General features: G+C 44.8%; 3 protein-coding genes across 5 annotated transcripts in view; 2 read left to right on the forward strand and 1 right to left on the reverse strand.

Annotated features, from left to right (window-relative positions):
* Positions 1-15,661: 15,661 nt before the first annotated feature.
* LOC135565411 (gamma-crystallin N-like) lies at positions 15,662-28,222 on the reverse strand. Its single transcript, XM_065012439.1, has 4 exons — positions 28,141-28,222; positions 25,029-25,077; positions 23,686-23,807; positions 15,662-16,242 (listed from the first exon to the last, which is right to left on the reverse strand). The coding sequence occupies exons 1-4, from the start codon at positions 28,182-28,184 to the stop codon at positions 16,107-16,109; spliced, it is 351 nt and encodes a 116-aa protein (XP_064868511.1). The 5' UTR covers positions 28,185-28,222; the 3' UTR covers positions 15,662-16,106.
* Positions 28,223-31,717: 3,495 nt separating this feature from the next.
* LOC115122658 (lactase-like protein) lies at positions 31,718-60,269 on the forward strand. Of its 3 annotated transcripts, XM_065012423.1 has the most exons (14): positions 31,718-31,870; positions 32,981-33,143; positions 33,817-33,977; positions 34,126-34,213; positions 35,595-35,704; positions 36,978-37,106; positions 47,680-47,775; positions 47,891-48,107; positions 52,731-53,005; positions 54,719-54,848; positions 55,169-55,368; positions 55,581-55,644; positions 59,538-59,614; positions 59,940-60,027. In XM_065012423.1, the coding sequence occupies exons 2-13, from the start codon at positions 33,023-33,025 to the stop codon at positions 59,612-59,614; spliced, it is 1,668 nt and encodes a 555-aa protein (XP_064868495.1). In that variant the 5' UTR covers positions 31,718-31,870; positions 32,981-33,022; the 3' UTR covers positions 59,940-60,027. The 3 variants fall into 3 exon arrangements, with proteins under 3 accessions (XP_064868495.1, XP_064868493.1, XP_064868494.1); XM_065012421.1 differs by lacking the exon at positions 59,538-59,614 and having other exon boundaries at positions 59,940-60,269; XM_065012422.1 differs by lacking the exons at positions 31,718-31,870; positions 59,538-59,614 and adding an exon at positions 31,884-32,383 and having other exon boundaries at positions 59,940-60,269.
* Positions 60,270-65,145: 4,876 nt separating this feature from the next.
* LOC135565138 (lactase-like protein) overlaps positions 65,146-65,466 on the forward strand; it is a 20,181-nt gene continuing 19,860 nt past the window's right edge. Inside the window, 1 exon segment of the mRNA XM_065011197.1 lies at positions 65,146-65,157. Coding sequence (XP_064867269.1) covers positions 65,146-65,157 — 12 coding nt within the window.

Consider the following 65,466-nt stretch of genomic DNA (forward strand, 5'->3'; position numbering starts at 1 on the left):
TATCTGCTCTGCATACTGTATGTTATTAGTAGTATCTGCTCTGCATACTGTATGTGTTATTAGTAGTATCTGCTCTGCATACTGTATGTGTTATTAGTAGTATCTGCTGTGTATGTTATTAGTAGTCTGCTCTGCATACTGTGTGTTATTAGTAGTATCTGCTCTGCATACTGTATGTGTTATTAGTAGTATCTGCTCTGCATACTGTATGTGTTATTAGTAGTATCTGCATACTGTATGTGTTATTAGTAGTATCTGCTCTACATACTGTATGTGTTATTAGCAGTATCTGCTCTACATACTGTATGTGTTATTAGTAGTATCTGCTCTGCATACTGTATGTTATTAGTAGTATCTGCTCTGCATACTGTATGTGTTATTAGTAGTATCTGCTCTGCATACTGTATGTTATTAGTAGTATCTGCTCTGCATACTGTATGTTATTAGTAGTATCTGCTCTGCATACTGTATGTGTTATTAGTAGTATCTGCTCTGCATACTGTATGTGTTATTAGTAGTATCTGCTCTGCATACTGTATGTGTTATTAGTAGTATCTGCATACTGTATGTGTTATTAGTAGTATCTGCTCTGCATACTGTATGTTATTAGTAGTATCTGCTCTGCATACTGTATGTGTTATTAGTAGTATCTGCTCTGCATACTGTATGTGTTATTAGTAGTATCTGCTCTGCATACTGTATGTTATTAGTAGTATCTGCTCTGCACTGTATGTTATTAGTAGTATCTGCATACTGTATGTTATTAGTAGTATCTGCTCTGCATACTGTATGTTATTAGTAGTATCTGCTCTGCATACTGTATGTGTTATTAGTAGTATCTGCTCTGCATACTGTATGTTATTAGTAGTATCTGCTCTGCATACTGTATGTGTTATTAGTAGTATCTGCTCTGCATACTGTGTGTTATTAGTAGTATCTGCTCTGCATACTGTATGTGTTATTAGTAGTATCTGCTCTGCATACTGTATGTGTTATTAGTAGTATCTGCTCTGCATACTGTATGTGTTATTAGTAGTATCTGCTCTGCATACTGTATGTGTTATTAGTAGTATCTGCTCTGCATACTGTATGTTTATTAGTAGTATCTGCTCTGCATACTGTATGTGTTATTAGTAGTATCTGCTCTGCATACTGTATGTGTTATTAGTAGTATCTGCTCTGCATACTGTATGTTATTAGTAGTATCTGCTCTGCATACTGTATGTTATTATAGTATCTGCTCTAGTATGTGTTATTAGTAGTATCTGCTCTGTACTGTGTGTTATTAGTAGTATCTGCTCTGTACTGTATTAGTAGCTCTGCATACTGTATGTGTTATTAGTAGTATCTGCTCTGCATACTGTATGTTATTAGTAGTATCTGCTCTGCATACTGTATGTGTTATTAGTAGTATCTGCATACTGTATGTTATTAGTAGTATCTGCTCTGCATACTGTATGTTATTAGTAGTATCTGCTCTGCATACTGTATGTGTTATTAGTAGTATCTGCTCTGCATACTGTATGTTATTAGTAGTATCTGCTCTGCATACTGTATGTGTTATTAGTAGTATCTGCTCTGCATACTGTATGTTATTAGTAGTATCTGCTCTGCATACTGTATGTGTTATTAGTAGTATCTGCTCTGCATACTGTATGTGTTATTAGTAGTATCTGCTCTGCATACTGTATGTGTTATTAGTAGTATCTGCTCTGCATACTGTATGTGTTATTAGTAGTATCTGCATACTGCATATGTATGTTATTAGTAGTATCTGCTCTGCATACTGTATGTTATTAGTAGTATCTGCTCTGCATACTGTATGTGTTATTAGTAGTATCTGCTCTGCATACTGTATGTGTTATTAGTAGTATCTGCTCTGCATACTGTATGTTATTAGTAGTATCTGCTCTGCATACTGTATGTTATTAGTAGTATCTGCTAGTATATATCTGTTATACTAGTATTAGTATCTGCTCTGCATACTGTATGTTATTAGTAGTATCTGCTCTGCATACTGTATGTGTTATTAGTAGTATCTGCTCTGCATACTGTATGTTATTAGTAGTATCTGCTCTGCATACTGTGTGTTATTAGTAGTATCTGCTCTGCATACTGTATGTGTTATTAGTAGTATCTGCATACTGTATGTGTTATTAGTAGTATCTGCTCTGCATACTGTATGTGTTATTAGTAGTATCTGCATCTGTATGTGTTATTAGTAGTATCTGCTCTGCATACTGTATGTTATTAGTAGTATCTGCTCTGCGTACTGTATGTGTTGTTAGTAGTATCTGCTCTGCATACTGTATGTGTTATTAGTAGTATCTGCTCTGCATACTGTATGTTATTAGTAGTCTCTGCTCTACATACTGTATGTGTTATTAGTAGTATCTGCTCTGCATACTGTATGTTATTAGTAGTATCTGCTCTGCATACTGTATGTGTTATTAGTAGTATCTGCTCTGCATACTGTATGTTATTAGTAGTATCTGCTCTGCATACTGTATGTGTTATTAGTAGTATCTGCTCTGCATACTGTATGTGTTATTAGTAGTATCTGCTCTGCATACTGTATGTGTTATTAGTAGTATCTGCTCTGCATACTGTATGTGTTATTAGTAGTATCTGCTCTGCATACTGTATGTGTTATTAGTAGTATCTGCTCTGCATACTGTATGTGTTATTAGTAGTATCTGCTCTACATACTGTATGTGTTATTAGTAGTATCTGCTCTGCATACTGTATGTTATTAGTAGTATCTGCTCTGCATACTGTATGTGTTATTAGTAGTATCTGCTGTATGTTATTAGTAGTATCTGCTCTGCATACTGTATGTTATTAGTTATTAGTAGTAGTCTGCTCTGCATACTGTATGTTTATTAGTAGTATCTGCTCTGCATACTGTATGTTATTAGTAGTATCTGCTCTGCATACTGTATGTTTATTAGTAGTATCTGCTCTGCATACTGTATGTGTTATTAGTAGTATCTGCTCTGCATACTGTATGTGTTATTAGTAGTATCTGCTCTGCATACTGTATGTGTTATTAGTAGTATCTGCTCTGCATACTGTATGTGTTATTAGTAGTATCTGCTCTGCATACTGTATGTTTATTAGTAGTATCTGCTCTGCATACTGTATGTGTTATTAGTAGTATCTGCATACTGTATGTTATTAGTAGTATCTGCTCTGCATACTGTATGTTATTAGTAGTATCTGCTCTGCATACTGTATGTGTTATTAGTAGTATCTGCTCTGCATACTGTATGTGTTATTAGTAGTATCTGCTCTGCATACTGTATGTGTTATTAGTAGTATCTGCTGTATGTTATTAGTAGTATCTGCATACTGTGTGTTATTAGTAGTATCTGCTCTGCATACTGTATGTGTTATTAGTAGTATCTGCATACTGTATGTGTTATTAGTAGTATCTGCTCTGCATACTGTATGTGTTATTAGTAGTATCTGCATACTGTATGTATTAGTAGTCTGCTCTGCATACTGTATGTTATTAGTAGTATCTGCTCTGCATACTGTATGTGTTATTAGTAGTATCTGCTCTGCATACTGTATGTGTTATTAGTAGTATCTGCTCTGCATACTGTATGTGTTATTAGTAGTATCTGCTCTGCATACTGTATGTTATTAGTAGTATCTGCTCTGCATACTGTATGTGTTATTAGTAGTATCTGCATACTGTATGTTATTAGTAGTATCTGCTCTGCATACTGTATGTGTTATTAGTAGTATCTGCTCTGCATACTGTATGTTATTAGTAGTATCTGCTCTGCATACTGTGTGTTATTAGTAGTATCTGCTCTGCATACTGTATGTGTTATTAGTAGTATCTGCATACTGTATGTGTTATTAGTAGTATCTGCTCTGCATACTGTATGTGTTATTAGTAGTATCTGCATACTGTATGTGTTATTAGTAGTATCTGCTCTGCATACTGTATGTTATTAGTAGTATCTGCTCTGCGTACTGTATGTGTTGTTAGTAGTATCTGCTCTGCATACTGTATGTGTTATTAGTAGTATCTGCTCTGCATACTGTATGTTATTAGTAGTATCTGCTCTGCATACTGTATGTGTTATTAGTAGTATCTGCTCTGCATACTGTATGTTATTAGTAGTATCTGCTCTGCATACTGTATGTGTTATTAGTAGTATCTGCTCTGCATACTGTATGTTATTAGTAGTATCTGCTCTGCATACTGTATGTGTTATTAGTAGTCTCTGCTCTGCATACTGTGTGTTATTAGTAGTATCTGCTCTACATACTGTGTGTTATTAGTAGTATCTGCTCTGCATACTGTATGTGTTATTAGTAGTATCTGCTCTGCATACTGTATGTGTTATTAGTAGTATCTGCTCTGTACTGTATGTGTTATTAGTAGTATCTGCTCTACATACTGTATGTGTTATTAGTAGTATCTGCTCTACATACTGTATGTGTTATTAGTAGTATCTGCTCTGCATACTGTATGTTATTAGTAGTATCTGCTCTGCATACTGTATGTGTTATTAGTAGTATCTGCTCTGCATACTGTATGTTATTAGTAGTATCTGCTCTGCATACTGTGTGTTATTAGTAGTATCTGCTCTGCATACTGTATGTGTTATTAGTAGTATCTGCATACTGTATGTGTTATTAGTAGTATCTGCTCTGCATACTGTATGTGTTATTAGTAGTATCTGCATACTGTATGTGTTATTAGTAGTATCTGCTCTGCATACTGTATGTTATTAGTAGTATCTGCTCTGCGTACTGTATGTGTTGTTAGTAGTATCTGCTCTGCATACTGTATGTGTTATTAGTAGTATCTGCTCTGCATACTGTATGTTATTAGTAGTCTCTGCTCTACATACTGTATGTGTTATTAGTAGTATCTGCTCTGCATACTGTATGTTATTAGTAGTATCTGCTCTGCATACTGTATGTGTTATTAGTAGTATCTGCTCTGCATACTGTATGTTATTAGTAGTATCTGCTCTGCATACTGTATGTGTTATTAGTAGTCTCTGCTCTGCATACTGTGTGTTATTAGTAGTATCTGCTCTACATACTGTGTGTTATTAGTAGTATCTGCTCTGCATACTGTATGTGTTATTAGTAGTATCTGCTCTGCATACTGTATGTGTTATTAGTAGTATCTGCATACTGTATGTGTTATTAGTAGTATCTGCTCTACATACTGTATGTGTTATTAGTAGTATCTGCTCTGCATACTGTATGTGTTATTAGTAGTATCTGCTCTGCATACTGTATGTTATTAGTAGTATCTGCTCTGCATACTGTATGTTATTAGTAGTATCTGCTCTGCATACTGTATGTGTTATTAGTAGTATCTGCTCTGCATACTGTATGTGTTATTAGTAGTATCTGCTCTGCATACTGTATGTTATTAGTAGTATCTGCATACTGTATGTGTTATTAGTAGTATCTGCTCTGCATACTGTATGTGTTATTAGTAGTATCTGCATACTGTATGTTATTAGTATTATCTGCTCTGCATACTGTATGTGTTATTAGTAGTATCTGCTCTGCATACTGTATGTGTTATTAGTAGTATCTGCTCTGCATACTGTATGTGTTATTAGTAGTATCTGCTCTGCATACTGTATGTTATTAGTAGTATCTGCTCTGCATACTGTATGTGTTATTAGTAGTATCTGCTCTGCATACTGTATGTTTATTAGTAGTATCTGCTCTGCATACTGTATGTTTATTAGTAGTATCTGCTCTGCATACTGTATGTGTTATTAGTAGTATCTGCTCTGCATACTGTATGTTATTAGTAGTATCTGCTCTGCATACTGTATGTTTATTAGTAGTATCTGCTCTGCATACTGTATGTGTTATTAGTAGTATCTGCATACTGTATGTGTTATTAGTAGTATCTGCTCTGCATACTGTATGTTATTAGTAGTATCTGCTCTGCATACTGTATGTTATTAGTAGTATCTGCTCTGCATACTGTATGTGTTATTAGTAGTATCTACTGTATGTGTTATTAGTAGTATCTGTATGTATGTTATTAGTAGTATCTGCTCTGCATACTGTATGTTATTAGTAGTATCTGCTCTGCATACTGTATGTGTTATTAGTAGTATCTGCATACTGTATGTGTTATTAGTAGTATCTGCTCTGCATACTGTATGTGTTATTAGTAGTATCTGCTCTGCATACTGTATGTGTTATTAGTAGTATCTGCTCTGCATACTGTGTGTTATTAGTAGTATCTGCTCTGCATACTGTATGTTATTAGTAGTATCTGCTCTGCATACTGTATGTGTTATTAGTAGTATCTGCTCTGCATACTGTATGTTTATTAGTAGTATCTGCTCTGCATACTGTATGTTATTAGTAGTATCTGCTCTGCATACTGTATGTTATTAGTAGTATCTGCTCTGCATACTGTATGTGTTATTAGTAGTATCTGCATACTGTATGTTATTAGTAGTATCTGCTCTGCATACTGTATGTTTATTAGTAGTATCTGCTCTGCATACTGTATGTTATTAGTAGTATCTGCTCTGCATACTGTATGTGTTATTAGTAGTATCTGCATACTGTATGTGTTATTAGTAGTATCTGCTCTGCATACTGTATGTGTTATTAGTAGTATCTGCATACTGTATGTGTTATTAGTAGTATCTGCTCTGCATACTGTATGTTTATTAGTAGTATCTGCTCTGCATACTGTATGTGTTTTAGTAGTATCTGCTCTGCATACTGTATGTGTTATTAGTAGTATCTGCTCTGCATACTGTATGTTATTAGTAGTATCTGCTCTGCATACTGTATGTGTTATTAGTAGTATCTGCTCTGCATACTGTATGTTATTAGTAGTATCTGCTCTGCATACTGTATGTGTTATTAGTAGTATCTGCTCTGCATACTGTATGTTATTAGTAGTATCTGCTCTGCATACTGTATGTGTTATTAGTAGTATCTGCTCTGCATACTGTATGTGTTATTAGTAGTATCTGCTCTGCATACTGTATGTGTTATTAGTAGTATCTGCTCTGCATACTGTATGTGTTATTAGTAGTATCTGCTCTGCATACTGTATGTGTTATTAGTAGTATCTGCATACTGTATGTGTTATTAGTAGTATCTGCTCTGCATACTGTATGTGTTATTAGTAGTATCTGCTCTGCATACTGTATGTGTTATTAGTAGTATCTGCTCTGCATACTGTATGTTATTAGTAGTATCTGCTCTGCATACTGTATGTGTTATTAGTAGTATCTGCTCTGCATACTGTATGTTATTAGTAGTATCTGCTCTGCATACTGTATGTTATTAGTAGTATCTGCTCTGCATACTGTATGTGTTATTAGTAGTATCTGCATACTGTATGTGTTATTAGTAGTATCTGCTCTGCATACTGTATGTGTTATTAGTAGTATCTGCATACTGTATGTGTTATTAGTAGTATCTGCTCTGCATACTGTATGTTATTAGTAGTATCTGCTCTGCGTACTGTATGTGTTGTTAGTAGTATCTGCTCTGCATACTGTATGTGTTATTAGTAGTATCTGCTCTGCATACTGTATGTTATTAGTAGTATCTGCTCTGCATACTGTATGTGTTATTAGTAGTATCTGCTCTGCATACTGTATGTTATTAGTAGTATCTGCTCTGCATACTGTATGTGTTATTAGTAGTATCTGCTCTGCATACTGTATGTTATTAGTAGTATCTGCTCTGCATACTGTATGTGTTATTAGTAGTATCTGCTCTGCATACTGTATGTTATTAGTAGTATCTGCTCTGCATACTGTATGTGTTATTAGTAGTATCTGCTCTGCATACTGTATGTGTTATTAGTAGTATCTGCTCTGCATACTGTATGTGTTATTAGTAGTATCTGCATACTGTATGTGTTATTAGTAGTATCTGCTCTACATACTGTATGTGTTATTAGCAGTATCTGCTCTACATACTGTATGTGTTATTAGTAGTATCTGCTCTGCATACTGTATGTTATTAGTAGTATCTGCTCTGCATACTGTATGTTATTAGTAGTATCTGCTCTGCATACTGTATGTTATTAGTAGTATCTGCTCTACATACTGCTGCATACTGTATGTTATTAGTAGTATCTGCTCTGCATACTGTAGTGTTATTAGTAGTGCTCTGCATACTGTATGTGTTATTAGTAGTATCTGCTCTGCATACTGTATGTTTATTAGTAGTATCTGCATACTGTATGTGTTATTAGTAGTATCTGCTCTGCATACTGTATGTGTTATTAGTAGTATCTGCTCTGCATACTGTATGTTATTAGTAGTATCTGCTCTGCATACTGTATGTGTTATTAGTAGTATCTGCTCTGCATACTGTATGTTATTAGTAGTATCTGCTCTGCATACTGTATGTGTTATTAGTAGTATCTGCTCTGCATACTGTATGTTTATTAGTAGTATCTGCTCTGCATACTGTATGTGTTATTAGTAGTATCTGCTCTGCATACTGTATGTGTTATTAGTAGTATCTGCATACTGTATGTGTTATTAGTAGTATCTGCTCTGCATACTGTATGTTATTAGTAGTATCTGCTCTGCATACTGTATGTGTTATTAGTAGTATCTGCTCTGCATACTGTATGTTTATTAGTAGTATCTGCTCTGCATACTGTATGTTATTAGTAGTATCTGCTCTGCATACTGTATGTGTTATTAGTAGTATCTGCTCTGCATACTGTATGTTATTAGTAGTATCTGCTCTGCATACTGTATGTGTTATTAGTAGTATCTGCTCTGCATACTGTATGTTATTAGTAGTATCTGCTGCATACTGTATGTGTTATTAGTAGTATCTGCTCTGCATACTGTATGTGTTATTAGTAGTATCTGCATACTGTATGTGTTATTAGTAGTATCTGCTCTGCATACTGTATGTGTTATTAGTAGTATCTGCATACTGTATGTGTTATTAGTAGTATCTGCTCTGCATACTGTATGTGTTATTAGTAGTATCTGCTCTGCATACTGTATGTGTTATTAGTAGTATCTGCTCTGCATACTGTATGTGTTATTAGTAGTATCTGCTCTGCATACTGTATGTTATTAGTAGTATCTGCTCTGCATACTGTATGTGTTATTAGTAGTATCTGCTCTGCATACTGTATGTGTTATTAGTAGTATCTGCTCTGCATACTGTATGTTATTAGTAGTATCTGCTCTGCATACTGTATGTGTTATTAGTAGTATCTGCTCTGCATACTGTATGTGTTATTAGTAGTATCTGCTCTGCATACTGTATGTGTTATTAGTAGTATCTGCTCTGCATACTGTATGTGTTATTAGTAGTATCTGCTCTGCATACTGTATGTGTATTAGTAGTATCTGCTCTGCATACTGTATGTGTTATTAGTAGTATCTGCATACTGTATGTGTTATTAGTAGTATCTGCTCTGCATACTGTATGTTATTAGTAGTATCTGCTCTGCATACTGTATGTGTTATTAGTAGTATCTGCTCTGCATACTGTATGTGTTATTAGTAGTATCTGCTCTGCATACTGTATGTTATTAGTAGTATCTGCTCTGCATACTGTATGTGTTATTAGTAGTATCTGCTCTGCATACTGTATGTTATTAGTAGTATCTGCTCTGCATACTGTATGTGTTATTAGTAGTATCTGCTCTGCATACTGTATGTTATTAGTAGTATCTGCTCTGCATACTGTATGTTTATTAGTAGTATCTGCTCTGCATACTGTGTTTATTAGTAGTATCTGCTCTGCATACTGTATGTGTTATTAGTAGTATCTGCTCTGCATACTGTATGTGTTATTAGTAGTATCTGCTCTGCATACTGTATGTTATTAGTAGTATCTGCTCTGCATACTGTATGTTATTAGTAGTATCTGCTCTGCATACTGTATGTGTTATTAGTAGTATCTGCTCTGCATACTGTATGTTATTAGTAGTATCTGCTCTGCATACTGTATGTGTTATTAGTAGTATCTGCTCTGCATACTGTATGTTATTAGTAGTATCTGCTCTGCATACTGTATGTGTTATTAGTAGTATCTGCTCTGCATACTGTATGTGTTATTAGTAGTATCTGCATACTGTATGTGTTATTAGTAGTATCTGCTCTGCATACTGTATGTGTTATTAGTAGTATCTGCATACTGTATGTGTTATTAGTAGTATCTGCTCTGCATACTGTATGTGTTATTAGTAGTATCTGCTCTGCATACTGTGTGTTATTAGTAGTATCTGCTCTGCATACTGTATGTGTTATTAGTAGTATCTGCTCTGCATACTGTATGTTTATTAGTAGTATCTGCTCTGCATACTGTATGTGTTATTAGTAGTATCTGCTCTGCATACTGTATGTTATTAGTAGTATCTGCTCTGCATACTGTATGTGTTATTAGTAGTATCTGCTCTGCATACTGTATGTTATTAGTAGTATCTGCTCTGCATACTGTATGTGTTATTAGTAGTATCTGCTCTGCATACTGTATGTTTATTAGTAGTATCTGCTCTACATACTGTGTGTTATTAGTAGTATCTGCTCTGCATACTGTATGTGTTATTAGTAGTATCTGCTCTGCATACTGTATGTGTTATTAGTAGTATCTGCATACTGTATGTGTTATTAGTAGTATCTGCTCTACATACTGTATGTGTTATTAGTAGTATCTGCTCTGCATACTGTATGTGTTATTAGTAGTATCTGCTCTGCATACTGTATGTTATTAGTAGTATCTGCTCTGCATACTGTATGTGTTATTAGTAGTATCTGCTCTGCATACTGTATGTTATTAGTAGTATCTGCTCTGCATACTGTATGTGTTATTAGTAGTATCTGCTCTGCATACTGTATGTGTTATTAGTAGTATCTGCAGTATGTGTTATTAGTAGTATCTGCTCTGCATACTGTATGTGTTATTAGTAGTATCTGCTCTGTATGTGTTATTAGTAGTATCTGCTCTGCATACTGTATGTTATTAGTAGTATCTGCTCTGCATACTGTATGTGTTATTAGTAGTATCTGCTCTGCATACTGTATGTGTTATTAGTAGTATCTGCTCTGCATACTGTATGTTATTAGTAGTATCTGCTCTGCATACTGTATGTGTTATTAGTAGTATCTGCTCTGCATACTGTATGTTATTAGTAGTATCTGCTCTGCATACTGTATGTGTTATTAGTAGTATCTGCTCTGCATACTGTATGTTATTAGTAGTATCTGCTCTGCATACTGTATGTGTTATTAGTAGTATCTGCTCTGCATACTGTATGTTATTAGTAGTATCTGCTCTGCATACTGTATGTTATTAGTAGTATCTGCTCTGCATACTGTATGTGTTATTAGTAGTATCTGCTCTGCATACTGTATGTGTTATTAGTAGTATCTGCATACTGTATGTGTTATTAGTAGTATCTGCTCTGCATACTGTATGTGTTATTAGTAGTATCTGCTCTGCATACTGTATGTGTTATTAGTAGTATCTGCTCTGCATACTGTATGTTATTAGTAGTATCTGCTCTGCATACTGTATGTTATTAGTAGTATCTGCTCTACATACTGTATGTGTTATTAGTAGTGTCTGCATACTGTATGTTATTAGTAGTATCTGCATACTGTATGTGTTATTAGTAGTATCTGCATACTGTATGTTTATTAGTAGTATCTCTGCATACTGTATGTTATTAGTAGTATCTGCTCTGCATACTGTATGTGTTATTAGTAGTATCTGCTCTGCATACTGTATGTTTATTAGTAGTATCTGCTCTGCATACTGTATGTGTTATTAGTAGTATCTGCTCTGCATACTGTATGTTATTAGTAGTATCTGCTCTGCATACTGTATGTGTTATTAGTAGTATCTGCTCTGCATACTGTATGTGTTATTAGTAGTATCTGCTCTGCATACTGTATGTTTATTAGTAGTATCTGCTCTGCATACTGTATGTGTTATTAGTAGTATCTGCATACTGTATGTTATTAGTAGTATCTGCTCTGCATACTGTATGTTATTAGTAGTATCTGCTCTGCATACTGTATGTGTTATTAGTAGTATCTGCATACTGTATGTTATTAGTAGTATCTGCTCTGCATACTGTATGTTATTCGTAGTATCTGCTCTGCATACTGTATGTTATTAGTAGTATCTGCTCTGCATACTGTATGTGTTATTAGTAGTATCTGCTCTGCATACTGTATGTTATTAGTAGTATCTGCTCTGCATACTGTATGTTATTAGTAGTAGTCTGCTCTGCATACTGTATGTTTATTAGTAGTATCTGCTCTGCATACTGTATGTTATTAGTAGTATCTGCTCTGCATACTGTATGTGTTATTAGTAGTATCTGCTCTGCATACTGTATGTTATTAGTAGTATCTGCTCTGCATACTGTATGTTATTAGTAGTATCTGCTCTGCATACTGTATGTGTTATTAGTAGTATCTGCATACTGTATGTGTTATTAGTAGTATCTGCTCTGCATACTGTATGTGTTATTAGTAGTATCTGCATACTGTATGTGTTATTAGTAGTATCTGCTCTGCATACTGTATGTTATTAGTAGTATCTGCTCTGCATACTGTATGTGTTATTAGTAGTATCTGCTCTGCATACTGTATGTTATTAGTAGTATCTGCTCTGCATACTGTATGTTATTAGTAGTATCTGCTCTGCATACTGTATGTTATTAGTAGTATCTGCTCTGCATACTGTATGTGTTATTAGTAGTATCTGCTCTGCATACTGTATGTGTTATTAGTAGTATCTGCATACTGTATGTGTTATTAGTAGTATCTGCTCTGCATACTGTATGTGTTATTAGTAGTATCTGCTCTGCATACTGTATGTGTTATTAGTAGTATCTGCATACTGTATGTGTTATTAGTAGTATCTGCTCTACATACTGTATGTGTTATTAGCAGTATCTGCTCTACATACTGTATGTGTTATTAGTAGTATCTGCTCTGCATACTGTATGTTATTAGTAGTATCTGCTCTGCATACTGTATGTTATTAGTAGTATCTGCTCTACATACTGTATGTGTTATTAGTAGTGTCTGCATACTGTATGTTATTAGTAGTATCTGCATACTGTATGTGTTATTAGTAGTATCTGCATACTGTATGTGTTATTAGTAGTGTCTGCATACTGTATGTTATTAGTAGTATCTGCATACTGTATGTGTTATTAGTAGTATCTGCTCTGCATACTGTATGTGTTATTAGTAGTATCTGCATACTGTATGTGTTATTAGTAGTATCTGCTCTGCATACTGTATGTTATTAGTAGTATCTGCTCTGCGTACTGTATGTGTTGTTAGTAGTATCTGCTCTGCATACTGTATGTGTTATTAGTAGTATCTGCTCTGCATACTGTATGTTATTAGTAGTCTCTGCTCTACATACTGTATGTGTTATTAGTAGTATCTGCTCTGCATACTGTATGTTATTAGTAGTATCTGCTCTGCATACTGTATGTGTTATTAGTAGTATCTGCTCTGCATACTGTATGTTATTAGTAGTATCTGCTCTGCATACTGTATGTGTTATTAGTAGTCTCTGCTCTGCATACTGTGTGTTATTAGTAGTATCTGCTCTGCATACTGTATGTTATTAGTAGTATCTGCTCTGCATACTGTATGTGTTATTAGTAGTATCTGCTGCATACTGTATGTTTATTAGTAGTATCTGCTCTACATACTGTATGTGTTATTAGTAGTATCTGCTACTGTATGTGTTATTAGTAGTATCATACTGTATGTGTTATTAGTAGTATCTGCTCTGCATACTGTATGTTATTAGTAGTATCTGCTCTGCATACTGTGTTATTAGTAGTATCTGCTCTGCATACTGTATGTGTTATTAGTAGTATCTGCATACTGTATGTGTTATTAGTAGTATCTGCTCTGCATACTGTATGTTATTAGTAGTATCTGCTCTGCATACTGTATGTTATTAGTAGTATCTGCTCTGCATACTGTATGTTATTAGTAGTATCTGCTCTGCATACTGTATGTGTTATTAGTAGTATCTGCTCTGCATACTGTATGTTATTAGTAGTATCTGCATACTGTATGTGTTATTAGTAGTATCTGCATACTGTATGTGTTATTAGTAGTGTCTGCATACTGTATGTTATTAGTAGTATCTGCATACTGTATGTGTTATTAGTAGTATCTGCATACTGTATGTGTTATTAGTAGTATCTGCTCTGCATACTGTGTGTTATTAGTAGTATCTGCTCTGCATACTGTATGTTATTATTAGTAGTATCTGCTCTGCATACTGTATGTTATTAGTAGTATCTGCTCTGCATACTGTATGTTTATTAGTAGTATCTGCTCTGCATACTGTATGTTATTAGTAGTATCTGCTCTGCATACTGTATGTTATTAGTAGTATCTGCTCTGCATACTGTATGTTATTAGTAGTATCTGCTCTGCATACTGTATGTGTTATTAGTAGTATCTGCTCTGCATACTGTATGTTTATTAGTAGTATCTGCTCTGCATACTGTATGTTTATTAGTAGTATCTGCTCTGCATACTGTATGTGTTATTAGTAGTATCTGCTCTGCATACTGTATGTTATTAGTAGTATCTGCTCTGCATACTGTATGTGTTATTAGTAGTATCTGCTCTGCATACTGTATGTGTTATTAGTAGTATCTGCTCTGCATACTGTATGTTATTAGTAGTATCTGCTCTACATACTGTATGTGTTATTAGTAGTATCTGCTCTGCATACTGTATGTTATTAGTAGTATCTGCTCTGCATACTGTATGTGTTATTAGTAGTATCTGCTCTGCATACTGTATGTGTTATTAGTAGTATCTGCTCTGCATACTGTATGTGTTATTAGTAGTATCTGCTCTGCATACTGTATGTGTTATTAGTAGTATCTGCTCTGCATACTGTATGTTATTAGTAGTATCTGCTCTGCATACTGTATGTTTATTAGTAGTATCTGCTCTGCATACTGTATGTGTTATTAGTAGTATCTGCTCTGCATACTGTATGTTTATTAGTAGTATCTGCTCTGCATACTGTATGTGTTATTAGTAGTATCTGCTCTGCATACTGTATGTTATTAGTAGTATCTGCTCTGCATACTGTATGTTATTAGTAGTATCTGCTCTGCATACTGTATGTGTTATTAGTAGTATCTGCTCTGCATACTGTATGTTATTAGTAGTATCTGCTCTGCATACTGTATGTGTTATTAGTATCTGCTCTGCATACTGTATGTGTTATTAGTAGTATCTGCTCTGCATACTGTATGTGTTATTAGTAGTATCTGCTCTGCATACTGTATGTTATTAGTAGTATCTGCTCTACATACTGTATGTGTTATTAGTAGTGTCTGCATACTGTATGTTATTAGTAGTATCTGCATACTGTATGTGTTATTAGTAGTATCTGCATACTGTATGTGTTATTAGTAGTATCTGCATACTGTATGTGTTATTAGTAGTATCTGCATACTGTATGTTTATTAGTAGTATCTGCATACTGTATGTGTTATTAGTAGTATCTGCATACTGTATGTGTTATTAGTAGCAGGGTTTTCTATCAACCTGTGAGAAAATATACCACAATGAATACACCAAGTACATCATCATCACAACCCTGAAAACAAAACAACACACAACACGAGCAATTGTCTTTTTACTGTTTATTATTAAAATAGTTTTCTGGTAGTTTTGCATAATGTGTGTGTATTAAGCTGACACAGTGTGTGTGTGTGTGTGTGTGTGTGTGTGTGTGTGTGTGTGTGTGTCAGGTGGAAGGGGTGCTGGTGTGGAGTCCTCCTGTTGGTTAGGGGGATTAGGGCAGGGGGGTTTATGAGGGGGGTTTTCTTATAATTTTTTAAACCTTTATTTAACTTGGCAAGTCAGTTAAGAACAAATGCTTATTTACAATGACGGCCTCCCCCGGCCAAGCCCTAACCCGGACGATGCTGGGCCAATTGTGCTCCGCCCTATGGGTCGTCTCCCAATCACGTCCGGTTGTGATACATCCTGGAATAGAACCAGTTCTGTAGTGACGGCTCAAGCACTGAGATGCAGTGCCTTAGACCGCTGCGCCACTCAGGAGTCAGCTGGTTAGTTATTGAAGCGGACCCGTCGCATGGAGCCCACTGTGCTGCTCTGGGAGCCCCAGTCCGAGGCGTTGTTGTAGTCACGTTTCTCCAAGACATAGTGGGGACCTCTGTAGTTAGGCTCCTGGTACACCACCCAGCTGAAGAGACAGGCAGGAAGGCAGGCAGGCAGGAAGGCAGGAAGGAAGGAAGGAAGGAAGGCAGGCAGGAAGGAAGGAAGGAAGGAAGGAAGGAAGGCAGGCAGGCAGGCAGGCAGGCAGGCAGGCAGGCAGGCAGGCAGGCAGGGACAGAAAAATAAATGGGGTGATTAGGGTGCACTATGTAGGGAATAGGGTGCACTATGTAGGGAATAGGGTGCACTATGTAGGGAATAGGGTGCACTATGTAGGGAATAGGGTACCAATGCCTCTGACCTGGGTATCTGGACCTGGTAGGTCTTGGAGGATAGAGGCAGCCCTGTTGAGACTGTATATTATAGAGGGGTACTTACACCCCTCCCAGGACACAGATAGAGGCAGCCCTGTTGAGACTGTATATTATAGAGGGGTACTTACACCCCTCCCAGGACACAGATAGAGGCAGCCCTGTTGAGACTGTATATTATAGAGGGGTACTTACACCCCTCCCAGGACACAGATAGAGGCAGCCCTGTTGAGACTGTATATTATAGAGGGGTACTTACGCTCCTCCCAGGACACAGATAGAGGCAGCCCTGTTGAGACTGTATATTATAGAGGGGTACTTACACCCCTCCCAGGACACAGATAGAGGCAGCCCTGTTGAGACTGTATATTATAGAGGGGTACTTACACCCCTCCCAGGACACGGATAGAGGCAGCCCTGTTGAGACTGTATATTATAGAGGGGTACTTACACCCTCCCAGGACACGGATAGAGGCAGCCCTGTTGAGACTGTATATTATAGAGGGGTACTTACACCCCTCCCAGGACACGGATAGAGGCAGCCCTGTTGAGACTGTATATTATAGAGGGGTACTTACACCCCTCCCAGGACACGGATAGAGGCAGCCCTGTTGAGACTGTATATTATAGAGGGGTACTTACACCCCTCCCAGGACACGGATAGAGGCAGCCCTGTTGAGACTGTATATTATAGAGGGGTACTTACACCCCTCCCAGGACACGGATAGAGGCAGCCCTGTTGAGACTGTATATTATAGAGGGGTACTTACACCCTCCCAGGACACGGATAGAGGCAGCCCTGTTGAGACTGTATATTATAGAGGGGTACTTACGCCCTCCCAGGACACGGATAGAGGCAGCCCTGTTGAGACTGTATATTATAGAGGGGTACTTACACCCCTCCCAGGACACGGATAGAGGCAGCCCTGTTGAGACTGTATATTATAGAGGGGTACTTACGCCCTCCCAGGACACGGATAGAGGCAGCCCTGTTGAGACTGTATATTATAGAGGGGTACTTACACCCCTCCCAGGACACGGATAGAGGCAGCCCTGTTGAGACTGTATATTATAGAGGGGTACTTACACCCTCCCAGGACACGGATAGAGGCAGCCCTGTTGAGACTGTATATTATAGAGGGGTACTTACACCCCTCCCAGGACACGGATAGAGGCAGCCCTGTTGAGACTGTATATTATAGAGGGGTACTTACACCCCTCCCAGGACACGGATAGAGGCAGCCCTGTTGAGACTGTATATTATAGAGGGGTACTTACACCTCCCAGGACACGGATAGAGGCAGCCCTGTTGAGACTGTATATTATAGAGGGGTACTTACACCCTCCCAGGACACGGATAGAGGCAGCCCTGTTGAGACTGTATATTATAGAGGGGTACTTACACCCCCCAGGACACGGATAGAGGCAGCCCTGTTGAGACTGTATATTATAGAGGGGTACTTACACCCCTCCCAGGACACGGATAGAGGCAGCCCTGTTGAGACTGTATATTATAGAGGGGTACTTACCCCCTCCCAGGACACGGATAGAGGCAGCCCTGTTGAGACTGTATATTATAGAGGGGTACTTACACCCCCAGGACACGGATCCCAGGACACGGATAGAGGCAGCCCTGTTGAGACTGTATATTATAGAGGGGTACTTACACCCCTCCCAGGACACGGATAGAGGCAGCCCTGTTGAGACTGTATATTATAGAGGGGTACTTACACCCTCCCAGGACACGGATAGAGGCAGCCCTGTTGAGACTGTATATTATAGAGGGGTACTTACACCCTCCCAGGACACGGATAGAGGCAGCCCTGTTGAGACTGTATATTATAGAGGGGTACTTACACCCCTCCCAGGACACGGATAGAGGCAGCCCTGTTGAGACTGTATATTATAGAGGGGTACTTACACCCTCCCAGGACACGGATAGAGGCAGCCCTGTTGAGACTGTCATTATAGAGGGGTACTTACACCCCTCCCAGGACACGGATAGAGGCAGCCCTGTTGAGAGTTCTTCCTAGCTAGTGGGTGTCTGTTCCCAGGACACATAGAGGCAGCCCTGTTGAGACTGTATATCCTAGAGGGGTACTTACACCCTCCCAGGACACGGATAGAGGCACCCCTGTTGAGACCAGTCATATTATAGATAGGTACACCCCTCCCAGGACCTCTAGAGGCAGCCCTGTTCTCCTATTATAGTGGTGTTTGTCCCCTCCCAGGACACGGATAGAGGCAGCCCTGTTCAGACTGTATATTATAGAGGGGTACACACGGATAGAGGCAGCCCTGTTCAGACTGTATATTATAGAGGGTGTGTCTCTGCACCCCTCCCAGGACACAGATAGAGCAGCCCTGTTGAGACTGTATATTATAGAGGGGTACTTACCCCCTCCCAGGACACTGTCTGGCAGCCCTGTCCCAGAGACTGTATATTATGTTTTGTACTTGTCCCAGGACACGGATAGTTCTCCTGTTGAGACTGTATATTATAGCACCCCTCCCAGGACACGGATAGAGGCAGCCCTGTTGAGACTGTATATTATAGAGGGGTACTTACACCCCTCCCAGGACACGGATAGAGGCAGCCCTGTTGAGACTGTATATTATAGAGGGGTACCACCCCTCCCAGGACACATAGAGGCAGCCCTGTTGAGACTGTATATTATAGAGGGGTACTCACCCCTCCCAGGACACACATAGAGGCAGCCCTGTTGAGACTGTTATTATAGAGGGGCCCACCCTCCCAGGACACACATAGACAGCCCTGTTGAACTGTTCTTATGCTACTTACCCACCCATCTCCCAGGACACATAGAGGCACAACCTGTTGAGACTGTTCTCCCTAGAGGGGTACCCATCTGAACCACCCAGGACACATAGACACCCTCTGAAGTTCTCCTGCTCGGTAGCCCACCCATCTCCAAACACACATAGACAGCCTCTGAGACTGTTCTCCTGCTCGGTACCCACCCATCTGAACCACAGGACACACATAGACAGCCCTGTCTGTATAGTTCTCCTGCTCGTACCCCCCTCCACACACACACATAGAGGCAGCCCTGTTGAACTGTTCTTATAGAGGGGTACCCACCCATCTCCACAGGACACATAGACAGCCCTGTTGAGACTGTTCTCCTAGCTCGTACCCACCCATCTCCCACACACACATAGACAGCCCTCTTGAGACTGTTCTTATAGCTCGGTAGCCCACCCATCCCAGGACACACATAGACACCCTGTTGAGACTGTATATCCTAGAGGGGTAGCCCACCCATCCCAGGACACGGATAGAGGCAGCCCTGTTGAGACTTATTATAGAGGGGTACTTACACCCCTCCCAGGACACGGATAGAGGCAGCCCTGTTGAGACTGTATGCTATAGACCCATCTGACCACCCACACATAGAGGCACAACCTCTTGAACTGTTCTCCTGAGGGTACCCACCCATCTGAACCCAGGACACAGATAGAGGCAGCCCTCTGAGACTTCTCCTGCTCGTAGCCCACCCATCTCCCAGGACACATAGACACAACCTGTTGAGACTGTCTTATAGCTCGTAGCCCACCCATCTCCCAGGACACACATAGACACAACCTGTTGAGACTTCTCCTGCTCGTAGCCCACCCATCTCCCAGGACACACATAGACAGCCCTCTTGAGACTGTTCTTATGCTCGTAGCCCACCCATCTCCCAGGACACATAGACACAACCTCTGAGACTGTATATTATAGAGGACTGCAGACAACCCAGGACACGGATAGAGGCAGCCCTGTTGAGACTGTAGCGAGTCATCATGTTGGGGATGTCATCCTGTAAGTTCTGTCCTCTTACCAGAGAACCCAGCCCTCTCAAACAGATGGGCTCGGCAAATAAATTCCTGGGAGAGACGATACAGAAGGTTAGTGTCTGTGTCTGTTTGTCCCAGTCTGTCTATCCTCAGGGGATAATTGTTCCAGGTTGGCCAATAACAGAAACTAGTAGCTAGTCATTTTAGTTTGAAAGTATTTCCTGTTCAATGTGATTAATCTGTATGTTTGTCTGTTTGTCTGAAGAATGTGTGTCATTTTGTGTGTGACATGTTAATGTGTGTTTGTTTGTCCACTCCTGTGATCCATCTCCTGTCTGTCCCTAACCCTCCATCTCCACTGTCTGTCCCTCCATCTCCACAGTCTGTCTGTCCCACTGTCCCTCCATCTCCACAGAGCCCTAACCTCCATCTCCCCACCCTCCTGTTTGACCTGTCCCTCTGTCTCCACAGAGCCCTAACCCAAACCCTCCATCTCCACAGAGCCTGTCTGTCCCTCCATCTCCACAGAGCCCTGTCCCTGTGTGTGTTTGTTTCTCCACAGAGCCCTAACCAACTAACCTCCATCTCCACAGAGCCTCTCCGTCTCACCTCCATCTCCACAGAGCCCTAACATGGTCCCACCTGGGCATCTCCACAGAGCCCTAACTCTCCCTTCTAAACCTCCATCTCCACAGGCCCTGAACCCCTGAAGTTCTCCTGCTCGTAGCCCACCCATCTGAACCACAACACCATAGACACAACCTCTGAAGTTCTCCTGCTCGTAGCCCACCCATCTGAACCACACACACACATAGACACAACCTCTGAACAGTGGAACAATGACTGCAGACAACAAACAGGGTGGTGGAGGGGGAAACTAGGGACCAGATAACCCTCTACATGTCTTAGGATGAACACATTAAGAATGTAACCCAGATCCATTACTCCAATGATACCTGAAAATAAATTCCTCCATCTCATTTGTTTGTTCTGAATGAAATTGGTATTTTTGAAGTAAACAGGTATTCCTGTTCAATGTCCATAATCCACAGTTTTCTATACAGAAGAATGCGTGTCATTTTGCAGTGACATATTAATGTCAGTAGGTGGCTCCACTCCACTTATGATCCATCTCCACAGAGCCCTAACCCTCCATCTCCACAGAGCCCTAACCCTCCATATCCACAGAGCCCTAACCCACTAACCCTCCATCTCCACAGAGCCCTAACCCACTCCATCTCCACAGAGCCCTAACCCTCCATCTCCACAGAGCCCTAACCCACTAACCTCCATCTCCACAGAGCCCTAACCCTCCATCTCCACAGAGCCCTAACCCTCCACTAACCCTCCATCTCCACAGAGCCCTAACCCACTAACCCTCCATCTCCACAGAGCCCTAACCCTCCAACCCACTCCATCTCCAGAGCCCTAACCCAACCCTAACCCTCCATCTACAGAGCCCTAACCCCCTAACCCTCCATCTCCACAGAGCAACCAGCCCTAACCCTCCATCTCCACAGAGCCCCCTAACCCACTAACCCTCCATCTCCACAGAGCCCTAACCCTAACCCACTAACCCTCCATCTCCACAGAGCCTCCACTAACCCTCCATCTCCACAGAGCCCTAACCCTAACCCACTAACCCTCCATCTCCACAGAGCCCTAACCCACTAACCCTCCATCTCCACAGAGCCCTAACCCACTAACCCTCCATCTCCACAGAGCCCTAACCCACTAAACCTCCATCTCCACAGAGCCCTAACCCACTAACCCTCCATCTCCACAGAGCCCTAACCCACTAACCCTCCATCTCCACAGAGCCCTAACCCACTAACCCTCCATCTCCACAGAGCCCTAACCCACTCCCTCCATCTCCACAGAGCCCTAACCCACTCACCCTCCATCTCCACAGAGCCCTAACCCACTCCCTCCATCTCCACAGAGCCCTAACCCACTTATGTTCCATCTCCACAGAGCCCTAACCCACCATCTCCACAGAGCCCTAACCCACTCCATCTCCACAGAGCCCTAACCCTCCATCCCTAACCCCCATCCCACAGAGCCTAACACTCCATCTCCACAGAGCCCTAACCCTCCATCTCCACAGAGCCCTAACCCTCCATCTCCACAGAGCCCTAACCCACTCCCTCCATCTCCACAGAGCCCCCACTCAACCCTCCATCTCCACAGAGCCCTCCCCCCTCCATCTCCACAGAGCCCTAACCCACTAACCCTCCATCTCCACAGAGCCCTAACCCACTCACCCTCCATCTCCACAGAGCCCTAACCCACTCACCCTCCATCTCCACAGAGCCCTAACCCACTCACCCTCCATCTCCACAGAGCCCTAACCCACTAACCTCCATCTCCACAGAGCCCTAACCCACTTACCCTCCATCTCCACAGAGCCCCCTAACCCACTAACCCTCCATCTCCACAGAGCCCTAACCCACTCACCCTCCATCTCCACAGAGCCCTAACGCTCCATCTCCACAGAGCCCTAACCCACTAACCCTCCATATCCACAGAGCTCTAACCCTAACCCACTAACCCTTCATCTCCACAGAGCTCTAACCTAACCCACTAACCCTTCATCGCCACAGAGCCCTAACCCTAACCCACTAACCCTCCATCTCCACAGAGCCCTAACCCACTAACCCTTCATCTCCACAGAGCCCTAACCCTAACCCACTTACGCTCCATCTCCACAGAGCCCTAACCCACTAACCCTCCATCTCCACAGAGCCCTAACCCACTAACCCTCCATCTCCACAGAGCCCTAACCCACTTACCCTCCATCTCCACAGAGCCCTAACCCACTAACCCTCCATCGCCACAGAGCCCTAACCCACTAACCCTCCATCTCCACAGAGCCCTAACCCACTCACCCTCCATCTCCACAGAGCCCTAACCCACTCACCCTCCATCTCCACAGAGCCCTAACCCACTCACCCTCCATCGCCACAGAGCCCTAACCCACTAACCCTCCATCTCCACAGATCCCTAACCCACTTATGTTCCATCTCCACAGAGCCCTAACCCACTTACGTTCCATCTCCACAGAGCCCTAACCCACTTACGTTCCATCTCTACAGAGCCCTAACCCTAACCCACTTACCCTCCATCTCCACAGAGCCCTAACCCACTTACGCTCCAGCTCCAAAGAGCCCTAACCCACTCACCCTCCATCTCCACAGAGCCCTAACCCACTCACCCTCCATCTCCACAGAGCCCTAACCCTCCATCTCCACAGAGCCCTAACCCTCCATCTCCACAGAGCCCTAACCCACTAACCCTCCATCTCCACAGAGCCCTAACCCACTTACACTCCATTCTCCACAGAGCCCTAACCCACTTACGCTCCATTCTCCACCTGCACAGAGTTGCATCTCTCTGGGAAGTTCTTGTCGCTTAGTTTCTGGCAGTCGGCACTCAGGTCCAGACGTCTGCCGGCAAAATTACGCTGTTCGAAAAGGGTCACCTGACAACACAATATCAACACACAAAATAACATCATCATCAACAACCACTAAGTAAATATAAACAACTCTCTCTAACTTACTGACATGGTACATCTCTATGAAATAACTAACTTATTGATGTGGTACATAGTACATCTCTATGAAATAACTCACTTATTGACATGGTACATCTCTATGAAATAACTAACTTATTGATGTGGTACATAGTACATCTCTATGAAATAACTAGCTTATTGACGTGGTACATCTCTATGAAATAACTAACTTATTCACATGGTACATAGTACATCTCTATGAAATAACTAACTTATTGACGTGGTACATCTCTATGAAATAACTAACTTATTGACACGGTACATCTCTATGAAATAACTAGCTTACTGACGTGGTACATCTCTATGAAATAACTAACTTATTGACGTGGTACATCTCTATGAAATAACTAACTTATTGACGTGGTACATCTCTATGAAATAACTAACTTATTGACACGGTACATCTCTATGAAATAACTTATTGACACGGTACATCTCTACTAGCTTATTGACGTGGTACATCTCTATGAAATAACTAACTTATTGACATGGTACATAGTACATCTCTATGAAATAACTAACTTATTGACACGGTACATCTCTATGAAATAACTAGCTTATTGACGTGGTACATCTCTATGAAATAACTAACTTATTGACGTGGTACATCTCTATGAAATAACTAACTTATTGACGTGGTACATCTCTATGAAATAACTAACTTATTGACACGGTACATCTCTATGAAATAACTAACTTATTGACACGGTACATCTCTATGAAATAACTAGCTTACTGACATGGTACATCTCTATGAAATAACTAACTTACTGACATGGTACATCTCTATGAAATAACTAACTTATTGACGTGGTACATCTCTATGAAATAACTAACTTATTGACGTGGTACATCTCTATGAAATAACTAACTTATTGACGTGGTACATAGTACATCTCTATGAAATATCTAACTTACTGACATGGTACATCTCTATGAAATAACTAACTTATTGACGTGGTACATAGTACATCTCTATGAAATATCTAACTTACTGACGTGGTACATGGGCTTTCTCTATGAAATAACTAACTTAATGAAATATGTAAACGGTTTTGCTCTGATTTAAAAAGTCAGCTCCGTTATCTTGTGTGTTGGACGAGGGCATCACACGTTTGGACCTACCCTCCCACTGGACCCGTAGAAGGCACGTTGGAGCACAGACCCCAGCTTGCTGCGGAGACAGGATGGAGGAACCTCTAGTTAAACACATGAACTGCAGACAGGACCTTTGTCCACATGACCTTTGTCCACAGCACCTTTGTCCACAGCACCTTTGTCCACAGCACCTTTGTCCACATGACCTTTGTCCACAGCACCTTTGTCCACATGACCTTTGTCCACAGCACCTTTGGCTACATGACCTTTGTCCACAGCACCTTTGCCAGCTATCTCACTCAGATGTACACACACACACACGCACGCAAACGCACGCACACACACATCAATAATCTTGCTGCCAAATTCCGATAAGGGACAGCATGTATCTGTGACTAAAACGTTTATTTGATATCTATAGAGCCAATGATTATACTTTAAAGACGGAATGGTTATCTGTTTTTCCAGTAATAATGTCTAATGTAATTTTAGGACGTGTGCCAAACAGTACCCTATTCCCTATGTAGTGCACTACTTTTGACCAGACCTGTATGGGCTGTATGGGGCTCTGGTCAAAAGTAGTGCACTACATAGGGAATAGGGTGCCATTTGTGACTTATCCTTAAAATCAGGCCATTATGACAAACTAGAATTGTGTTTCAATCCTTTCCTATAAACTGGAAACCCATATTTAAAATGAGATGATTTACAGGCTAGCCATCGTCAGGCTAAATTTAAAATGAGATGATTTAACGGGAATCAGGCTAGCCATCGTTTAAAATGAGATAATTTAACGGGAATCAGGCTAGCCATCATTCAAAATTAGGTGATTTAACGGGAATCAGGCTAGCCATCGTTTAAAATGAGAATCAGGCTAGCCATCGTTCAAAATTAGGTGATTTAACGGTCAATCAAAATGAGGCTAGCCATCGTTCAAAATTAGATGATTTAACGGTAATCAGGCTAGCCATCGTTCAAAATTTTAACGGTAATCAGGCTCGTTCAAAATTAGATGATTTAACGGGAATCAGGCTAGCCATCGTTCAAAATTAGATGATTTAACGGGAATCAGGCTAGCCATCGTTCAAAATTAGATGATTTAACGGGAATCAGGCTAGCCATCATTTAAAATGAGATGATTTAACGGAATCAGGCTAGCCATCATTTAAAATGAGATGATTTAACGGGAATCAGGCTAGCCATCATTCAAAATTAGATGATTTAACGGGAATCAGGCTAGCCATCGTTCAAAATGAGATGATTTAAAATGAGATGATTTAACGGGAATCAGGCTAGCCATCATTCAAAATTAGGTGATTTAAAATGAGATAATTTATCAATCAGGCTAGCCATCGTTCAAAATTAGATGATTTAACGGGAATCAGGCTAGCCATCGTTCAAAATGAGATGATTTAACGGGAATCAGGCTAGCCATCATTCAAAATTAGATGATTTAACGGGGCTAGCCATCCAAAATCATTTTAACGGGAATCAGGCTAGCCATCATTCAAAATGATTTAACGGGAATCAGGCTAGCCATCGTTCAAAATGAGATGATCAGGCTAGCCATTTAGATGATTTAACGGAATCAGGCTAGCCATCGTTCAAAATGAGATGATTTAACGGGAATCAGGCTAGCCATCATTTAAAATGAGATGATTTAACGGGAATCAGGCTAGCCATCATTTAAAATGAGATGATTTAACGGGAATCAGGCTAGCCATCGTTCAAAATGAGATGATTTATCGGGAATCAGGCTAGCCATCATTCAAAATTAGGTGATTTAACGGGAATCAGGCTAGCCATCGATCAAAATTAGATGATTTAACGGGAATCAGGCTAGCCATCGTTTAAAATGAGATAATTTAACGGGAATCAGGCTAGCCATCATTCAAAATTAGGTGATTTAACGGGAATCATGCTAGCCATCGTTCAAAATGAGATGATTTAACAGGAATCAGGCTAGCCATCAAAATTTTTAAAATCAGGCTAGCCATCGAGATAATTTAAAATGAGATAATTTAACGGGAATCAGGCTAGCCATCATTCAAAATTAGGTGATTTAACGGGAATCAGGCTAGCCATCGTTCAAAATGAGATGATTTAACGGGAATCAGGCTAGCCATCATTCAAAATTAGGTGATTTAACGGGAATCAGGCTAGCCATCGTTCAAAATGAGATGATTTAACGGGAATCAGGCTAGCCATCATTCAAAATTAGTTTTAACAAAATCGTTCAGATGATTTAACGGGAATCAGGCTAGCCATCATTCAAAATTAGATGATTTAACGGGAATCAGGCTAGCCATCGTTCAAAATTAGATGATTTAACGGGAATCAGGCTAGCCATCATTTAAAATGAGATGATTTAACGGGAATCAGGCTAGCCATCATTTAAAATGAGATGATTTAACGGGAATCAGGCTAGCCATCGTTCAAAATGAGATGATTTATCGGGAATCAGGCTAGCCATCATTCAAAATTAGGTGATTTAACGGTAATCAGGCTAGCCATCGTTCAAAATTAGATGATTTAACGGGAATCAGGCTAGCCATCAATGATGATTTGGGCGACTTTTGGTGTCATGTGCATAGAGATCAGGGTTGAAGTCCATTTAATTTCAATTCCAGTCAGTTCAGAAAGTAAACCTAATTCCATGTCCAATTTTCCTGAATTGTCTGGAATTGAAATGGAATTGACCCCAACTCTGATAGCGATCCTATAATCCTACAGGATTCTCTGTAACTATTTGTATGGTCATGTGTAACAGAGTCGGAGAGACGGTGGGCAACACAAACTAGAGGACAGAGAGGAACTACGGCTGCGTTTACACAGGGAGCACAATTCTGATCTTTAGCCCGATTATTGGCAAAAGAGCTAATCTGATTAGTCAAAAGATCAGTTAGAGAAAAAAATATCAGAATTGGGCCGCCTGTGAATACGCAGACATACGGACGGACACACAGACGGGCTTGGTGGGTGGGGTGAGGGGGGGGGCTGTAGAGGGTGGGGGGGGGTCAGGGAATCACAGAATCACTACTGTAGAATACCCCCCACCACCACCACCACTCTTCCCCTATCTAACACCTCACCTGAACGGGACGGGCAGCACACCCTGATCACAGCACTCTGAACATACCTGGTTTGTTGGGCTAGTCCGTATACTTTAGTGAAGATGTTCATGTCAGCTCCAAGAGTCCGGGAGAAAGACCTTTAAATACAGCGCTGTCCAGGTCACCGCTGACAGGAGCTACTAGAAGGATCACAGGCCCTGGGACACATTCATATGCTAAACACAGCTCACAGGTCACACACACACACATGCTGCATTATTGTAAACACACACACATACACACACACACACACACACACACACACACACGCACACACACATAGAAATGCACACACAAATTAACAACCACCACACACACATACTGCATTATTGTAAACACACACACACATACACACGCACACACACGCACACACACACACACCCTCTTTGACACTGCGTATGTACTAGCAGAACAAGGAGTGCAGTGCCAACAGTTTTACCTCCTAACTATTCAGCGTTTTTTTTTGGAACAATATGGCTTCCCTCCATGATAATAACTGCATTCAGCCTGGATGGCTGGGTGCAGGACAGGCTGTATAGCACTGTAGAGCTGAATGGAACGGAGCATCTGGCTGCTACTACTCAGAATGGAGGCTTCTGCCATGGCCGTCTATGGTTATTCAGATACAGATTAATGTCTGCTTCCTGACTGGTTCATTAAATAACTCCCCCCCCCATCATATACATGGAAATGCATTACATCAGAGTCACTTCTCCTTTTGTTCACGCTGTTGGCATATAAGAGGATATGTGTTGTGATTCTGACCTCTCAACTGGCTAGGATGTGATAGGCTACTGTAGAACGGAACATTCCTCTCTCAACTGGCTAGGATGTGATAGGCTACTGTAGAACGGAACATTCTTCTCTCAACTGGCTAGGATGTGATAGGCTACTGTAGAACTTGAACATTCTTCTCTCAACTGGCTAGGATGTGATAGGCTACTGTAGAACAGAACATTCCTCTCTCAACTGGCTAGGATGTGATAGGCTACTGTAGAACAGAACATTCTTCTCTCAACTGGCTAGGATGTGATAGGCTACTGTAGAACAGAACATTCCTCTCTCAACTGGCTAGGATGTGATAGGCTACTGTAGAACAGAACATTCCTCTCTCATCTAGCTAGGATGTGATAGGCTACTGTAGAACAGAACATTCCTCTCTCAACTGGCTAGGATGTGATAGGCTACTGTAGAACAGAATATTCTTCTCTCAACTGGCTAGGATGTGATAGGCTACTGTAGAACAGAATATTCTTCTCTCAACTGGCTAGGATGTGATAGGCTACTGTAGAACAGAACATTCCTCTCTCAACTGGCTAGGATGTGATAGGCTACATACTTTGGTGACAGTACTGAATACACCTGTTGAGGGATACCATTTATAGAAGATAATAAATTGACAGATTCTGTAGTTAAAGTTACACAGATAGTCATCGTCCTTTCATGGTTCAATTGTGATTTAGTTCTGAGTGTGAATGGGAGACCTTTCTATGAAGTATGAATGATTGTGAATGGGAGACCTTTCTATGAAGTATGAATGATTGTGAATGGGAGACCTTTCTATGAAGTATGAATGATTGTGAATGGGAAACCTTTCTATGAAGTATGAATGATTGTGAATGGGAGACCTTTCTATGAAGTATGAATGAGTGTGAATGGGAGACCTTTCTATGAAGTATGAATGAGTGTGAATGGGAGACCTTTCTATGAAGTATGAATGATTGTGAATGGGAGACCTTTCTATGAAGTATGAATGATTGTGAATGGGAGACCTTTCTATGAAGTATGAATGATTGTGAATGGGAGACCTTTCTATGAAGTATGAATGATTGTGAATGGGAGACCTTTCTATGAAGTATGAATGATTGTGAATGGGAGACCTTTCTATGAAGTATGAATGATTGTGAATGGGAAACCTTTCTATGAAGTATGAATGATTGTGAATGGGAGACCTTTCTATGAAGTATGAATGATTGAGCTCAAAGTTCTCAGTCATTGATATGTATACTACACTTCAATCAATGATATTCATTCGGTGTAACCAGGTTTTAAAAAGGTTTGTCTGTCTTTTATCATGTAATCCATACGAAAAGCATACTTTACCATCATATTTCAGAGTTACAGTTGAAGTCGGAAGTTTACATACACCTTAGCCAAATACATTTAAACTCCGTTTTTCACAATTCCTGACATTTAATCTAGTAATTTAGTAAAAATGCCCTGTTTTAGGTCAGTTAGGATCACCACTTTATTTTAAGAATGTGAAATGTCAGAATAATAGTAGAGAGAATGAATTATTCTATTCCTCCACGACAGAGCTGGTGTAACTGAGTCAGGTTTGTAGGCCTCCTTGCTCGCACACGCTTTTTCAGTTCTGCCCGCAAATTTTCTATGGGATTGAGGTCAGGGCTTTGTGATGGCCACTCCAATACCTTGACTTTGTTGTCCTTAAGCCATTTCACCACAACTTTGGAAGTGTGCTTGGGGTCATTGTCCATTTGGAAGACCCACCCAGCTTTAACTTCCTGACTGATGTCTTGAGATGTTGCTTCAATATATCCACATAATTTTCCTTTCTCATGATGCCATATATTTTGTGAAGTGCACCAGTCCCTCCTGCAGCAAAGACTTGTGGAGGTCTTGGCTGATTTATTTTGATTTTTCCATGATGTCAAGCAAAGAGGCACTGAGTTTGAAGGTAGGCCTTGAAATACATCCACAGGTCCACCTCCAATTGACTCAAATGATGTCAATTAGCCTATCAGAAACTTATAAAGCCATGACATCATTTTCTGGAATTTTCCAAGCTGTTTAAAGGCAACTTAGTGTATGTAAACTTCTGACCCACTGGAATTGTGATACAGTGAATTATAAGTGAAATAATCTGTCTGTAAACAATTGTTGGAAGAATTACTTGTGTCATGCACAAAGTAGATGTCCTAACCGACTTGCCAAAACTATAGTTTGTTAACAAGAAGTTTGTGGAGTGGTTGAAAAACGAGTTTTAATGACTCCAACCTAAGTGAATGTAAACTTCTGACTTCAACTGTAAATCTAACATAACTTACATATAACATTCCTATATACACTCTTCAGCAGTTCTTCAGCTGTCCCCCTAGAAGAACCCTTGTTGGTTCCAGGTAGAACCCTTTTTGGTTCCAGGTAGAACTCTTTTAGGTTCCATGTTTAAAGGATTTTACATGGAACTCAAAAGGGTTCTCCCTGGAGCCAAAAAGGGTTCTTCAAAGGGTTCTCCTATGGGGACAGCCGAAGAACCCTTTTATAGGTCTTAGATTGCATCTATTTTGTCTCCTAAGAGTGTAGAAATCAAATCCGGATATTTCAATGAATCTAATTGTAGACATAGTCCCATAGATAGGAGCCTATAGTACAACTCTCTGAGGCTGACCTGCATGTGTATAGATCACACTGTCTGACACTCACTTTGCTTACAGTGGAGAAAAAAAACAGCCCATTTCCAAAAGTTCTGTTTGCCCCAGCAGATTACGCTCACACTCCATTGACTTTGAATGGGGGTGGGGGTGGGGGTGGGGGGGTCCTGACTGCTCGCCCAATGGGGCCCCTGAATAGAGGTAAAACTTACTGGACGTTTCGCGGTGCCGTTCCTGTAACATCGGGTGCTGTAACCTCGACCCCTGAGGATCTGTGAGAATGAATTAGGTCCAGAAACCTGTGGATCTTTCTTCCATTTTCAGATTTGTTTCCAACGGGGACAAACGCAGGACCTTTAAACAGGTGGGCATGTAACTATATGTGGTTCTGGGGAGAGCTGGTGAGGAAAGACAGCAGGGACAGAAGGAACAGACAGAGAGACAGGGACAGAGATAGCTACCTAGATACACTGTAGTTAGGCTGTGGAAGGGGGCATATTTTTGGTCTATATTCGTAAAAACATTTTCACTCACTTTTCTAAATGAGACACTGAAGGATGTTGATGATCAGTTACTAGACCTGGGTACCTCTGCCGGGACGGGATCAGTTTGACATGTCGCTGATACTGACTGTGTTAGACAAGTTGACGTACTTTCTGTCTTTAATTACATTTTGCGTCAGTGTATCTCATGGCTGGTTGAAATGAGACTAGATCATTCCTTTAATCTTCATTTGGGGCCTGAGAATTATATGGTGTCAGTGTATCTCATGAACTATTGCTAATTTCTGAGTTCAATCCATTCTGTAGAGATGTTTTCCCGTGTGAGTTCATTAGGATGCTTTTATCCACAGGCGTGGGATACCTGTCACCTCTGTGTAAGTCTCTGTTCAATCTTCATTTCATAATGGAGCTGGAAGGGTTTTGTTTGTGTCATTTCTATCAGTAATATATGCAAATATATTAGCATATTGTTTGTATCAACTCAGAGTGGTAGATATGTCTTGAGATAAAAAAATATCTGCAGTTTGAGCTCTGCATCATATGAAGACAATGGTGTTAATTACACAGATGAGTGTTTATGTATGATCTGAGATCAGTTTAACCTCATTGGCATTAAAGTAAAAGTTGTTAATCATACAGATGTAATTGTCTCCATTAGATGAGTGTTTATGTATGATCTGAGATCAGTTTAACCTCCATTGTCTAGATCTGAGATCAGAGTGTTTAAGTTAAAAGTATGATCTGTTTAGATCTGAGATTTTTACTCGTTGGCAGTAAAGTTAAAAGAAGAAGACGTAACACTTTCTATGAAAGTGCAGTGTTTATGTATGATCTGAGATCAGTTTTTACTCGTTGGCATTAAAGTTAAAAGAAGAAGACGTAACACTTTCTATGAAAGTGCAGTGTTTATGACACTGACTACGAGTGTCCATAGTAACCGTATGTCATATGGTTCTTCCTTCTATGTGCAGCTGTGACCGGAGACAGTGAGCCACCTGTGAGAGATCAACACCATGTCCCTACAGCGGATGCTGAAGCTGCTCTATGCGCTGGTGCTGTGTGTGTCAGCCAACGAAGACTTCGACTGGACCAAGAATGAACGCGGATCATTCTACTACGGCACCTTCCCAACTGGTAGGCTACCGGACAGGGAGAAATGCAGAAATGACTGAATCATGATTGTTTAAAAAAAATAAAGGTCTATTACTGACATCAAAACATAGTTATAAAAAATATATATGATCTGCAGAAAAAAAAGATAAACAAACTGCTAAAAATATACATTTAATGGCAGAAATTAAGATGAGAAAGAGAGAGCACAAGAGAGGACGAGAGAGAGAGAGAGAGAGGCCTACATTTTTATCACAGAAATCAAGATTTTATAGAGAGAGAGGCCTACATTTTTATCACAGAAATCAAGATTTTATAGCTAATACAGGAGAGAGAGAGAGAGAGAGAGAGAGAGAGAGAGAGAGAGAGAGAGAGAGAGAGAGAGCCTACATTTTTCACAGAAATCAAGATTTTATAGCTAATACAGGAGAGAGAGAGAGAGAGAGAGAGAGAGGCCTACATTTTTATCACAGAAATCAAGATTTTATAGCTAATACAGGAGAGAGAGAGAGAGAGAGAGAGAGAGAGCCTACATTTTATCACAGAAATCAAGTTTTTGTAGCTATTACAGAAGAGAGAGAGAGAGAGACAGAGACAGAGAGAGAGAGAGAGAGAGAGAGACAGAGAGAGAGAGAAATTGTAAAGTATTTTCTCCCAGGAAGGAAGAGTTCTTGCTAACCTCTATATCTCTCTGAAGGGTTTTCCTGGGGGGCTGGGGGCTCTGCGTACCAGACAGAAGGAGCCTGGGACAAGGATGGCAAAGGATTGAGCATCTGGGACGTGTTTGCCCACAAGAAGGGAAAGATCTTCCTCAACGACACCGCAGACCACTCCTGCGAAGGATACTACAAATTCAAGGTGAATGGACTGAATAGACCGTAGACACATTATCCCCATGTAGTCAGAAGTAGTGCACTGCAAAGTGAATCGGGAGCCATTTGAGATTTGAACCATATGGCTCCGTCACAATTGACACCCTTGACATGACATCGTCAATATCTCCTAGGATGACATCACCTTGATGAAGGACATGAAGTTTAACCACTATCGTTTCTCCATCTCCTGGCCAAGGATATTTCCCAATGGAATCAAAGGTAAATGCTCCATACCTCATAGACCAGATTCCCCACTGAACATACCTCATAGACCAGATTCCCCACTGAACATACCTCATAGACCAGATTCTCCACTGAACATACCTCATAGACCAGATTCTCCACTGAACATACCTCATAGACCAGATTCTCCACTGAACATACCTCATAGACCAGATTCTCCACTGAACATACTTCATAGTCCAGATTCTCCACTGAACATACTTCATAGTCCAGATTCTCCACTGAACATACTTCATAGTCCAGATTCTCCAGTGAACATACTTTATACATCAGATTCTCCACAGAACATACTTCATAGTCCAGATTCTCCACTGAACATACTTCATAGTCCAGATTCTCTACTGAACATACTTCATACTTCATAGTCCAGATTCTCCACTGAACATACTTCATAGTCCAGATTCTCCACTGAACATACTTCATAGTCCAGATTCTCCACTGAACATACTTCATACTCCAGATTCTCTACTGAACATACTTCATAGTCCAGATTCTCCACTGAACATACTTTCTCCATAACATCTTCAGATTCTCCACTGAACATACTTCATAGTCCAGATTCTCTACTGAACATACTTCATAGTCCAGATTCTCCACTGAACATACTTCATAGTCCAGATTCTCCACTGAACATACTTCATACTCCAGATTCTCCACTGAACATACTTCATACTCCAGATTCTCCACTGAACATACTTCATACTCCAGATTCTCCACTGAACACTACTTTCTCCATAAGCTCTTCAGATTCTCCACTGAACATACTTCATACTCCAGATTCTCCACTGAACATACTTCATACTCCAGATTCTCCACTGAACATACTTCATAGTCCAGATTCTCCACTGAACATACTTCATAGTCCAGATTCTCCACTGAACATACTTTATACATCAGATTCTCCACAGAACATACTTTATACTCCAGATTCTCCACTGAACATACTTCATAGTCCAGATTCTCCACTGAACATACTTCATACTCCAGATTCTCCACTGAACATACTTCATAGTCCAGATTCTCTACTGAACATACTTCATACTTTATACTCCAGATTCTCCACTGAACATACTTCATACTCCAGATTCTCCACTGAACATATATTTTAGTCCAGATTCTCCACTGAACATACCTTTCATAGTCCAGATTCTCCACTGAACATACCTTTTAGTCCAGATTCTCCACTGAACATACCTTTTAGTCCAGATTCTCCACTGAACATACCTTTTAGTCCAGATTCTCCACTGAACATACCTTTTAGTCCAGGACAAAGCTTAATAATCTGTGTCCGGGAAACAGGCCCTATACGTTCTCGTGAATGTTATAGCTAATGGTAATGTCCATTTCTCTTCTCCAGCTGATCACATCAATGAGAAGGGAATGAAATACTATGATGACCTGATCAACATGCTCCTGGACAATAACATCACACCAATAGTCACCCTGTACCACTGGGATCTGCCACAGGTGGGTACTGACTGACTGGCTACTGACTGACTGACTGGGTACTGACTGACTGGCTGACTGGCTGACTGACTGACTGACTCACTGACTGACTGGGTACTGACTGACTGACTGGGTACTGACTGACTGACTGGGTACTGACTGACTGACTGGCTGGGATCTGCCACAGGTGGGTACTGACTGACTGGGTACTGACTGACTGGGTACTGACTGGGTAGACTGAGTACTGACTGACTGACTGACTGACTGGGTACTGACTGGGTACTGATTGGCTGACTGACTGGGTACTGACTGGGTACTGATTGGCTGACTGACTGGGTACTGACTGACGGACTGACTGACTGGGTACTGACTGGGGACTGACTGGGTACTGACTGGGTGACTGACTGACTGACTGACTGGGTACTGACTGGGGACTGACTGGGTACTGACTGACTGACTGAGTACTGACTGACTGACTGGGTACTGTGACTGACTGACTGACTGGGTACTGACTGACTGGGTACTGACTGACTGGATACTGACTGACTGGGTACTGACTGACTGGATACTGACTGACTGGGTACTGACTGGGTCCTGATTGACTGACTGGGTACTGACTGACTGGATACTGAACCTTCCTCTCTGACCACCCAGGTCTTAAGTGACCTATGGTAACTTCCTGACTCTTGTGGACCTACCGAACCTTCCTCCTGACTGACTGACCTATAGTGGGTCCTGAACCTTGACTCCCTGGGTCTTGATTGACCTATACTGGGTCTTGTGTGACCTATAATACTGGGTCCTGACTGACTTGTGTGACCTATAGTAACCTTCCTCCCTGTTACCACCCAGGTCTTGTGTGACCTACCTTCCTCCCTGTTACCACCCAGGTCTAGACTAAAGGATGTGGGAGGGACCTGTAGTCTACCACCCAGGTCTATGAGTAGGGCCTCCTCCCTGTTATGTGTGACCTATAGTAACCTTCCTCCCTGTTACCACCCAGGTCTTGTGTGACCTATAGTAACCTTCCTCCCTGTTACCACCCAGGTAACCTTCCTCCCTGTTACCACCCAGGTCTTGTGTGACCTATAGTAACCTTCCTCCCTGTTACCACCCAGGTCTTGTGTGACCTATAGTAACCTTCCTCCCTGTTACCACCCAGGTCTTGTGTGACCTATAGTAACCTTCCTCCCTGTTACCACCCAGGTCTTGTGTGACCTATAGTAACCTTCCTCCCTGTTACCACCCAGGTCTTGTGTGACCTATAGTAACCTTCCTCCCTGTTACCACCCAGGTCTTGCAGGAGAAGTACGGTGGATGGCAGAACGCCAGCATGGTGAACTATTTCAACGACTTTGCCAACTTATGCTTTGAGCGGTTTGGTGACAGAGTCAAATACTGGATCACCTTCAACAACCCCTGGGTAAGACAATACATTACCCATAATACATGATCATAACACATTATCCATAACACATTATCCATAATGTATGATCACACACATTATCCATAATACAATATCCATGTTACATTATCCATAACACATTATCCGATTGACACACAGGCTGTGTTCCAAATGACACCCTATTCTCCATATAGTGCACAAATGTTTACCTGGGGCCATAGAACTCTGGTCAAAAGTAGTGCACTATATAGGGAATAGGGAGCCAGGGCTCATAGGACTCTGATCAAAAGTAACACACTATATAGGGGATAGGGTGCCATTTGGGAGACACGGTATATGAACCATAATCCTCCAGAAGACTACTGTAGATTAGCTTCACCATGAACCAGAGCCAAATACACGTGTCAAATACTTTCAAATAGGATGTATTTCAAAGTATTTGACACAATGTATTTTGACTCAGGACTTCCCTAAACATCATATTTAATAAGTCTTAATGTACAGGAATGCAGTGTTTTGTATCTGTGTTTGTAGTCTATTACTGTGTAGGGCTATGGGACTGTAGTCTATTACTGTGTAGGGCTATGAGACTGTAGTCTAGTGCTGTGGAGGGCTATGAGACTGTAGTCTAGTGCTGTGGAGGGCTATGAGACTGTAGTCTAGTGCTGTGGAGGGCTATGAGACTAGTCTAGTGCTGTGGAGGGCTATGAGACTGTAGTCTAGTGCTGTGGAGGGCTATGAGACTGTAGTCTAGTGCTGTGGAGGGCTATGAGACTGTAGTCTAGTGCTGTGGAGGGCTATGAGACTGTAGTCTAGTGCTGTGGAGGGCTATGAGACTGTAGTCTAGTGCTGTGGAGGGCTATGAGACTGTAGTCTAGTGCTGTGGAGGGCTATGAGACTGTAGTCTAGTGCTAGTGCTGTGGAGGGCTATGAGACTGTAGTCTAGTGCTGTGGAGGGCTATGAGACTGTAGTCTAGTGCTGTGGAGGGCTATGAGACTGTAGTCTAGTGCTGTGGAGGGCTATGAGACTGTAGTCTAGTGCTGTGGAGGGCTATGAGACTGTAGTCTAGTGCTGTGGAGGGCTATGAGACTGTAGTCTAGTGATGTGGAGGGCTATGAGACTGTAGTCTAGTGATGTGGAGGGCTATGAGACTGTAGTCTAGTGCTGTGGAGGGCTATGAGACTGTAGTCTAGTGATGTGGAGGGCTATGAGACTGTAGTCTAGTGATGTGGAGGGCTATGAGACTGTAGTCTAGTGCTGTGGAGGGCTATGAGACTGTGTTTATAGTCTAGTGCTGTGGAGGGCTATGAGACTGTAGTCTAGTGATGTGGAGGGCTATGAGACTGTAGTCTAGTGATGTGGAGGGCTATGAGACTGTAGTCTAGTGCTGTGGAGGGCTATGAGACTGTGTTTATAGTCTAGTGCTGTGGAGGGCTATGAGACTGTGTTTCTAGTCTAGTGATGTGGAGGGCTATGAGACTGTGTTTAGTCTAGTGATGTGGAGGGCTATGAGACTGTAGTCTAGTGCTGTCGAGGGCTATGAGACTGTGTTTATAGTCTAGTGCTGTCGAGGGCTATCAGACTGTAGTCTAGTGATGTGGAGGGCTATGAGACTGTGTTTATAGTCTAGTGATGTGGAGGACTATGAGACTGTAGTCTAGTGATGTGGAGGGCTATGAGACTGTAGTCTAGTGCTGTGGAGGGCTATGAGACTGTAGTCTAGTGATGTGGAGGGCTATGAGACTGTAGTCTAGTGCTGTGGAGGGCTACTGTAGTCTAGTGATGTGGAGGGCTATGAGACTGTAGTCTAGTGATGTGGAGGGCTATGAGACTGTAGTCTAGTGATGTGGAGGGCTATGAGACTGTAGTCTAGTGCTGTGGAGGGCTATGAGACTGTAGTCTAGTGCTGTGGAGGGCTATGAGACTGTAGTCTAGTGCTGTGGAGGGCTATGAGACTGTAGTCTAGTGATGTGGAGGGCTATGAGACTGTAGTCTAGTGATGTGGAGGGCTATGAGACTGTAGTCTAGTGCTGTGGAGGGCTGTAGTCTAGAGACTGTGTGGAGGGCTAGTCTAGTGCTGTGGAGGGCTATGAGACTGTAGTCTAGTGCTGTGGAGGGCTATGAGACTGTAGTCTAGTGCTGTGGAGGGCTATGAGACTGTAGTCTAGTGCTGTGGAGGGCTATGAGACTGTAGTCTAGTGATGTGGAGGGCTATGAGACTGTAGTCTAGTGCTGTGGAGGGCTATGAGACTGTAGTCTAGTGATGTGGAGGGCTATGAGACTGTAGTCTAGTGATGTGGAGGGCTATGAGACTGTAGTCTAGTGATGTGGAGGGCTATGAGACTGTTTATAGTCTAGTGCTGTGGAGGGCTATGAGACTGTGTTTATAGTCTAGTGATGTGGAGGGCTATGAGACTGTAGTCTAGTGATGTGGAGGGCTATGAGACTGTAGTCTAGTGCTGTGGAGGGCTATGAGACTGTAGTCTAGTGATGTGGAGGGCTATGAGACTGTGTTTATAGTCTAGTGCTGTGGAGGGCTATGAGACTGTAGTCTAGTGATGTGGAGGGCTATGAGACTGTGTTTATAGTCTAGTGATGTGGAGGGCTATGAGACTGTTTATAGTCTAGTGCTGTGGAGGGCTATGAGACTGTAGTCTAGTGATGTGGAGGGCTATGAGACTGTGTTTATAGTCTAGTGATGTGGAGGGCTATGAGACTGTAGTCTAGTGATGTGGAGGGCTATGAGACTGTAGTCTAGTGCTGTGGAGGGCTATGAGACTGTAGTCTAGTGATGTGGAGGGCTATGAGACTGTAGTCTAGTGATGTGGAGGGCTATGAGACTGTAGTCTAGTGATGTGGAGGGCTATGAGACTGTAGTCTAGTGATGTGGAGGGCTATGAGACTGTAGTCTAGTGATGTGGAGGGCTATGAGACTGTAGTCTAGTGATGTGGAGGGCTATGAGACTGTTTATAGTCTAGTGCTGTGGAGGGCTATGAGACTGTAGTCTAGTGATGTGGAGGGCTATGAGACTGTAGTCTAGTGATGTGGAGGGCTATGAGACTGTAGTCTAGTGATGTGGAGGGCTATGAGACTGTAGTCTAGTGATGTGGAGGGCTATGAGACTGTAGTCTAGTGATGTGGAGGGCTATGAGACTGTAGTCTAGTGATGTGGAGGGCTATGAGACTGTAGTCTAGTGATGTGGAGGGCTATGAGACTGTAGTCTAGTGATGTGGAGGGCTATGAGACTGTGTTTAGTCTAGTGATGTGGAGGGCTATGAGACTGTAGTCTAGTGATGTCTAGTGATGTGGAGGGCTATGAGACTGTAGTCTAGTGATGTGGAGGGCTATGAGACTGTGTTTAGTCTAGTGATGTGGAGGGCTATGAGACTGTAGACTGTAGTCTAGTGATGTGGAGGGCTATGAGACTGTAGTCTAGTGATGTGGAGGGCTATGAGACTGTGTTTATAGTCTAGTGATGTGGAGGGCTATGAGACTGTAGTCTAGTGATGTGGAGGGCTATGAGACTGTGTTTAGTCTAGTGCTGTGGAGGGCTATGAGACTGTAGTCTAGTGATGTGGAGGGCTATGAGACTGTAGTCTAGTGATGTGGAGGGCTATGAGACTGTAGTCTAGTGATGTGGAGGGCTATGAGACTGTAGTCTAGTGATGTGGAGGGCTATGAGACTGTGTTTATAGTCTAGTGCTGTGGAGGGCTATGAGACTGTAGTCTAGTGATGTGGAGGGCTATGAGACTGTAGTCTAGTGATGTGGAGGGCTATGAGACTGTGTTTATAGTCTAGTGATGTGGAGGGCTATGAGACTGTAGTCTAGTGATGTGGAGGGCTATGAGACTGTAGTCTAGTGATGTGGAGGGCTATGAGACTGTAGTCTAGTGATGTGGAGGGCTATGAGACTGTGTTTATAGTCTAGTGATGTGGAGGGCTATGAGACTGTAGTCTAGTGATGTGGAGGGCTATGAGACTGTGTTTATAGTCTAGTGATGTGGAGGGCTATGAGACTGTAGTCTAGTGATGTGGAGGGCTATGAGACTGTAGTCTAGTGCTGTGGAGGGCTATGACTGTGTTTATAGTCTAGTGATGTGGAGGGCTATGAGACTGTAGTCTAGTGATGGAGGGCTATGAGACTGTAGTCTAGTGATGTGGAGGGCTATGAGACTGTGTTTATAGTCTAGTGATGTGGAGGGCTATGAGACTGTAGTCTAGTGATGTGGAGGGCTATGAGACTGTAGTCTAGTGATGTGGAGGGCTATGAGACTGTAGTCTAGTGATGTGGAGGGCTATGAGACTAGTCTAGTGATGTGGAGGGCTATGAGACTGTAGTCTAGTGATGTGGAGGGCTATGAGACTGTAGTCTAGTGATGTGGAGGGCTATGAGACTGTAGTCTAGTGATGTGGAGGGCTATGAGACTGTAGTCTAGTGATGTGGAGGGCTATGAGACTGTATGTTTAGTGATGTCTAGTGCTGTGGAGGGCTATGAGACTGTAGTCTAGTGATGTGGAGGGCTATGAGACTGTAGTCTAGTGATGTGGAGGGCTATGAGACTGTTTATAGTCTAGTGATGTGGAGGGCTATGAGACTGTGTTTATAGTCTAGTGATGTGGAGGGCTATGAGACTGTAGTCTAGTGATGTGGAGGGCTATGAGACTGTAGTCTAGTGATGTGGAGGGCTATGAGACTGTAGTCTAGTGATGTGGAGGGCTATGAGACTGTGTTTATAGTCTAGTGATGTGGAGGGCTATGAGACTGTGTTTATAGTCTAGTGCTGTGGAGGGCTATGAGACTGTAGTCTAGTGATGTGGAGGGCTATGAGACTGTAGTCTTGATGTGGAGTCTAGTGCTGTGGAGGGCTATGAGACTGTAGTCTAGTGATGTGGAGGGCTATGAGACTGTAGTCTAGTGCTGTGGAGGGCTATGAGACTGTGTTTATAGTCTAGTGATGTGGAGGGCTATGAGACTGTAGTCTAGTGATGTGGAGGGCTATGAGACTGTGTTTATAGTCTAGTGATGTGGAGGACTATGAGACTGTAGTCTAGTGATGTGGAGGGCTATGAGACTGTAGTCTAGTGATGTGGAGGGCTATGAGACTGTAGTCTAGTGAGTGGAGGGCTAGACTGTAGTCTAGTGCTGTGGAGGGCTATGAGACTGTTTCTAGTCTAGTGATGTGGAGGGCTATGAGACTGTAGTCTAGTGAGTCTAGAGACTGTAGTCTAGTGATGTGGAGGGCTATGAGACTGTAGTCTAGTGATGTGGAGGGCTATGAGACTGTGAGACTTAGTCTAGTGCTGTGGAGGGCTATGAGACTGTAGTCTAGTGCTGTGGAGGGCTATGAGACTGTAGTCTAGTGCTGTGGAGGGCTATGAGACTGTAGTCTAGTGCTGTGGAGGGCTATGAGACTGTAGTCTAGTGCTGTGGAGGGCTATGAGACTGTAGTCTAGTGATGTGGAGGGCTATGAGACTGTTTATAGTCTAGTGATGTGGAGGGCTATGAGACTGTGTTTATAGTCTAGTGCTGTGGAGGGCTATGAGACTGTAGTCTAGTGATGTGGAGGGCTATGAGACTGTGTTTATAGTCTAGTGCTGTGGAGGGCTATGAGACTGTAGTCTAGTGATGTGGAGGGCTAGTGTAGTCTAGTGATGTGGAGGGCTATGAGACTGTAGTCTAGTGATGTGGAGGACTGTGTGTTATGAGACTGTAGTCTAGTGATGTGGAGGGCTATGAGACTGTAGTCTAGTGCTGTGGAGGGCTATGAGACTGTAGTCTAGTGATGTGGAGGACTATGAGACTGTGTTTATAGTCTAGTGATGTGGAGGGCTATGAGACTGTAGTCTAGTGCTGTGGAGGGCTATGAGACTGTGTTTATAGTCTAGTGATGTGGAGGGCTATGAGACTGTAGTCTAGTGATGTGGAGGGCTATGAGACTGTAGTCTAGTGCTGTGGAGGGCTATGAGACTGTGTTTATAGTCTAGTGATGTGGAGGGCTATGAGACTGTAGTCTAGTGATGTGGAGGGCTATGAGACTGTAGTCTAGTGATGTGGAGGGCTATGAGACTGTGTTTATAGTCTAGTGCTGTGGAGGGCTATGAGACTGTAGTCTAGTGCTGTGGAGGGCTATGAGACTGTAGTCTAGTGCTGTGGAGGGCTATGAGACTGTAGTCTAGTGATGTGGAGGGCTATGAGACTGTTTATAGTCTAGTGCTGTGGAGGGCTATGAGACTGTGTTTATAGTCTAGTGCTGTGGAGGGCTATGAGACTGTAGTCTAGTGATGTGGAGGGCTATGAGACTGTGTTTATAGTCTAGTGATGTGGAGGGCTATGAGACTGTTTATAGTCTAGTGCTGTGGAGGGCTATGAGACTGTAGTCTAGTGATGTGGAGGACTATGAGACTGTGTTTATAGTCTAGTGCTGTGGAGGACTATGAGACTGTAGTCTAGTGCTGTGGAGGGCTATGAGACTAGTCTAGTGTGTTTATAGTCTGTGGAGGGCTATGAGACTGTAGTCTAGTGACTGTGGTGAGGGAGGACTATGAGACTGTGTTTATAGTCTAGTGATGTGGAGGGCTATGAGACTGTGTTTATAGTCTAGTGATGTGGAGGGCTATGAGACTGTAGTCTAGTGCTGTGGAGGGCTATGAGACTGTAGTCTAGTGATGTGGAGGGCTATGAGACTGTAGTCTAGTGCTGTGGAGGGCTATGAGACTGTAGTCTAGTGCTGTGGAGGGCTATGAGACTGTAGTCTAGTGCTGTGGAGGGCTATGAGACTGTAGTCTAGTGATGTGGAGGGCTATGAGACTGTGTTTATAGTCTAGTGATGTGGAGGGCTATGAGACTGTGTTTATAGTCTAGTGATGTGGAGGGCTATGAGACTGTAGTCTAGTGATGTGGAGGGCTATGAGACTGTAGTCTAGTGATGTGGAGGGCTATGAGACTGTGTTTATAGTCTAGTGATGTGGAGGGCTATGAGACTGTAGTCTAGTGATGTGGAGGGCTATGAGACTGTGTTTATAGTCTAGTGCTGTGGAGGGCTATGAGACTGTGTTTATAGTCTAGTGCTGTGGAGGGCTATGAGACTGTAGTCTAGTGATGTGGAGGGCTATGAGACTGTGTTTATAGTCTAGTGATGTGGAGGGCTATGAGACTGTAGTCTAGTGATGTGGAGGGCTATGAGACTGTAGTCTGAGTGATGTGTAGAGGAGGGCTATGAGACTGTAGTCTAGTGATGTGGAGGGCTATGAGACTGTAGTCTAGATGTGGAGGAGGGCTGAGACTGTAGTCTAGTGATGTGGAGGGCTATGAGACTGTGTTTATAGTCTAGTGATGTGGAGGGCTATGAGACTGTAGTCTAGTGCTGTGGAGGGCTATGAGACTGTAGTCTAGTGCTGTGGAGGGCTATGAGACTGTAGTCTAGTGCTGTGGAGGGACTATGAGACTGTAGTCTAGTGCTGTGGAGGGCTATGAGACTGTAGTCTAGTGATGTGGAGGGCTATGAGACTGTAGTCTAGTGATGTGGAGGGCTATGAGACTGTAGTCTAGTGATGTGGAGGGCTATGAGACTGTAGTCTAGTGCTGTGGAGGGCTATGAGACTGTAGTCTAGTGATGTGGAGGGCTATGAGACTGTAGTCTAGTGATGTGGAGGGCTATGAGACTGTAGTCTAGTGATGTGGAGGGTGGAGGGCTATGAGACTGTAGTCTAGTGCTGTGGAGTCTGTAGTCTAGTGCTGTGGAGGGCTATGAGACTGTGTTTATAGTCTAGTGATGTGGTGAGGGGAGGGCTATGAGACTGTAGTCTAGTGCTGTGGAGGGCTATGAGACTGTAGTCTAGTGATGTGGAGGGCTATGAGACTGTAGTCTAGTGCTGTGGAGGGCTATGAGACTGTAGTCTAGTGCTGTGGAGGGCTATGAGACTGTATTCTAGTGCTGTCTAGAGACTGTAGTCTAGTGGTGGAGGGCTATGAGACTGTAGTCTAGTGCTGTGGAGGGCTATGAGACTGTAGTCTAGTGATGTGGAGGGCTATGGGACTGTAGTCTAGTGATGTGGAGGACTATGAGACTGTAGTCTAGTGATGTGGAGGGCTATGAGACTAGTCTAGTGATGTGGAGGGCTATGAGACTGTAGTCTAGTGATGTGGAGGGCTATGAGACTGTAGTCTAGTGATGTGGAGGGCTATGAGACTGTAGTCTAGTGATGTGGAGGGCTATGAGACTGTAGTCTAGTGATGTGGAGGACTATGAGACTGTAGTCTAGTGATGTGGAGGGCTATGAGACTGTAGTCTAGTGATGTGGAGGGCTATGAGACTGTAGTCTAGTGATGTGGAGGGCTATGAGACTGTGTTTCTAGTCTAGTGATGTGGAGGGCTATGAGACTGTAGTCTAGTGATGTGGAGGGCTATGAGACTGTAGTCTAGTGATGTGGAGGGCTATGAGACTGTGTTTATAGTCTAGTGATGTGGAGGGCTATGAGACTGTAGTCTAGTGATGTGGAGGGCTATGAGACTGTAGTCTAGTGATGTGGAGGGCTATGAGACTGTAGTCTAGTGATGTGGAGGACTATGAGACTGTAGTCTAGTGATGTGGAGGGCTATGAGACTGTAGTCTAGTGCTGTGGAGGGCTATGAGACTGTAGTCTAGTGATGTGGAGGGCTATGAGACTGTAGTCTAGTGCTGTGGAGGGCTATGAGACTGTAGTCTAGTGATGTGGAGGACTATGAGACTGTAGTCTAGTGATGTGGAGGGCTATGAGACTGTAGTCTAGTGAGTGGAGGACTCTGTAGTGTGATGTGGAGGGCTATGAGACTGTAGTCTAGTGCTGTGGAGGGCTATGAGACTGTAGTCTAGTGATGTGGAGGGCTATGAGACTGTAGTCTAGTGATGTGGAGGGCTATGAGACTGTAGTCTAGTGATGTGGAGGGCTATGAGACTGTAGTCTAGTGCTGTGGAGGGCTATGAGACTGTAGTCTAGTGATGTGGAGGGCTATGAGACTGTGTTTATAGTCTAGTGCTGTGGAGGGCTATGAGACTGTGTTTATAGTCTAGTGATGTGGAGGGCTATGAGACTGTAGTCTAGTGCTGAGACTGTAGTCTAGTGGGAGGGCTATGAGACTGTAGTCTAGTGATGTGGAGGACTATGAGACTGTAGTCTAGTGATGTGGAGGGCTATGAGACTGTAGTCTAGTGATGTGGAGGGCTATGAGACTGTAGTTTATAGTCTAGTGATGTGGAGGGCTATGAGACTGTAGTCTAGTGATGTGGAGGGCTATGAGACTGTAGTCTAGTGCTGTGGAGGACTATGAGACTGTAGTCTAGTGAGGACTGAGACTGTAGTCTAGTGATGTGGAGGACTATGAGACTGTAGTCTAGTGATGTGGAGGGCTATGAGACTGTAGTCTAGTGATGTGGAGGGCTATGAGACTGTAGTCTAGTGATGTGGAGGGCTATGAGACTGTAGTCTAGTGCTGTGGAGGGCTATGAGACTGTAGTGCTGTCTAGTGTAGTCTGTGGAGGAGGACTATGAGACTGTAGTCTAGTGATGTGGAGGGCTATGAGACTGTAGTCTAGTGCTGTGGAGGGCTATGAGACTGTAGTCTAGTGATGTGGAGGGCTATGAGACTGTAGTCTAGTGCTGTGGAGGGCTATGAGACTGTAGTCTAGTGATGTGGAGGGCTATGAGACTGTTTATAGTCTAGTGCTGTGGAGGGCTATGAGACTGTGTTTATAGTCTAGTGCTGTGGAGGGCTATGAGACTGTGTTTACTGTGATGTGGAGGGCTATGAGACTGTAGTCTAGTGATGTGGAGGGCTATGAGACTGTAGTCTAGTGATGTGGAGGACTATGAGACTGTAGTCTAGTGATGTGGAGGGCTATGAGACTGTAGTCTAGTGATGTGGAGGGCTATGAGACTGTGTTTATAGTCTAGTGATGTGGAGGGCTATGAGACTGTAGTCTAGTGCTGTGGAGGGCTATGAGACTGTAGTCTAGTGCTGTGGGGCTAGGGCTATGAGACTGTAGTCTAGTGCTGTGGAGGGCTATGAGACTGTAGTCTAGTGCTGTGGAGGACTATGAGACTGTAGTCTAGTGCTGTGGAGGGCTATGAGACTGTAGTCTAGTGCTGTGGAGGACTATGAGACTGTAGTCTAGTGAGTGGAGGACTATGAGACTGTAGTCTAGTGCTGTGGAGGGCTATGAGACTGTAGTCTAGTGCTGTGGAGGGCTATGAGACTGTGTTTAGTCTAGTGATGTGGAGGGCTATGAGACTGTAGTCTAGTGCTGTGGGAGGGACTATGAGACTGTGGAGGGCTATGAGTCTAGTGCTGTGGAGGGCTATGAGACTGTAGTCTAGTGATGTGAGGGCCATGAGACTGTGTTTATGTGTGGAGGGCTAGACTGCTGTGAGGGCTATGAGACTGTGTTTATAGTGATGTGGAGGGCTATGAGACTGTAGTCTAGTGATGTGGAGGGCTATGAGACTGTAGTCTAGTGATGTGGAGGGCTATGAGACTGTAGTCTAGTGATGTGGAGGGCTATGAGACTGTAGTCTAGTGATGTGGAGGGCTATGAGACTGTGTTTATAGTCTAGTGCTGTGGAGGGCTATGAGACTGGAGAACATGCACCTGGACTGAAGCTGAAGGGCACTGGGGCCTACAAAGCTGCCCACCACATTATCAAGGTAATCACTAATTGTTTATAATATAATTATATTTAATATTGTCAGTAATCTAATACCATATATATTGGCCTAGTGTACCGTCCCCCTGATACAGAATAATATATCATTTGATCAGGCACATGCTAAGGTTTGGCACACCTATGACACTCAATGGAGAAGCAAACAGAAAGGCTTGGTTGGGATCTCGTTGTTGTCAGACTGGGGGGAGCCAGTGGACCTCACCAACCAGAGAGACATCGAGGCAGCAGAGAGATATGTCCAGTTCTACATGGGCTGGTTCGCTACACCCATCTTCAACGGGGACTACCCTCAGGTCATGAAAGACTACATAGGTAAGTCACGTATTGTCACAGCTAGGTGTTCCATTTCCACGAACAACCCACAGCCCGCTAGTCTGAGGCTAGTACTGTTCAGACCAGGTTAGTAGAAAATGTACTAAACTAGCCCACTAGCCTGAGGCTAGTACTGTTCGTAGTCTGTGTGGAGGCCAGAGACGGTTATAGTCTAGTGATGTGGAGGGCTGTTCAAACCAGGCTAGTAGAAAATGTACCCAACTAGCCCGCTAGCCTGAGGCTAGTACTGTTCAGACCAGGCTAGTAGAAAATGTACCCAACTAGCCCGCTAGCCTGAGGCTAGTACTGTTCAGACCAGGCTAGTAGAAAATGACTTAAATGTAAAATGTAAATGTAGTCCGCTAGCACGAGGCTAGTACTGTTCAGACCAGGTTAGTAGAAAATGTACCCAACTAGCCACCTAGCCTGAGGCTAGTACTGTTCAGAACAGGCTAGTAGAAAATGTGTGGAGGGCTAGCCACCTAGCCTGAGGCTAGTACTGTTCAGACCAGGCTAGTAGAAAATGTACCCAACTAGCCACCTAGCCTGAGGCTAGTACTGTTCAGACCAGGCTAGTAGAAAATGTACCCAACTAGCCACCTAGCCTGAGGCTAGTACTGTTCAGACCAGCCTAGTAGAAAATATACCCAACTAGCCCCTAGCCTGAGGCTAGTACTGTTCAGACCAGGCTAGTAGAACATGTACCCAACTAGCCACCTAGCCTGAGGCTAGTAGAACATGTACCCAACTAGCCACCTAGCCTGAGGCTAGTACTGTTCAGACCAGGCTAGTAGAACATGTACCAAACTAGCCACCTAGCCTGAGGCTAGTACTGTTCAGACCAGGCAGATTATAGACCCGGGAAACAAAATGGTGGTTTACACTCCAAAAGGGTTCAACAGCTGTCCCCATAGGAGTACCCTTTTTGGTTCCAGGTAGAACCCTCTGTGGAAAGGGTTCTACATGGAACCCAAAAGGGTTCTGTAACGACTTTCCTCCTCTTCCTCTTCGTCCGAGGAGGAGTATGGATCGGACCAAAACGCAGCGTCGTAAGTGTCCATATTGATTTATTCAAAACCACACAACTGAACACTGGAACAAAAATAAACGTGAAATCTACAAAACCGAAACAGTACCGTGTGGCCCAAACACTCACACAGAAACCAACACCCACCCACCAACAGTGAAACAGTACCGTGTGGCCCAAACACTCACACGGAAAAAACACCCACAAACCAACAGTGAAACAGTACCGTGTGGCCCAAACACTCACACAGAAACAAACACCCACCCACCAACAGTGAAACAGTACCGTGTGGCCCAAACACTCACACGGAAACAAACACCCACAAACCAACAGTGAAACAGTACCGTGTGGCCCAAACACTCACACGGAAACAAACCCCACCCACCAACAGTGAAACAGTACCGTGTGGCCCAAACACTCACACGGAAACACACCACAAACCAACAGAGAAACAGTACCGTGTGGCCCAAACACTCACACGGAAACACCCACCCACCAACAGAGAAACAGTACAGTGTGGCCCAAACACTCACGGAAACCAGCACCCACCCACCAACAGAGAAACAGTACCGTGTGGCCCAAACACTCACACGGAAACACCCACCCACAAACCAACAGAGAAACAGTACCGTGTGGCCCAAACACTCACACGGAAACAAACATCCACCCACCAACAGAGAAACAGTACCGTGTGGCCCAAACACTCACACGGAAACCAACACCCACCCACCAACAGTGAAACAGTACCGTGTGGCCCAAACACTCACACGGAAACAAACACCCACCCACCAACAGAGAAACAGTACCGTGTGGCCCAAACACTCACACAGAAACCAACACCCACCCACCAACAGTGAAACAGTACCGTGTGGCCCAAACACTCACACGGAAACACCCACCTAGTGATGTGGAGGCAGAGAAACAGTACCGTGTGGCCCAAACACTCACACGGAAACCAGCACCCACCCACCAACAGAGAAACAGTACCGTGTGGCCCAAACACTCACGGAAACCACACCCACCCACCAACAGAGAAACAGTACCGTGTGGCCCAAACACTCACACGGAAACCAGCACCCACCCACCAACAGAGAAACAGTACCGTGTGGCCCAAACACTCACACGGAAACCAACACCCACCCACAGAGAAACAGTACCGTGTGGCCCAAACACTCACACGGAAACAAACACCCACCCACCAACAGAGAAACAGTACCGTGTGGCCCAAACACTCACACGGAAACAAACAGTGAACCAACAGTGAAACAGTACCGTGTGGCCCAAACACTCACACGGAAACACCCACCCACCAAACCAACAGTGAAACCGTGTTACCTAAGGCCCAAACACTCACACGGAAACAAGCACCCACCCAAAAACCAACATAGAAAAAGTACCGTGTGGCCCAAACACTCACACGGAAACAAACACCCACAAAACAACAGAGAAACAGTACCGTGTTCCCAAACACTCACACGGGGAACAAACAACCACAAACCAACAGTGAAACAGTACCTGTGCTGGCCCCAAACACTCAACACGGAAACAAACACCACTGTCACAAACCAACAGATGAAACCCAGGTTACCAGAGGTCAAAGGTTATGATTCTCAATCAGAGACAAGTAACGACACCTGCCTCTGATTGAGAACCATACTAGGCTGAACACAAAAACCAACATAGAAAACCAGCAGGGTGACATATACTCCCACCTCCCTCACGCCCTCCCAATGTCAACATATACTGCCCACCCCAACTCACGCCCAATGTCCATACTAAAACAAAGAATAAAATAACAGAACTATGGTCTCCAGAACGTGACAGGTTCTTCAAAGAGGTCTCATATGGGGACAGCCAAAGAACCATTTTAAGTTCTAGATTTCTTTCTGAGTGTACTTGCCTGGCTGGCCAGTGTCCAAAATCCCTGCCAACATGGAACAGGACATAGAAACTTATACGTGTCACTGTCACATCTGATGTCTTTTTCCACACAGACAAGATGAGTGCCCAGCAGGGTTAAGGGTCAGAGGTCAATGTCAGGTTAGAGGTAATCTGGTCATCTCTAATCTGGTCTGGTCTCCAGGTAGGAAGAGTGCCCAGCAGGGTCTGGGTAGCTCTTGCCTCCCCGTCTCTCCTCCCAATGTCAGGGTTAAGGGTCAGAGGTCAACGGTCATAGTGTAATCTGGTCTCTCTCTCTCTCTGGTCTCCAGGTAGGAAGAGTGCCCAGCAGGGTCTAGGAACCTCCCGTCTCCCTGTCTTCTCCTCCCAATGTCAGGGTTAGAGGTCAACGGTCATAGTGTAATCTGGTCTCTCTCTGGTCTCCAGGTAGGAAGAGTGCCCAGCAGGGTCTAGGAACCTCCCGTCTCCCTGTCTTCTCCTCCCAATGTCAGGGTTAGAGGTCAACGGTCATAGTGTAATCTGGTCTCTCTCTGGTCTCCAGGTAGGAAGAGTGCCCAGCAGGGTCTAGGAACCTCCCGTCTCCCTGTCTTCTCCTCCCAATGTCAGGGTTAGAGGTCAACGGTCATAGTGTAATCTGGTCTCTCTCTGGTCTCCAGGTAGGAAGAGTGCCCAGCAGGGTCTAGGAACCTCCCGTCTCCCTGTCTTCTCCTCCCAATGTCAGGGTTAGAGGTCAACGGTCATAGTGTAATCTGGTCTCTCTCTGGTCTCCAGGTAGGAAGAGTGCCCAGCAGGGTCTAGGAACCTCCCGTCTCCCTTTCTTCTCCTCCCAATGTCAGGGTTAGAGGTCAACGGTCATAGTGTAATCTGGTCTCTCTCTGGTCTCCAGGTAGGAAGAGTGCCCAGCAGGGTCTAGGAACCTCCCGTCTCCCTGTCTTCTCCTCCCAATGTCAGGGTTAGAGGTCAACGGTCATAGTGTAATCTGGTCTCTCTCTGGTCTCCAGGTAGGAAGAGTGCCCAGCAGGGTCTAGGAACCTCCCGTCTCCCTGTCTTCTCCTCCCAATGTCAGGGTTAGAGGTCAACGGTCATAGTGTAATCTGGTCTCTCTCTGGTCTCCAGGTAGGAAGAGTGCCCAGCAGGGTCTAGGAACCTCCCGTCTCCCTGTCTTCTCCTCCCAATGTCAGGGTTAGAGGTCAACGGTCATAGTGTAATCTGGCCTCTCTCTCTCTGGTCTCCAGGTAGGAAGAGTGCCCAGCAGGGTCTAGGAACCTCCCGTCTCCCAGTCTTCTCCTCCCAATGTCAGGGTTAGAGGTCAACGGTCATAGTGTAATCTGGTCTCTCTTCTCCAGGTAGGAAGAGTGCCCAGCAGGGTCTAGGAACCTCCCGTCTCCCTGTCTTCTCCTCCCAATGTCAGGGTTAGAGGTCAACGGTCATAGTGTAATCTGGTCTCTCTCTGGTCTCCAGGTAGGAAGAGTGCCCAGCAGGGTCTAGGAACCTCCCGTCTCCCAGTCTTCTCCTCCCAATGTCAGGGTTAGAGGTCAACGGTCATAGTGTAATCTGGTCTCTCTCTCTCTCTGGTCTCCAGGTAGGAAGAGTGCCCAGCAGGGTCTAGGAACCTCCCGTCTCCCTGTCTTCTCCTCCCAATGTCAGGGTTAGAGGTCAACGGTCATAGTGTAATCTGGTCTCTCTCTGGTCTCCAGGTAGGAAGAGTGCCCAGCAGGGTCTAGGAACCTCCCGTCTCCCTGTCTTCTCTTCCCAGGAGAAGAGTTACATCAAGGGCACCTGTGACTTCCTGGGTATTGGCCACTTCACCACGCGCTACATCACCCAGAAGAACTACCCGTCTGGCCGTGGGAACAGCTACTTCACCGACCGTGACCTGGTAGAGCTGGTGGACCCTCGCTGGCCCGACCCCGGCTCTGAGTGGCTCTACTCTGTCCCCTGGGGATTCAGACGCCTGCTCAACTTCGTCAAGGTATAATACACAACTGTTAGTGTGGGCAGGTCCTACCTGACAGACTTGGGTTAAATATATGATGTATTTGTCTCCCCGTCTCCCCATCCCGTCTCCCTGTCTCCCCACCCCGTCTCCCTGTCTCCCCACCCCGTCTCCCTGTCTCCACACCCCGTCTCCCTGTCTCCATACCCCGTCTCCCTGTCTCCACACCCCGTCACCCTGTCTCCTCACTACCCCGTCTCCCTGTCTCCTCACCCCGTCTCCCTGTCTCCCCACCCCGTCTCCCTGTCTCCCCACCCCGTCTCCCTGTCTCCCCACACCATCTCACCACCCTGTCTCCCCACCCCGTCTCCCCGTCTCCCCACCCCGTCTCCCCATCCCGTCTCCCTGTCTCCCCACCCTGTCTCCCTGTCTCCTCACCCCGTCTCCCTGTCTCCCCACCCCATCTCCCTGTCTCCCCACCCCGTCTCCCTGTCTCCCCGTCTCCCTGTCTCCCCACCCCGTCTCCCTGTCTCCCCACCCCGTCTCCCTGTCTCCACACCCCGTCTCCCTGTCTCCCCACCCCGTCTCCCTGTCTCCAAACCCCGTCTCCCTGTCTCCCCACCCCGTCTCCCCACCCCTCCCTGTCTCCCCATCCCGTCTCCCTGTCTCCCCACCCCGTCTCCCTGTCTCCCCCCCCGTCTCCCCTCCCCACCCCGTCTCCCTGTCTCCCACCCCGTCTCCCTGTCTCCCCACCCCGTCTCCCTGTCTCCCCACCCCGTCTCCCTGTCTCCCCACCCCGTCTCCCTGTCTCCCCACCCCGTCTCCCTGTCTCCCCACCCCGTCTCCCTGTCTCCCCACCCCGTCTCCCCTCCCCACCCCCTCCCTGTCTCCCCACCCCCCCCACTCCGTCTCCCTGTCTCCCCACCCCGTCTCCCTGTCTCCCCACCCCGTCTCCCTGTCTCACCACCCCGTCTCCCTGTCTCCCCACCCCGTCTCCCTGTCTCACCACCCCGTCTCCCTGTCTCACCACCCCGTCTCCCCGTCTCCCCACCCCGTCTCCCCGTCTCCCTGTCTCCCCACCCCGTCTCCCTGTCTCACCACCCCGTCTCCCTGTCTCACCACCCCGTCTCCCCGTCTCTCCACCCCGTCTCCCTGTCTCTCCACCCCGTCTCCCCACCCCGTCTCCTTGTCTCCCCACCCCGTCTCCCTGTCTCCCCACCCCGTCTCCCTGTCTCCCCACCCCGTCTCACCATCCCGTCTCCCTGTCTCCCCACCCCGTCTCCCTGTCTCCCCACCCCGTCTCCCCGTCTCCCTGTCTCCCCACCCCGTCTCCCCACCCCGTCTCCCTGTCTCACCACCCCGTCTCCCCACCCCGTCTCCCTGTCTCCCCACCCCGTCTCCCTGTCTCCCCACCCTGCCTCCTCACCCTGTCTCCCCACCCCGTCTCCCTGTCTCCTCACCTCCCTGCCTCCTCTCCCTGTCTCCCCACCCCGTCTCCCTGTCTCCCCACCCTGCCTCCTCACCCTGTCTCCCCACCCCGTCTCCCTGTCTCCTCACCTCCCTGCCTCCTCTCCCTGTCTCCTCACCTCCCTGCCTCCTCTCCCTGTCTCCTCACCTCCCTGTCCCACCACCCTGTCTCCCCACCCTGTCTCCCTGTCTCACCACCCTGCCTCCCTGTCTCACCACCCTGCCTCCTCACCCTGTATCCCCATACCATCTCACCACCCTGTCTCCATGTCTCTCCACTAGACCCAGTATGGGAACCCCATGATCTACGTGACAGAGAACGGAGTGTCAGAGAAGGTGCAGAGGTGCACAGACCTGTGTGATGAATGGAGGATGCAGTACTTCAAGGATTACATCAATGAGATGCTCAAGGGTGAGGAACCGATCTATCAGACGAAATAACACCCTCTGAATATTACCTTGAAGAAAGGTTTAGTGCACTGTAGAGAAAATAATAACCTCTGAATATTACCTTGAAGAAAGGTTTAGTAGAGAAAATAATCTAATACTATAGAGGTTTAGTAAAATGTAAACTTTTCTTTATAACAAGTAATTGTTTTAGTGAACTGGCATCATTTTAGGACAAAACAGGTGTTTTGAGTGTGTTTGAAGTTTGCTTCACTGTCTACTCCATTGAAACTGGGCAAGTGAACTCCTACAGCACCCTCTGGTGGTCTTTTCTCCACATGACAGCCCTTAAGGACGGCGTGAACGTGAAGGGTTACACAGCCTGGTCGCTGCTGGACAAGTTTGAGTGGGACGAAGGCTTCTCTGAGAGGTTTGGCCTGTTCTACGTGGACTTCCTCAACAAGAATAAACCACGTTACCCAAAAGCCTCTGTTCAGTACTACAAACGCATCATCAGCTCCAATGGATTCCCCAACCAGAGAGAGGTACAGTCAGTCACAGACACCTTGTACACACCTGATATAGGCCCATTCTATAAACGGTTCAGAACCGTTTTCTTCAAAGTTTTCCACTGTGCTGTTTTGTGACAGACTTTAAAAAAAAATGGGTTGTATTAATACATATTGATTGATTGGTTGGTTGGTTGGTTGATGGGTTAGTTGGTTAATTAATACATGCATTTTGATGGTCTCTACAGGTGGAGAGCTGGAGAAGGAAAGCCACAGAGACGTGCTCCTCCAGTAACCAGCTGCTAGCTGCAGGTCAGTTCAGAAGGCTACACTACACCCCAACACCACCAGACTGTAACACCACTAGACCCCAACACCACCAGACCCCAACACCACCAGACCCCAACACCACCAGACCCCAACACCACCAAACCCCACCCACCAGACACCACTAGAAACCCCAGCACCACCAGACTGTAACACCACCACCACTAGACCCCAACACCACCAGACTGTAACACCACTAAACCCCAACACCACTAGACCCCAACACCACCAGACTGTAACACCACCAGACCCCAACACCACCTGACCCCAACACCACCAACCCCACCCAGACCCCAACACCACTAGACCCCAACACCACCAGACTGTAACACCACCAGACCCCCAACACCACCAAACCCCCGAACACCACCAGACTGTAACACCACTAACACCCCCCAACACCACCAGACCCCAACACTCACCCCCAACACCACCAGACCCCAACACCACAGACCCCAACACCACCAGACCCCAACACCACCCCAACACCACCAGACCCCAACACCACCTGACCCCAACACCACTAACCCCAACACCACCAGACTGTAACACCACTAGACCCCAACACCACCAGACCCCAACACCACCAAACCCCAACACCACCAGACTGTAACCACTAGACCCCAACAGACCAGACTGTAACACCACCAGACCCCAACACCACTAGACCCCAACCACCAGACTGTAACACCACCAACCCCAACACCACCAAACCCCAACAACTGTAACACCACTACACCCCAACACCACCAGACCCCAACACCACCAGACCCCAACACCACCAGACCCCAACACCACCAAACCCCAACACCACCAGACCACCCCCCACACCCCAACACCACCAGACCCCAACACCACCAAACCCCAACACCACCAGACTGTAACACCACTAGACCCCAACACCACCAGACTCACCACCAAACCCCAACACCACTAGACCCCAACACCACCAGACTGTAACACCACCAGACCCCAACACCACCAGACCCCAACACCACCAGACTGTAACCCACTACACCCCAACACCACAGACCCCAACACCACCAGACCCCAACACCACCAGACCCCAACACCACCAGACCCCAACACCACAGACCCCAACACCACCAGACCCCAACACCACCTGACCCCAACACCACCAGACCCAGACCCCAACACAGACAGACCACCAACACCACCAGACCCCAACCACCAGACCCCACCACCAGACCCCAACACCAGACCCCAACACAGACAGACCCCAACACCACCAGACCCCAACACCACCTGACCCCAACACCACCAGACCCCAACACAGACAGACCCCAACACCACCAGACCCCAACACCACCTGACCCCAACACCCCAGACACCCACCAGACCCCAACCCTGACAGACCCCAACACCACCAGACCCCAACACTGACAGACCCCCCAACACCACCAGACCCCAACACAGACAGACCCCAACACCACCAGACCCCAACACCACCAGACCACCAGACACCACCAGACCCCAACACCACACCAGACAACACCACAGACCCCAACACCACCAGACCCCAACACACCACCCACTAGACCCCAACACCACCAGACCCCAACACAGACAGACCCCAACACCACCAGACCCCAACACCACCAAACCCCAACACCACCAGACCCCAACACCACAGACCCCAACACCACCAGACTGAACCCACCAACCCCAACACCACAGACCCCAACACCACCAGACTGTAACACCACCAGACCCCAACACCACCAAACCCCAACACCACCAGACAGACCCCCCAACACCACCAGACCCCAACACCACCAGACCCCAACATCACCAGACCCCAACACCACCAGACCCCAACACCACCAAACCCCAACACCACCAGACTGTAACACCACTACACCCCAACACCACCAGACCCCAACACCACCAAACCCCAACACCACCAGACTGACAGACCCCAACACCACCAGACTGTAACCCAACACACCACAGACCCCAACACCACCAGACTGTAACACCACAGACCCCAACACCACCAGACCCCAACACCACCAGACTGTACCCACTACAACACCACCAGACCCCAACACCACCAGACCCCAACAACCACCAGACCCCAACACCACCAGACCCCAACACCACTACACCCCAACACCACCAGACCCCAACACCACTAGACCCCAACACCACCAAACCCCAACACAGACAGACCCAACACCACCAGACTCCAACACTGACAGACCCCAACACCACAGACCCCAACACCACCAGACCCCAACACCACCAGACCCCAACACCACCAGACCCCAACACCACCAGACCCCAACACCACAGACCCCAACACCACCAGACCCCAACACCACCAGACCCCAACACAGACAGACCCCAACCCTGACAGACCCCAGACCCCCAACACTGACAGACCCCAACACTGACAGACCCCAACACCACCACCCCAACACAGACAGACCCCAACACCACCAGACCCCAACACAACACCCCACCCCCAACACCACCAGACCCCAACACTGACAGACCCCAACACCACCAGACCCCAACACTGACAGACCCCAACACCACCAGACCCCAACACTGACAGACCCCAACACCACCAGACCCCAACACCACCTGACCCCAACACCACTAGACCCCAACACCACCAGACTGTAACACCACTAGACCCCAACACCACCAGACCCCAACACCACTAGACCCCAACACCACCAGACCCCAACACCACCAGACCCCAACACCACCAGACCCCAACACAGACAGACCCCAACACAGACAGACCCCAACACCACCAGACCCCAACACCACAGACCCCAACACCACCAGACCCCAACACCACCAGACCCCAACACAGACAGACCCCAGACCCCCAACACCACCAGACCCCAACACCACCAGACCCCAACACCAAAACCCCAACACCACCAGACCCCAACACAGACAGACCCCAACACCACCAGACCCCAACACCACCAGACTGTAACACCACCAAACCCCAACACCACCAGACTGTAACACCACTACACCCCAACACAGACAGACCCCAACACCACAAGACCCCAACACCACCAGACCCCAACACCACAGACCCCAACACTGGACCCCAACACCACCAGACCCCAACACCACCAGACCCCAACACCACTGCCCAACACCACCAGACCCCAACACCACCAGACCCCAACACAGACAGACCCCAACACAGACAGACACCAACACCACAAGACCCCAACACCACCAGAACCCAACACCACCAGACCCCAACACCACCAGACACCTGGCTCAAAGGCATCATGGCAAAGACTTTTCAATACTTGAGCTGCGATTGACTTGATTTAGTAAGCCCCAGTACAATGGACTCAATAGAATAGTCCCAAAAATGCCAACTCCAACCTAAATCAAGCACATATGTTAAAACTTGAACTATATGAAAATATTTTACACAATGTATGTCAGTCAGCTCCAACAACTTCAGCATGCAGGGACATCGGGCTGAATCTGGCTGCCAGGGCAAACAAAGGAACATTCTGGCTCTAATTGGCACTTTTCAACAAATAGTTGAACTACAAATAGTTGAACTACAAATAGTTGAACTACAAATAGTTGAACTACAAATAGTTGAACTACAAATAGTTGAACTACAAATAGTTGAACTACAAATAGTTGAACTACAAACAGTTGAACTACAAATAGTTGAACTACAAACAGTTGAACTACAAAGTTGAACTAGTTGAACTACAAATAGTTGAACTACAAATAGTTGAACTACAAATAGTTGAACTACAAATAGTTGAGCTACAAATAGTTGAACTACAAATAGTTGAACTACAAAACTACATGGGAAGACATTCTCTAACAGGACTCTTCTTTGTTTGCCCCTCCAGCTAGAAGAAAGTCCCAGCAGGACAGTAAGGAACAGGCAGGGATGCCAAAGGTTTGGCCAGTGCATGATGAAGTTTAGGTAGGCCTACGTAGGACTTCATCACTTCTTCTTTTGATTGACTGACTGGTGTGTAGCAGACCTGGGTAGGAAATACATTCACCAAATACTTTTCAAATCATTTAAAGTGTTGATATTTGAGTTGTGTTTCATTTAGCACTTATCAGACTATTCGCTATTTGCCGCCGAGTACATTTCTGCTAGTAGTGCAACGTGGTGTCGTCATCTATGTGTTATTATAAATAAAAAAAATGGAGCCTCTGTTTGCTGTTTAGGGTGTAGACCTGTACTGTAAGGGTTTTATATAAACATTTAATTTATTTATTGTGTTTAATGATTATTGCAGATCCGTTGACCAGCCACATGGAGATGGTAACAGAGATCGTGGTTCCTACAGTGTGTACTCTCTGTATTCTCCTGGCTGCTGTCTTCCTCATGTTCCTGCTGCGTGGACGCTTCTAGAACACCTCTGCCTTCCTCATGTTCCTGCTGCGTGGACGCTTCTAGAACACCTCTGTCTTCCTCATGTTCCTGCTGCGTGGACGCTTCTAGAACACTGCTGTCTTCCTCATGTTCCTGCTGCGTGGACGCTTCTAGAACACTGCTGTCTTCCTCATGTTCCTGCTGTGTGGACGCTTCTAGAACACAGCTGTCTTCCTCATGTTCCTGCTGTGTGGACGCTAGAACACCTCTGTCTTCCTCATGTTCCTGCACGCTCACCTGCCTTCCTCATGTTCCTGCTGTGTGGACGCTTCTAGAACACCTCTGCCTTCCTCATGTTCCTGCTGTGTGGACGCTTCTAGAACACCTCTGCCTTCCTCATGTTCCTGCTGTGTGGACGCTTCTAGAACACCTCTGCCTTCCTCATGTTCCTGCTGTGTGGACGCTTCTAGAACACTGCTGTCTTCCTCATGTTCCTGCTGTGTGGACGCTTCTACCTCTGCCTTCCTCATGTTCCTGCTGTGTGACACCTCTGCCTTCCTCATGTTCCTGCTGTGTGGACGCTTCTAGAACACCTCTGCCTTCCTCATGTTCCTGCTGTGTGGACGCTTCTAGAACACCTCTGCCTTCCTCATGTTCCTGCTGTGTGGACGCTTCTAGAACACCTCTGTCTTCCTCATGTTCCTGCTGTGTGGACGCTTCTAGAACACCTCTGTCTTCCTCATGTTCCTGCTGTGTGGACGCTTCTAGAACACCTCTGTCTTCCTCATGTTCCTGCTGTGTGGACGCTTCTAGAACACCTCTGTCTTCCTCATGTTCCTGCTGTGTGGACGCTTCTAGAACACCTCTGTCTTCCTCATGTTCCTGCTGTGTGGACGCTTCTAGAACACCTCTGCCTTCCTCATGTTCCTGCTGTGTGGACGCTTCTAGAACACCTCTGTCTTCCTCATGTTCCTGCTGTGTGGACGCTTCTAGAACACCTCTGCCTTCCTCATGTTCCTGCTGTGTGGACGCTTCTAGAACACCTCTGTCTTCCTCATGTTCCTGCTGTGTGGACGCTTCTAGAACACCTCTGTCTTCCTCATGTTCCTGCTGTGTGGACGCTTCTAGAACACCTCTGTCTTCCTCATGTTCCTGCTGTGTGGACGCTTCTAGAACACCTCTGTCTTCCTCATGTTCCTGCTGTGTGGACGCTTCTAGAACACCTCTGCCTTCCTCATGTTCCTGCTGTGTGGACGCTTCTAGAACACCTCTGCCTTCCTCATGTTCCTGCTGTGTGGACGCTTCTAGAACACCTCTGCCTTCCTCATGTTCCTGCTGTGTGGACGCTTCTAGAACACCTCTGCCTTCCTCATGTTCCTGCTGTGTGGACGCTTCTAGAACACCTCTGCCTTCCTCATGTTCCTGCTGTGTGGACGCTTCTAGAACACCTCTGCCTTCCTCATGTTCCTGCTGTGTGGACGCTTCTAGAACACCTCTGCCTTCCTCATGTTCCTGCTGTGTGGACGCTTCTAGAACACCTCTGCCTTCCTCATGTTCCTGCTGTGTGGATGCTTCTAGAACACCTCTGTCTTCCTCATGTTCCTGCTGTGTGGATGCTTCTAGAACACCTCTGTCTTCCTCATGTTCCTGCTGTGTGGATGCTTCTAGAACACCTCTGTCAATGATAGCTGTATTTTTTAGTATCTTGAAAATCTAATTAAATTGCAATAAAGATTGTACAACCTGTTTTGGAACTGTTTGACTGCTTATAGGCTGCAAGGTGTTGTAGAGAGAATTCAGTAGAAGAAGAGCCTTATATAATAGGCTATACAGTATCTACACTATAGTTTGGATTGAAACCTTAAGACTAGGCGTTTGGCTCAGCAGGATAACATAGTCTTGCAGCATAATAATATAAATGATCATATTGTAATCTGATTTCCAGATTTCATTACACAAGTACATGTGTAAACCTGTAAATGTAACGAGATTCTTCCTGGGAAGGAGAGGCGGACCAAAATACAGCGTGGTTATAATTCATGGTTCTTTAATAATGAAACGATACATGAATAAACTACAAAACAAGACACGTGAAAACCCGAAACAGTCCCGTGTGGTACAAACACTGACACAGGAGACAACCACCCACAAAACCCAACACAGGCTACCTAAATATGGCTCCCAATCAGAGACAATGACTAACACCTGCCTCTGATTGAGAACCATATCAGGCCAAACACAGAAACAGACAAACAAGACACCCAACATAGAATGCCCACTCAGATCACACCCTGACCAACCAAAACATAGAAACATACAAAGCAAACTATGGTCAGGGTGTGACAGTAAACAGACAGTATTGATCTGAATGAATTTGCCCACATAACGTTTATGAGGGGACAAAGTTTCAAAACCCCTGTTTTATCAGAAAACATTCATAGTGAAAGCTAGAAAAGAACAAGGCATGGAAAGCAAGAGCAGGTGACACATTTTTGTCGGGTAAAATTGGTAGGCTTCTCTCAGGTATGTAAACTTAACAAAAAAAGAAACGTCCCTTTTTCAGGACCCTGTCTTTCAAAGATAATTTGTAAAAATCCAAATAACTTCACAGATCTTCATTGTAAAGGGTTTAAACACTGTTACCCATGCTTGCTCAATGAACCATAAACAATGAATGAACATGCACCTGTAGAACGGTCGTTAAGACACTAACAGCTTACAGGCAGTAGGCAATTAATCACAGTTATGAAAACTTAGGACACTAAAGAGGCCTTTCTACTGACTCTGAAAAACACCAAAAGAAAGATGCCCAGAGTCCCTGCTCATGTGCGTGAACGTGCCTTAAGCATGCTGCAAGGAGGCATGAGGACTGATGTGGCTAGGGCAATAAATTGCAATGTCCGTACTGTGAGACGCCTAAGACAGCACTCTTCAACTGACGAGGCGTGGTTTTGTCTCACCAGGGGTGGTCGGATTTGTGTTTATCGTCGAAGGAATGAGCGTTACACTGGAGCGGGATCGATTTGGAGGTGGAGGGTCCGTCATGGTCTGGGGCGGTGTGTCACAGCATCATCGGACTGAGCTTGTTGTCATTGCAGGCAATCTCAATGCTGTGCGTTACAGGGAAGACATCCTCCTCCCTCATGTGGTACCCTTCCTGCAGGCTCATCCTGACATGACCCTCCAGCATGACAATGCCACCAGCCATACTGCTCGTTCTGTGCGTGATTTCCTGAAAGACAGGAATGTCAGTGTTCTGCCATGGCCAGCGAAAATCCCAGATCTCAATCCCATTGAGCATGCCTGGGACCTGTTGGATCAGAGGGGGAGGGCTAGGGCCATTCCCCCCAGAAATGTCTGGGAACTTGCAGGTGCCTTGGTGGGGTAACATCTCACATCAAAAACGGGCAAATCTGGTGCAGTCCACGAGGAGGAGATGCACTGCAGTACTTAATGCAGCTGGTGGCCACACAAGATACTGACTGTTACTTTTGAATACGAAGGAGCGAGGAGGGTAACCTTTGACCATGTGTTATTTGATCTGACTTTATTAAACAACACCATTCACCAGAGTAGCCTGTAATTCTCTGTAGATCAGAGAATGTGTGTAATGTAGATAATTCTGCACGGCAGAAGCTCAGATATGTTGCTATAGGGACGAGGGTTCCAGAGAATTATTCGGGAAATGCAGCTTCTCCGTAATTAGTATTCTAATTAACAGAATTGAATATAATAGCATAGTATAACGCTACTCCAAGACAAAAAAACACCACAGAATTTCAGGTTGATTGTGCGAATGGTCGCATTTCTCTCATGTGGCACGCCACTAGGTTAAATCAAATCAAATTTATTTATATAGCCCTTCGTACATCAGCTGATATCTCAAAGTGCTGTACAGAAACCCAGCCTAAAACCCCAAACAGCAAGCAATGCAGGTGTAGAAGCACGGTGGCTAGGAAAAACTCCCAGAAAGGCCAAAACCTAGGAAGAAACTTAGAGAGGAACCAGGCTATGTGGGGTGGCCAGTCCTCTTCTGGCTGTGCCGGGTGGAGATTATAACAGAACATGGCCAAGATGTTCAAATGTTCATAAATGACCAGCATGGTCGTATAATAATAAGGCAGAACAGTTGCAACTGGAGCAGCAGCACGGTCAGATGGACTGGGGACAGCAAGGAGTCATCATGTCAGGTAGTCCTGGGGCATGGTCCTAGGGCACAGGTCAGTTGAAACTGGAGCAGCAGCACGGCCAGGTGGACAGGGGACAGCAAGGAGTCATCGTATCAGGTAGTCCTGGGGCATGGTCCTAGGGCTCAGGTCCTCCGAGAGAGAGAAAGAAAGAGAGAAGGAGAGAATAGGCCAACAGGTAAAATGTATGCTTTGATTGAAACAAAACAGTTAGAATAGGCCAACAGTTTGTTAAAAGCAGTTACTTTGGTAGCTATTCTAATAAGGTGGAAATCGACAAAACAAAATTGCCATTACACAGTCACTTACATAACATTCCAGACATATACAGAAGAGGGCAGTGTAACCCCCAAAAAACGTTTCTATTCCCAACACGAACGGATAGTTTTGACAACACATGATTGGCTCTTGGTACAAGGAAGCAAACAGTTGATTGGTTCATTGTAAAAAACCCGGCAGAAGACAAGAGTGGACGAACGAAAATAACACAGGAGCCGCAACTGTTTATATGCCAGGTAAAGTGCCCCGGCTATAGTTATTCTCCACATACTAACGACGACACTGTTTTATGATATATTTCTCGCATCACATTGATGGGATGTCGCTTAATTTGTTGAATCTTATCAGTTTCCCCGCAACAAACAACAACAACTAGCTAGCTGGTTAGCATAGCGCCGTAACGAGCTACTACACTATATCTACAGTAGGTTACTCATGAAAGCTGGATAAATTAAGTTAGCTGCTAGCCAATCTATCTAGAAGCCTGGGTTTTTATTCGAGTTAGGAATGTCTGTTTATATGTGTTGTAAACGTTGATTCCTCACACTTTGATGTGGGTAGCTAATATTGCACCTAGTTAGCTACCTTGGCTAAGTTAGGTCATATAATGTGAGCCAACCAGTCAGTAAGTTGTTAGCTAACGTTAGCTAGTAAAACTCAAGAATGACACTGGCTGTAAGTCCGGTGCAGAAGCCAGTGTTATTTACAAAATGTATCTTAATCCTTGGATCATGACTCTGTTCCAATACATTACACATAAGTTATTGGACGAAGGCGTTTTCTACAAGGGGGGAGTTTTAAGATCCCAACGCTCAGTCTGAACATTTAACACGCGTCGCTGTTTTGGAAGAATATAAAGGACCTTATCTTTCATATCAGCGATAAATATGTGTCAAAATGTAGTTGATATGTGCCCTGTTAGTGTTCCCCACACGGCCATTTCTCCATGTTACAGCGCTTGAGGCTGGCTAGGTGAAGTTATGG

The sequence above is a fragment of the Oncorhynchus nerka genome, linkage group LG27 (genome assembly GCF_034236695.1).
Source record: "Oncorhynchus nerka isolate Pitt River linkage group LG27, Oner_Uvic_2.0, whole genome shotgun sequence".
Lineage (NCBI taxonomy): Eukaryota > Metazoa > Chordata > Actinopteri > Salmoniformes > Salmonidae > Oncorhynchus > Oncorhynchus nerka.

Coding starts and splice junctions, on each gene's coding strand:
- LOC135565411 (XM_065012439.1), bottom strand. CDS start 28,184: ATGAACATCTTCACTAAAGTATACGGACTAGCCCAACAAACCAG. Junction 23,808..25,028: donor TCTACGGGTCCAGTGGGAGG/GTAGGTCCAAAC, acceptor TTGTGTTGTCAG/GTGACCCTTTTCGAACAGCG. Junction 16,243..23,685: donor GTGCAGGTGGAGAATGGAGC/GTAAGTGGGTTA, acceptor CTGTCTCTTCAG/CTGGGTGGTGTACCAGGAGC.
- LOC115122658 (XM_065012421.1), top strand. CDS start 33,023: ATGTCCCTACAGCGGATGCTGAAGCTGCTCTATGCGCTGGTGCTGTGT. Junction 33,978..34,125: donor AAGGATACTACAAATTCAAG/GTGAATGGACTG, acceptor AATATCTCCTAG/GATGACATCACCTTGATGAA. Junction 48,108..52,730: donor GGTCATGAAAGACTACATAG/GTAAGTCACGTA, acceptor TCTGGTCTCCAG/GTAGGAAGAGTGCCCAGCAG.